Raw genomic sequence first — 72,089 nt, 5'->3', positions numbered from 1 at the left:
GTGAATGCATTAATGCAGTTTTTGCTGCGAGCAAGAGATGAAGAAATCACAGATACTTAGATTATAACATAAGTGTATGACTGTATTATAACTTGGATGTTACTTAATGAATTCAGGTTGTGGAAGCAGCTGGTATCAAATTCCCAGATTTCAAAGGCAGTGGTGTAAGTCTACGTTCTCAGCGTATGAAGCTTCCTGCCAGTGTGGGACAGAAGAGAACCAAAGCTATTGAGCAGCTACTGCAGGAGCTCTCTATAGGTATTGCTGCTAATTAGTTGTGCCAAAATAAGACAGAAATGAATAATCTTTAAACAACTGATGGAAGGGAGCAAGGATTTTAAATGAGTTTTAATCATTACTAATATTTTTTTAGTACCTCTATTTTTTTTTTGGAAGCAAATGTGCTATTTGACCAGTTGACTGACTAGCAGAATCTACATATTTCCTCATGTAGGGGGGTATGCATGACAAAATTAATGGCTTCTAGATTGGATGAATGGATTTATTGGTGTTCCTTTACAATTACATTTGATTTTGACAGCTTACAATCACTGACTGTCTTTGATGTGCTTCATTCCTTGCTGGATAATGAGCATCTTCCCTTCTGCTATGACGAACAAAGAATTCCTGCTCACACCTTGAACTGCCTTGAACGATGGCTGTCTCTCAAAAGCACACTAATTTGCTTATGACTTCTGACTGCCTGCTTAGATTATATGCATACTCATCAGAGATGTGTTTCTGTTTCAGAATTGAACCCAATGCCTACAGAAGATATATGCATACACTTCAATGAACTGCGTAGTGATATGGTGCTGCTCTACGAGTTGAAGTCTGCATTGGCAACATGCGAATATGATCTCCAGACTCTTCGCCATCAGTATGAGGCTTTGAATCCTGGCAAGGTCAGTGGTATCAACACCTAATGTAATTCATCCTCAGCAATTGAAGCAGTCTGAAATAGTATCATTGATCATTTTGTTTCAGCCAGAAATAGAGTAAAGTGATATTTTAGTACCTGGATTAAGTGAGATTATGTAGCAATTTTAGTTCATTTGGGTATGTAGCTGAATATTTTTGTATCATACTTTATACTGCTACTCTTACTCATTCTGATGTTAATGTTATGTAACTGAAAGGATAAATTATATGTTAGCTGAATATTGTCTGTATTAACATAGGTATTTCAATGAATGGTTATATTGAAGACATGAGATGTATCATGTTTTTTGCAGGGCATAGTTGCTGATATTATTTTAAATTTGTATAGATATATGTATATATGTGATTTGTTGTCAGAGTCTCTAATGATGATATTTAAGTGTTGATGGATATGTGTTTACTACCCTGTATATTTGAACATGATACAGAAGAGATGTCAGAATGTGAAGGTGAGACACCCTAATAAAGTAAAGGTAATGGAAAACAATTGAATCGATTATTTGAAAAGGAGAACATGTCTGACTTCTAGCTGTTGGGCATGTTCACTTTCCAAATTAATCAGTTCACATGTAAGCAAGTGTTGAACAAGAATTCTTTGTGCATCCATTTTGATTGTTAATTAAATATTCTGAAATTTTAAATCTGGATTTTGGAAAGAATGCTTTGTTCATGAGTCATTTTTCTACATGAACTAACAAATTAGGAAAGAACAGTATTATTCTCCTTGAAAATAATTTTCCTTATTCTTTAAATTAATGTAACAGGTAGTGAATTAGTGGCATCACTTTTTTCTGAAAATGGATGGGTCAGGTACCATCTGAAGTATGATATTTACTTGCATAATCCTCACTTCCCCCCCCCCCTTGAATTTTATGTTCAAAAACATAATGCAGGATTACTTGCAGAATTAATGTAAACCCAAGCTGTAACTTGCTTACCTAATTGTATGGAACACACATTTAATGTTTTCTGATTTAAAATGTTCTCTTGTTAAGTGAAGCGTTTTGAAGGTCAGTCCAGCTGTTTTATGTTTTTCCATAATTTAGTGTTCAACTTCACTGAATCCTGAAGCAGTCTGAAATGTAGATATTGTATATGCACTGTACCTACATATACTACTGTATTTTCCGGACTGTAAGACATTCCCAGATTTTATAGGGAAAATTTTGTGAAGTACTTGGGTTACCTTTGGGCTCTAAGAGTCACAGATTGTAGCAGCATGTTCCACAAAGGAAGCTGTGCCTTATACTCTAGCTTCTTTCTTAATGACATAATAAAATGCTGTACCATGCAGAGAAGTATAGCTCAGCATATGATTACTAGTCTTTCTTTGTCTTAGTTCAGAGGATTTATTTGTTGTAGCATTAATGCGTCATAAACTGAAATACTGTGAATTCAGGACATGAAACATTGCTACCATATTTTCCAGTGTAGGCTGTTACTGCATTGTTGGAGTATTTATCTATTATTCCTGTTGTGACTCTGTCTGAATTCTGTTCTACACATACTCTCCCACACCTGACCTGAGGTGGGATAAGTATTCCCCTACTTAGATTACCATATCTGACTTAGGTCAGATTGCAACACAAACTCCTGTATGTTGTAGTTTATGAGTAGGGTGTTCCCTGATTTTGCTGGTCAATGAATGCATTAGAAGTACCCTGACACTTTAAAAACCTGGGCTGGTCACATAAAATTATGCACTGTGAGGCTGGTAGAGAACGTGTTAACAGCATGGAAGACAAGAATAATATGTTTTCCTGTTGATGTTTAGCAACAGCAGAGTGAGGTTGAGGGACATTTCACATGAATTAAATGGTGTCAGAATGTCAGTGTTCTATGTTATGGCTTATAGGTTAGAATAAGGTCCAGTGCCAGGGTTTATGTGTGACAGTGAAAAGCCTTCAAGTTTAATTGCAAGAAGGAGTTTCCTTAAAAGCTTTCGTCTGTTGAAAAAGGCTGAACAGTTTAATTCCTTGAATATCATGGAGAAATCATTGTGCTCTTACCCAATTTTATGTCTGCAGCCTTTAGTTTTGTTTTGGAATTTGGTCAATATTTTTTTGGTGCCAGAACAATTTGGTTAAAAAAATTATTTAGGAAATATTAGTCTGTATGGACTTTGGAATGGTCTGGTGTAAATGACTTTTCAGTTGAATGCTTTTAAGTGAAAACTGAACGCTCAAGGGGACAAATGTTTGAAACTTGAATATTGATTGTAACTTCAGTATAATCCAATAATGAAACCTTGATTTTACACTTTTGAAGGGGCCACCTGAAATAAATGTAAAATTGAGGAAAGTGTAAAATCAGATAAACTAAAATGATGTAACATGAAAATGTGGGTTACGTTATACCAGAACTTTGGCAGGCTATTTAAAACATACATGTTTGAACATGATAACTGTATGATGGGTGCCTCAGTTGAAAGAATTACTCACATGTGATTGCTTGAAACGTGACGAAAACTCAGCTCTTCCAGCGATGAATGTTTGAAAGATTTCCACTACTTGGAGGAGGGTCACTTTCTGGGCATAAAATTTTTCAGTATCTTCACAGTTTGATGCATGCTAAAATGTATGCATCAACTTGCAATATGATATTAATATTATCACATATTGTAGATGCTTCTCTTTTTGGTATACTATCCATATTTTAGACCAAGAAACTTAACAGATGGATTGTCACATACATTTACAATGCCAACCATTGTGTAGCTCAGTCAAATTTGTGGTAAAACAAATTAGTGCACCTATCCAAGTGCAATCATGAACATGAATGTGTGTTCATACTTGCAGTTGGTTATGCTCACTCATGTTATAGTCAGAAACTTTCGTCATGACTGAATATGAACAAATCAGNCTTATACTTCTTCAACCCTGAAGATGGGGGCGATACGTTCCTCCGAAACGTCGGTTAACACCACATATACACGGTGCCAAATCCCAGAAGACTGCTTTCTTCAAATCAGTACCTGTTCCCCCTCCCCCCAAGTGGAACATTGCAAATGTACAGTTTATTAAATTTCTGTTGTCAGAGCTTGAAAAATAGAATGCAACTTGACAAAAATGTAAAATTGGTTAAAATTTAACATTGTGCTTGTGGGCCTTTGGTGGGGTCCAATAAAAAATGCATAACCTCATGGAAAACATAAAATCCAAGAGAGCAGAATCGAAGTTTTCTGTGTATGTCTATGCAATAGTTACCTATGTTATTTATTTTAGAGTTGCTTGGTTCAGAACATAAAGTGGAAGCAGTGTACTGTTATATGAAGGTTTTGAACCTGGTGTGATTTGGTGGGGTCCAATAAAATGTGCATAAACATAAGAAGAACATCAAATTCAAGAGAGCAAAATTGAAGTTTCACTGTATGTCAATGTAGCAGTTGCCTTTGTCATTCATTATGAAGTTGCTTGGTTCAGAACATAAAGTGAATACAGTGTACTGTTGTTTGAAGGTTTTGAACCAGGTGTGTTAAATAGTGAACTAATGGAAAAGTTACTTAATATAATATTATTTTTATAGTATTGCATATAGCAGAGTGCATGCATTAAAATTTTAAAAATGCTTTACCGGTGTTATCTGTCATAGTTTCAGAGTTTTTATTCTCTTAATATATTTAAGGAGTATTTTTCCCAGTTAGTGACAGAGCACCTAAACAACATGAACATTGCACATTTTAAATTAGTTTACTCTTTGAGAGTATACTATATTCAGATATAGTATAACCTTTGTTATTTGTAAATGGTTCTCAGATGTTTTCCGTAGATGGTTCTGTGGTACTACAAGATGCATTTTGATCATCTTGAGATATATTTTTATTCTTGGGCACTGTGTATGAGGTGCATCATTTTAACACATTTAAGAACAAATAGTGAGCGTGTGGTTTTTATTGCACTGAAAGATGTACAGAAGTTCTCATTTATTCATTCAATATAATTCTATGACATACTTGAAGGGTTTAAGAATGTGAACGGTTGGGCTTGTTGTAGCTTATGACCAGTTTGGATAAAGGTAGCTGATCTCTAACTTTGGTAGGTAATATGTATAACAAGATTCAAATGTTTCTTGCATACGTAGCATTATTTTCCATCTTTGAATAGAATGAACTCATTGACACGTACCTGAATGCATACTCTGTGTATAATGGGGCTACAAGGAGATAAGTTTAATGTAACATATACTGTACATTAAGTTAAATGTTAACCATAATTTTAGTTTTTTTCTGGTTTTCAATAGAGAAGAAATGAAGATTAACTTTGCAGTTCTCATTTTTTTGCTTTTAAGTCATTGAAATCACATTGATTCAGTTCTGAAAGATAGTGCTTCCTTGTCCTTTGCAAAGCTGAAGTGGTGAACGAGAGTCAGTCATTTTTCAGTGTGGGAACAACAGCAACGTCTGCAACTCTTGCTAGAACTACAGAACTTACATCATTTTTCTGCAGTTGTATCTGTTCTTGACTTCCTGTCTTCAGTAGATACCTGTGATTTGCACCTTGTTTTGTAGACTTTTGAAGGTAAGATGCTCTTGTTTTTATGTGGCCTGCAATCTTTGCTCATGATAGATGTGACAATAATTGCATTGCCCCTCCCCCAGATGTTTACCTTCTAACTAAAATGTTTCTTTAAATTTCCTTTTGGGATAAAATATATCATTTACAAAATAGCTTTGGGTTCTAAACTAAACTTCAAGGATGTAAATGTGAATAATAGTGGTTCTCTCATTAATACATTGTGTATGCATGATCAGTATTAGAAAAAGAAACATTTCTTGAAGCATTTGAAACCACAAATATATCACCTTAGCAGAAACAGTGTCCTTGGTCCTTTTATTCATGACTGTAGGGTCATGAAGCTCCTCTATTCAGAAGTAACATTTTAGCTCTTTTTTTTTAGAGTAGCATGGTGCTTTTTACTAATAATTGGTTGAATCAGCCTTATAGAGGAAGTTGGTATGAGTGTGAAAACTCTCATGACGTATTTTTGGAGATCTTTGGTCAAGCTTTACTCATGTTGTGTGCTTCTGTCTTTCTGTGCGATGGTTTATGAACCACAGCAATGCTTTGTTTCCTGGAATGGATGGGAATTCGAATATGGCCTACTGATTATTAAAATTTTCACATGGATGCATAACATAAGATCATGACTATTACCTGCACAATAGGAAACAAATGCTGATAACTTTTAAAATCCAAACGAGAGACATTAAATAAATGATTGCTTTGTGCGACATCTGAATGCCTTCATAGCTGTCATTGGTGAAGCAAGTTTAAACAACTCACTTCCCTCATTCTTAATGTCATGAAGAGTTAATGAACCAAAACATTCTGATTCTAACTTTCTCTGAATGCTTTATTATTCCAGTTTACTAATTTAAAGTTACTGCATTCAGTATTTCTTTTAGACTGCTGGTAGGTATATTGCAAGCCATAATAGCGGATCACCAAATTATTTCCAGATGAAGAATTGCAGAAGACAGCATAGAAACTGGATGGGTTATTCACAGTGATAGATGTTTTCAGTCTGTTAGGAGAGAAACTGCCAAACGCACCTCAGATAATACATTTCAAAGGGTCTCATTATTTTAGAATGCTGGGTAATGCAATATTTACTTTTTTCTTCCTGCATTTTCTTTTATTATGTAATATGCTGTCCTGTTGCTGTAAGGATGTTAAGAGATGAGATGGTTACAGTGAAACATGATGAAAACTACTGAACAGCAATGCTAATGTCTTGAATGGTATTTTAACCTAAGCTGCAGAATTATTTTCTGTCTGTTGATTATGGTTCGTGATGGACATGCATACTTCAGGCATGTGCAGGTCTTGGAATTTTTAGATCAGATTGAGAAAAAAATATCTCACTCTCAGTTCAAACAGTCTTTTTTCAGTCTTGAACTTAGGAGTTTTCAGATTATGTCTTTTGCTTTGCTCAGTAGCACATAGTCTATCCAATCCATCAGATTCGTAATGGCTGGCAATGCAAGCATGAACCACTTTGCCAGCAAAATCTATCTCCCTTTTTTCTGCCCACACTGCATGTATCTCCTTCCTGGATCCTGGATATGGTATTGGTATTTAATGTCAAAAGGAATAAGTATTGTATTTAACCAAATGGAAAACAGTGTTTTTTCATGTAGATTCTAAAGGGTTCTGACAATGGTGTATAACACAGAATTACTGTGTTTTTGGACTTTTTCTGTCGTCTGGTATTCTAGAAAATAGAAAACATGGCGTTTTGGAAACTGGATCTGTTTCTGTCCTCAGGTGAGGGGAGGAACGCACCTACTCTTTGTAAGGGGCCCAGCTGAGTAGGTGTCTTCCCCCCACCCAAGGATGGAAACAGATCCAGTTTCAGAAATATTGTTTTTTTTCTAGAATACCAGACAATGGGAAAAGCCCAAAATCCCAGTAATTTCTGTTTTTTTTGCCCCAATATTTTAAGGGTTACAGATGTTATAGAACAGCTGAACTTGAATGCTGACTATAGTTACTCACGTCCATGACATTCTTTAAGTCATACGTGTCCCCTGGATAGTACAGAATGAGCAACAAACCTGGCAAAGCTTCCCAAAAGAAAAAGACCCTCTATTGGTAAGCAAGAAGCAAAATGGGTTAAACAATCCCAAATGCAGCCATTGGAAACCAAACAAATTAAATTTTTTAATTCATTTTAAGCTTTAAACGTGTTCATGCCAAAGTTTGCATTATGTCATGCTCTGAGGGTAGCAGGTGAGAAAGCAAGGGAGGGAGAAATAATCAGAATGATTGGGTTTTTGGACTTTGTCCATCCTCTGATATTCTAAAGAATAGAGAGCACAACATTTTGGAAGCTGGATCTGTTTCAGTCCTCATGTGAAAGGGGAGACATCTACTGTGTTGGGTCCCTTAGGAAGACCTAACCGCAATCACTAGACCCACTTCCTGCTCACTTGAGGATGAAAAGATCCAGTTTCCAAAACTTTGTGTTTTCTGGTTTTTAGAATACTGGATGATGAACAGAGTCCAAAAACCCAGTAATTCTGAATATTATACACCATCGTCAGAGCCATTCAGAATCCACCAGAGAGAATATGTTTTAGGTCACAAACCATGAGATGCAGTGAGTTTGGGCAAAGTATCACAGAAGTTAGGATACAAAACTGGTAATTTACTGGTATACAGTATCATGTTATTCTGTGCTAACGGATGTTCTGTTTGGCGGCAGGGTCACCACACCTGCCTCCTATTGGCAGTCTTTGGAATCAGCAGGCTAACCTGGCTGACTAAGGGCGGTGGGCCTTTACTGTAAGGTGCAGCTGTTGTGCCACAGTGCGCTTGGCACTGAGGGAGTAATGCAGTGAATGGTGCCCTAGGGATACAGTGCGACTTCCCATTCTATGTAACCTTCCTCTTGCATGAGTTTGTATTAGATTTCCCTGGCTACAGATACTTCATATTAGTCCCTGAAGATTTTCAGCAACTGCTTAGCTTCATTGTGAATGGGTGAGAAATATCCAGGGACCTCTCAGTAGAGGTCACTGGATCCTCCATCCTTGCATTGGAGGCCTCCATTGGTTAGTGCTCTGCTGTCATGGAGAAATGGAGAAGCAGTCAAAGCCTGTCAAGGGCTGTGATGTGCAGACCATTGGGTTTGAGACTGAAAGAAGAAGAAACAGAGTGTCTCTCAGAACAATTGAGCCAGGAAGAGGCAGGCTCTTGTAAAGAAACTAAGGTCATAAGGTCTCAACTGGTGCCTTTGTTGAGACTGCATGTGGGCCCAGTGGTGGGGGCTGTGCTGTCCCTGGACAGACCCCCACCACCTGTAGATAAGGAAAGTAAGAGTAAGAGATATAGTGTTGTTACTTACAGTCCTGCTAGCTGTGCCCAGACAGTTGAGAGTTAATGGAAGGTGTTCACTATAGAAGGTGGATGTCCAGAGTACCACTGAGGAGAAGCTTGGTCAACTGATGGAGTGCGTGGGCATGGAGGTCACTAGGCTTCCCCATGGGGAGGCCAGCCAGGAGGAGGAAGAGCACGTATGAAGTGCATAAATGAATAAACCAAAAGAATTCAAAAGCTGAGACTTTGTATGCATATGACCTGCAAGTTGTGCAGAGAATCCAAACAGGTGGTGTCTTGGTTTCTTGGAGGCCCAGCGGAGATGGCCACCATACTGAGGAGATTACAAAAGGAGAATGTCACCCTTATGAGTGGCTAATGGTGGGTTTACATCTGTGGGTTGGACTGCCCAAAGGAATCTTGCTTGTTGTGGACATGAATAATGCCTCAGCTGAGGTCCCTAATTAAAGTTTTTTATTTGAAGCCTAATTGTAATGTACATCAGGCAGGGTTTATGTCATCTAGAGGTGTAAAATGCATGTTGCAGGGGCTCCTTAGCTGCCTGATAATGGGAATATCCTCCCTGTCAGTCAGAGCTTGTCACTGTAAGGCCTTCAGATAAAATTGCTAGGAACCTATTAGCCTGGGACAGGAAATAATGTAGACTGGGTGAATGGGTTGTTGACTGAACACCCTTCACTAAGAATTACTGGGGGTTTGGACATTTTCCATCGTCCAGAACTCTAGGTAATAGAGGACACAATGTTTTGGAAACTGGCTCTGTTTCCATCTTCAGGTGATAAAGGAAGACACCTACTCAGTTGAGCTCCTTAGAAAGAGCTAATCTCAATCACTGGACCACCTGAAGATGGAAACAGATCCAGTTTCCGAAACGTCTTGTCCTCTATTGCCTAGAGTGACGATGAACAAAGTCCAGAACTCCAGTAATTCTGTGTGTCATCCACCATTGTCAGAACACTTTAGAATCTTCCCTTCACTATGGTGGCCCCTAAACATTAAAGTAATCAAAGCCGTGACCTTCTGACTTACAGCACAGTGTCTCAGTCAACTACACTACCACATGCTCTGTTAATGAACTGCAAAATTTTAATGTGCTCAAATGTAAATGATTTGAATAAGGAAAGATTTCAATACAATGTGTGAAAAGATTTCTAACAAGAAAAACATTATTTGCAACAAATCTGCTTCTGTTGTACATAGTTAATCACAGGAGCTAATTTCATCCATGGCTACAGTGGCATCATCAAAAATTCACTCCAGAAAGCATTTGTCAGCAGTCATGAATGCAGCATCCTTACACGCTGAACAAGTACATGATTCCAACCTTTGACATTGACATAGTCATGCAGTGATTGGCACAGAGGCGTAAAACTGAATTTGGAGTGGCTACAGACAAAATATTTATTCTTAAAGAACATATAAAAGTTGATGGAAAGTGTAAACAACCTTGCATATTTTGTAGTTTGTAAAGTACACAAAGCAGAAACTTCAAAATTTTCTAAGAATAGGATCATTACATTGGCCGTTGATATTCTCACCAAAAGTAAGAAAATAATAGAACACTTCTTTGACTACCTGGAATCAGCTGAAACTGAAATAGCTGAAGCAGCACAGGTGTGTAAACAACAGTCTGAGAAACATCCATGGGAGAGGACTTTTCAGAGATCTTGGAAGTGTAGTAAATCACCTCATTGCCCATGTGCAGATGTGAACAGTGACTGTTTAGATATACTTGCTGTTAGATTATGGCCAGCACATTCATTGGCAATGTTGTGAGTGCAATCTTTACAGTCCCAGCTAAGTGTCAGGAATTTGGGTCCTGATAATAATTTTCATTCAGCTGTACACTACAGATCCAGTTTTATATGTAACTAGATTCTGCAAACAACTGTTGTATTAGAAACCAGGAAGCGCTTATCAGTGACTGTTCATGTTTCTCTTAAAATCAATGGTTGTGCATATTGGCAGAATAAAGAAGTAAGTTTGTTATTGCTTGATATATTCTGAAAGAATGTCCAGGTGAGTTCCAGTGGGCTTTCATTGGAGTGTTACAGCCTGAAAGCTCAAGAACATCATTTATAAAATTCCTCAGTGCAAGACTAAATATTGAAGAATATAACCCTGTTTCAGGGCTGTCTTCCTTACTAGCAGGTTCAACTCCTGCTGAAATGGTCAGTGCAGATGGTCCATTGGTTGAACTGATTTTTGACAAAGGTGCTGTGGCCGAATGCAGTTTTAGCATGTGTGATACTGCAAAAGTACCAGATACAGATGTTTCAGGTTACAGCACAAATTGCTATAAGCTCATTGCTTGTGAATCAGTACTTGTACTCATTACTTACTTACTTGGGCCATACCATAGCTCAAGCGGTTAGTCACTGGCTTCCCACAGTGGTGGCCTGGGTTCGATCCCGGGGTCTGGTCAAGTGGGATTTGTGGTGGACAAAGTGGAGCTGGGGCGGGTTTTCTCCGAGTACTTCGGTTTCTCCTGCCAATCTTCATTCCACCAATTGCCCCACAATCACCCTCACCTATCATCTGGGGCTGGTACAATAGGCCAGAAGTGGCCACAGTACAAGGGACTTAGTCCCACCCCACTAGCAATAAAAAATACTTACTCATGGAACTAAGCCCTTCTGGAGGAGCCGCCAATTCTGCAGCTACTCAAGAATTTTGCAGCATTTTATGGAACCTAAACTTTTATTACTGTGTTTACAAGAGCCCTCCACTGGTCCCTATCCTGAGCCAGATCAGTCCAATCCATACTGTCCCATCCTATCTCTAAGATCCACCTACGCCTTAGTCTTCCCAGTGGTGTCTTTCCTTCTGGCTTTTCCACCAATATCCTATACACATTCCTTGTCTCCTCATGCTATATGCCCTGCCCACCTCATCCTCCTTGACTTGATCATTCTGATTATATTTTGAGAAGAGTACAAGTTATGAAGCTCCTCATTGTGCAGTTTTCTCCAACTTCCTGTCACTTCATCTCTCTTCTGTCCAAATATTCTCCTCAACATCCTGTTCTCAAACACCCTCAGTCTGTGTTCCTCCCTTAATGTCAGAGACCAAGTTTCACGCCCATACAGAACCACAGACAAAATTATAGTTTTGTATATTCTGATTTTTATGTTTTTGGAAAGCAGACGAGAAGACAAAAGGTTCTGGACTGAATGGTAGCAAGCATTACCCTCGTTCAATCTCCTCTTAATTTCCTCCTGAATCAGTTTTGATCTGTTATCGTTGTTCCCAAATATCTGAACTGTGCCACATTTTTAAAACATCTGTTTCCTATCTTTATGTCATGATTTTGCCCTGCATTTTGGTGATGAGACAGGAACATATACTTAGTTTTCTCTGTGTTTACTTCTAGACCAACCTCTTTACTTGCGTCAATTAAAGTTTGTGTGTTTTTCTTTATTGTATCTACATTATCACCCAGTAGATTCACATCATCAGCATAGGCCAACAGCTGATGTGTCCTGTTTAATTTCAGTCCAACCTGGTTTCCCTGGACCTTCCTAATGGCATATTCTAAAGCAAAGTTGAAAAGGAGTGGCGATAAATCATTTCCTTGTTTTAGACCATTCTGGATAGGAAATTTATCAGACAAATGTTTACCTACACGGACTTTACCATACATTTTGTTTAAACGCATTTTAATCAACCTAACTAGTTTCATGGGTATCCCGAACTCTTATCAGAATATTGTTCAATATTTCCCTCCTAACTGAATCATAGGCTTTATAGTATTTGTACTATACTTGTATATACTTTGTACTGTACTTCTACTCATACAACAGCTTATTACTTGTACATCAATTTTGTTACAAAAAACTGCTTGTTTCAATTTTAGTAACATCTCTCCACTTCCAAGCACAAGAAATTTAATTTCCCACTATAATTAGATAAAATTCCCTCATCAGATTTATCTGACAGAAGAGTCACCTAATTCAAGATTTGTTGTATCACTTGAGTGGTGCAAGTCCAGAAAATTACAATCTATGTCTTGCTGTAGTGAACATCTTGAAGAAAAGAGAAATGAGATACATTGGACCAGATGTCAGAATGTGCAAAGAAGGAGATTTCTTAAAGACGGTTTTAAGAGAGACTGGTGCCTTATAAAGCATTTGGATACCATAAGCTTGCAACTATTTGTGTTGTGTAATAAAAATATTTTGATCAAAGTGTTTTAAGGGGGACTGTTGCTTTATAAAGCATTTGAATACTATATGACTGTTTATGTTCCAAAAAATATGTTCAGAAATGTTTCAAACAGACTGTTGCTTTATGAGACCTCTGAATGTACTAACAATTTTTCATACAGGCTAGTGCTTTATAAGGTCCTTGAATATTACAGTATACCTGTTTGTTATGTACTGAAAATACTATGTTCAAAGATTTGTGGTTTGTAAAGCCTTTGAATACTACTGGTTATGATTTGTGATAAAAATATTTTAACTTGTATTATATTATATATATAATGTGGCATATAGACCTACATATATATATATATATATATATACACATAATGTGGCATATAGACCCATTGCTAAGCAGTGACTCTACAAACAGCGGCCATTGCTAGGTAACGCCTGCAACAAGCATGCAGCAGTAGAGCAATGGGGTTATGCAACCTGTTTCTAAGCAAGGGGTCAGTAAACACGTTCCCGTAGAAACTAGCGTACAAAACAATAGAGGAATGGTGTTTTTGATGTGGTCCGCGCCAAGGAGTTATCTTGAAGACAGTTAAGTTGACCAGTTCAGTTGAAAGTCAGCCTGTGAAGAGAAGACTAATAGGTTGGTGTGAAATGGCTGCCAGCCTGGTACCCAGTTAATTGAGGGTTGGCATTTGAGTCAAGCTCTGTGAAGGAGGCTGAGAAGAGGTGGTGCTGTAGTTAAGATGACCATTGACAAGAATTCAGTTGCGGGATATTTGCCTAAAACTAACGTCATGAGCGCGGGAAGCTGAAGAATCTCCACTGTTAGAAGTTGTTGCTAGGGAATGGCTGGTGAAAACACAACAGGCTGGCAAAAGGCTTGGCAAGTGCTGTGGTGATCTGTGAATTGTGGAGATTATCAGTAGCACTGTAATTACTTGTAGTTCCAAGTGCTGTGTATAAGTGGTCAATAAATGCAATTTACCAGTCCATACCCCATCTATAGTCACACCCCTAAAATCATGACAATATGTATTGTCACGTATTGGGTGTATAACGCGACAAATAAGTTCACGCTGTTCTTTGATATAGCAAATTTATTCCTTTCGCTCGTTTACACACTCTTTGCTGTATGCTGTTACATCCAAAGGTACCACTAATCTTCAGTCAGATTTTCTGTTTCCTTACACTATCCTATTATGATGTTATGTATGTTCCATAAGAAGGTGTGAAAACAGTTCATACTTTATTCACTTGAATGAAGTTTGTTTTATTTATTACAATAATAATGTTTTCACTTTCTATATCATTAGAACAATCTTTGCTAAGTGTGACAACTCTTCATACTGTTGCTTGGTATTCTCTTGAAACACATGTGGTAGGCTCCATAAGACTGCAAACAGTGTTAATCTTTTTGTCTTTGTAAAGTGTACAAGTGGACCAGTGCTTAGAACCACTGTTTCTATATATATTTCAGTGCTGTTAAAAAGAACAATGGTATGTCCTTAACACTAGATAAACTGTAATGATAAATACTTTACCTGTTTAGAAAGGAATATGATTCTTCATGAATATGACAAAAACAATTTCTTCCCAGAAGTATACACATATAAAATTGTATATCAAAAACGTCTCTTCAAATCCTAAATGTCCATGGTAACTGTAACATTACAAACTTTAAAAAAAAAATAGTCTGTAACAATAGCACATTCATACTTCATCTAAAACATTTCTGAAGTTGTGTCATTGTCAGATTGTGATATAGATCATTATGTCATTGTTATGAAGTTACTAGATTGTATTTCCATGAAGGGGAACCAAAATTACCATACTAGAGATCTAATTGATACATAGGACTTTTCTTCCATAGGATTTCCTACTCAAGCTGTGACGTACTCTCAAAGATGTTTTAGACAGACAGTGATATGTTACAGGTACACAGAGTTGGACTGATAAGTGTGTTCTTTTATGTAGAATGGTATCCTGATCAAGTATATATCTCAACCAGGATTCAGATCTCAGTGAATAACTGCACATGGACTGACTGGTTTTCTCCATCCTGTCTGACATGCCTGAAGAGTGTGGTGAAAAAAGTCACGACTGTTCTTCTCTCACATCAATTCCTGAATCATCATCATATTCTGTCACATTATTTGATGCTGTATAATCTTTCTAGTTAACACAGCATTGTCAGATAAACAAATATACAGGATCATAACTTTTGTACACATTGCAGCTCATCCCTGAACTTGTTTTTTCTTTCAGACCTTGGTGGTCCCCAGTTCCATATCAGGAAACAAGGAAACATCCCGAAATTATGTTTCTGCAGAGAGTGAGACTGCAAAACAGAAAGGAATCTCTGAGATCATAGATGTTGTGGGCTCTCCAGGCACTCCTAACATGACTTGAATGTTTCTTGTACTTGTAAGTGTACTGCAAAATAAAAGTGTTTCCTCTAGGCTACCCTTGATGTATCACTTAATTATGCCTATTCCTCTTTTGACCACATTATCATAGGTAATGACACATGTTTTGAACAAACATATCATTTGAATGGTTGGTGTTGCAACACAGTAGTTTGCAAGAAAGTTTCTGTTCAACCTATGATGAGTCTGTTCGTTTAAGTTATATTCGAAACAGAGTGAGCCATAAATGATATTCATGTTTGTATACAGTCTCTAGCTTTTCTTTAACCTGTACTGGTACGTTTCTTGAATTTTAGGACATTCATTGCATGCTGCCCGCTGTTTTTGGTTGTTCACAGAAGCTGAGCTGAGATTGTATCTGCCTTGGATTTTCTGGTTACAAAATACATGCTATCAGAAGCATGTGAAGGGAGCATAGGAATAATACTACAGAAAATTTCTTTACTTTATTCCATCTCCACAATAGGAAGTATAGATTCACCATACATTCATTGTTCACACACACAGTATGATGGTAAAATATAGTACTACAGAAAAGTTGGTAAAATTGTCACTGCTTGTAACTGCGTGATTAACCTAAGTAATTGTGATGAATTACAAGATGTACTGAGAGCATAATTTGAATATGCGTATTGAAACTGTAAAAAAGGGGCAAAACCCAGCTTCCGAGGGTCTGAAATTGCAAGAAACCTTATAAATCAGAATGTTGATGTTACATGGTATACATTATTTCAAATGCATATTTATGGAAAAATTTAATTTTTACCAATAATTTAAGTAGTTCTCTCTGAAACCTCATTATATTTGATATGAGGTTTAAAGTCCGTAAACTTTTCTTTAACTTTTTTGCTCTCAGCAAAGAAAATTATCCATGATATGTATACAGTGGCCATCTTGTAGTTCACTCAATTTCACCTGTTACTTCACGACATGTTTCGGCAACATAGTGCCATCATCAGGTGCCCTAATTACGTTAATCTATTGCATTGCTTGCCCTCATATGTCTTCACAACAACATTTAAAAGGTGCGTATTTGTCAACTATTATAAATTTACACTCACTAAAACTTGTTAAGATTATTTATCTTATGTGTCTTAATTAAAACTTGCGTGTGGTTCATTCACTATGGGGTCGTTTTTCTTATTTTCTGTGTAAACCATGTCTTGTGATGTGTGTTCCCTTCTTAGCTGCGAGTGTTGTAATTAAGACACATAAGATAAATAATCTTAACAAGTTTTAGTGAGTGTAAATTTATTATAGTTGACAGATACGCACTTTTTAAATACTTTTTAAATGGTGTTGTGAAGACATATGAGGGCAAGCAATGCAATAGATTAACGTAATTAGGCCACCTAATGATGGCACTATGTTGCCGAAACATGTCGTGAAGTAACAGGTGAAATTGAGTGCACTACAAGACGGCCACTGTATACATATCATGGATGAAAATCAGTGCAACAGGACGCTAAAATAAAACGTTATGAAAAGAAAATTATATTGTTTTGTTTTCTTTGTTTCAAAATATTTCATTAGCCCAAATCGCAATCATTGCATTTCATTTTATGTATAAGACATTAATGTTCTACATCTACTTTTACTGTATGACTTCTTGAAACAAAGAATCAGTGCTATCACACTGTGTATATTGACAGAATAGTCCTGACTGTAACATTCAGTTTGCCTTGCCACACAGCACTGTTCACCAGTAACAGTAAAAGAACAAAGTACATTCTGAATTTTATGCAACATTATTAAAGCAGTGAGTATAAGTCCATGATTTATTTCACCGTCTTTTAGTGCATACACTTATCTACCTCACTCCTTTCTCTCGCACTACATGTTTCGGCACAAAAGTGCCGAGGTTAGAGGTGACTCGAGAAGTGAGATACGACTTAGGAAAAATCCTGAACAATTTTAATATTTTTAATATTTAATATTTATTTATTAAATATATATTTTAATTATTTTAATATGAAGACAAGGCACGCAATGAACTAGTTTAACGTTAATCGAATAAGCACCTGAAGATGGCACTTTTGTGCCAAAACATATAGCGCGAGAGAAAGGAGTGAGGTAGATAAGTGTATGCACTAAAAGACGGTGAAATAAATCATGGACTTAAATCAGTGCAACAGGACGCTAAAATATAACATCAGTGAGTATGAATTATATTTCATAAGTATTCCATATCATGATATAATATTCTGTCATTGTGATATGCACTCTAGCAGAGCTCATGTCAGCTTAAAAGTACTGCTGAAAAGTTACTTTTAGATTTCATTTTTTTGCATATATATTGGACTTAAATTTGAGGAAGAAACTAGTGAAATGCTACATTTGGAGCATAGCTCTGTATGGGGCTGAAACATGGACACTTAGGGCAGTAGATCAGAAACATCTTGAAAGTTTTGAAATGTGGTGTTGGAGAAGGATGGAGAAGATCAGTTGGACCGATTATGTGAGAAATGAAGAAGTGTTAATTAGAGTCAGCGAGCAGAGGAATATCCTACACGAAATAAGAAAACGGAAGGCTAATTGGATTGGTCATGTTTTACGCAGAAACTGCCTTCTAAAAGAAGTTATCAAAGGAAAGATAGAGGGGCAGATAGAAGTGACAAGAAGACGAGGAAGAAGACGTAAGAAGATGCTGGATGACCTTGGGGACAGGAGAGGATACTGTCATTTGAAGGAGAAAGCTCTAGATCGCATTAAATGGAGGAATTGTTTTGGAAGAGACTGTGGACCTGTCGTCTTAACAGATTACTGATGATGATGATGATGATGATGATGATATATGATGATGATGATGATGATATAAAGACCTTAAAAATATCATTGACACACCAAGTCTCTTCATATATCTGTTATATCTTTCAGAGTTCATAATTAGTTGATGCATTTTATGAAGCCTTATTTGTGGTACAAATAACTGAATAAATTCACCCCTGTGATATATCGAAGATATATATTACACTATTCTTTCTGCATTTCTGGAGTAAAAGTAAAGTAAAGGTATCCTTCTAACAGGCCATGGAAGCCCATAGGGTTGTGAGACGTCGAGACTCCCATATTTTCTAGACCATTGGCTCATAGATAGCGGTGAGGTTGTCAGCCCTACACGCTGACCGCCCTTTACCCCCAAGAATATTCCAAGAATATTCCTGGTACTGTTAGAGGCTGAGTCGACCCCAGGGCCATAGTGCGGCCATAAGGATTACATCAGTTGAAAAAATCCAGTGACCTCATCGGGACTTGAACCTTCCAGCTTGTAGCATAGTGCCTCAACCAGCTACGCTACTGTGAGCCTCCTGCTTTTCTGAAAGTGACAGTAATTTCAGATAATGACCTTTTATGGCCATATTAATTAAATAGGGTGGTTAGTGATTGTTCTTTAGTCTTGTATTCAGGAGGTAACCAGTTTAAATCTCAGCTGGGTTACTGACTACACTGACTGAAGTTTTTATGCTATTCTGTAGTATCTTCAGGCAAATGCCAGGATAGTGTCTTGAAATGGACCTCCTTTCAGATCTGTAGCTGTTAATTATATGTGACCATCTCCCCATCTCATTCATCATTGTATAACTTCTGCAGTTGAAGCAGCACTGTTAAATAAATGCTGAACCAATCAAGAAGTGTGTTACAGAACATGCTAGTTTGCAGTAACATATCATGTTTCATTCTGAGTGGGTGTCATGAGGTAAGCCATAGCCACTGCCTACCCTTTCTAGCCGGTTCTCCATAGATGTCTTGTGCAATGTTACGTAACATCTGCAGTTATAACAATTATTCATGCTTACCCCTAATATGTGACAATGCAATGAAACAGCTTAAAGGCATAAGGTGTACCTGAGGATGACCATGTATGAGTGAGACATGTTTTGATAATGAGAACAAGTGAATGAAATATGGCTGTGTTGCAATCACCATGCAGCCATTCATGAAAATTACATGAAGAAGACACAAAATAAATGCCTCATTAATGTAAGATTATTTCAGTGTTACACGTACTTTGCTTAGAGGGAGGGGGTGATAGGTGGGGTAACAGTTCACACTCTTGGGGACTGAGCTCTGGGCTACATGATGTCATATGTCTTGCATCAATAGTGTCACAATCAGCCCAGTCTTGTAATTGTTTTATATTGAAAAAATAAATGTACATAGAAAAAAGGCATAAGGCATGCTCATCCAGCCCTCTGTAGTGCAGTCATAAACATCTTATTCTGTCATAGCAATTACCCTTTGAGTTTTGAACATATCTCTTAACTCTAAGAATATACTGTTAATATTTTGTACATTTACTTGTTTTCCTTTTTCAGTCAGTTTAGGAATTTTGTTTATGAAGTAACAGACTCCTTGCACAAATTGTTTTTGCTCTAGCCCTAAGTGCTCTGTCACTAACTGGATATTCTTTTTTACTGTTCTCAGGCAAAATGTCCAATCCTGTTGCCCTTTGGTCCTTATACAGTTTACAGTCCAAGAAGATATGTTCCTCTGTTTGCAGCCCATCATCCCATTCGAATTCAGCCATGGACACAATGTTAAATATACTTAAGCTTGTTTTAAGACTTGAGTGGACTGCTCTTATATGGTCATGTCACGGAACCACGGAGACGATTCATTCCTGCAGTACCTTTTAAAGTAGCTATCTCCTCTGTCCCTGTTGGTGTTTTGACAGAAAGTTTGAGGTTCCTCTTTTCCTTTCTTTTTCCTCTGAACTTTAAATTTGCCACTGGTAATAGTAGTTGACTTTCTCTGCCTTTCTTTGCTTCCAAGTCAGCTGTCTCATTAACTTCAACTCCACAGTGCCCTGTGATCAAGTAATATTGTTCTTTTTCCCCTTGTGATTCCAGTCTTTCTATTTTATCTGGAAGCAACTGAGTAATGTGTGACGTGTTGTTCATTGTAGATGTGTTACTAATTCCTTTTAGCATGCTTTCCAAGTCTGAGAAAGTCACAAAATTTTGCTCCAGATCTATTTTTTCGATGTTTTCTGAGGTTTCACCAATTGCTAGTGCTTCCACTGTGAACGTAGATGCTATCTTAACTATCCAGAATTTCCAGCTATTACCATCACTTATATTGATGCAAATCCTGCAGATGGTGTGTTCTCCATTTTTGAGCCATGCATGGCAAAATATTTACTGTAATTTTTTTTTTTTAATTCCTTGTTGTGATCCTGTGCTTCCTTTACTTGTCTTACTTCATCGAAAGATACCCTGGCCCTGTAGAAGAGGCTTTCGTATGTATAGTTGAAGACAAGGGGACAGTTCCCTAATTGGATTGTTTCTTCTATCATGTCATGTGTGTTGTGTATCTATGTTGTGCAAATTTATTAGTTCCTACTGCCTGGATATGTTCCTTAAAACGTGCTCCTAAACTTCTGTTATTCCTATTTATTTCAGTTGATGCTTGTTGCATTCTAGTTGGTAGATTCTGCTTTTATTAAGGCTGTAAGTATTGAGGGTTTTTGGTTTCAGATGATGACTTGTCATGTATATGGTATGTTTTTTATATTATTTTATTTCGTTCTTTATATGCATTCTTTGTACCAGCATTGATGTGTTTGCTGTTTTTTTTTTTTTTGTTTTTATACATGCATGTTTTGAATATGCAGCTGGTGATGCCGTAGTCAGTATAGCGACTAGCTACAGGCTGGATGACCAAGGGGTCAGAGTTCATGTCCCTGTAGGGTTAAGAATTTTCTCCACATCATCCAGACTGGCTGTGGGGCCCACCGAGCCTCCTATACAATGGGTACTGGGGCTCTACTGGGGTAGAGCAGCAGGAGCGTGAGGCTGACCACTCACCTCCAGCTAGTGCTAAGGTCAAGAAAACGTGCCTTCATGGTGTAGTGCTTAAGTTGTTAAGCACAGGGACAACTTTACTTTTTCCTTTATATTTTTGGATTAGTTTGTGGTGTAGGCACGACTTGTTGAAATATACTATATTTTAATTTCAGTGCAGTAATTTATGTTTAACGTTTTTATAATTATATATGCTGCTTGTATGAACCATCTTTCTATGTATTTTGCATCCTGTTATGTATCTCACTGCTATTTATATCAATCCATCACAACACACTAAACTACTGAAGACACGAGGGACACGACTGTTATCGATGATTTAGATACAGATAGGAAACTCATGGCGATTTGTGTGAAACGTAAACTTGTTTCATGTCATGCATAAGCTGCAAAGAGCTCAGTCTATATAAGATGGTTAAATACTATTCAGCTTAATTTGATTCTTGCAGCTGGTTGCAGTTTTGGTAGTTACCGGTCTTTACAGTCACGTGCCATTCTTGAGTGCATGAGAGCATGAGAGAAACTCTGTGGCCTGTAGTCCACAAGCGAACTATACCGACCAAGCGACTACCACTTGTCGGCGAATTTAGTGCCAACTTTTGCGGATAGAGGGTGTGACGTGGTCAGTGCAAGGATCCCCGTTAATTTCGGTTTTCTAGACCGGAGCCGCTATTTACTTGAAATAGCCCCTCAACTATCCTCACGAGTCTGAGTGTAGCCCGTTCCAGACCCACAATTTCTCAGAAAATTTGGTAGTGCCGGGAATCAAATCGGGAAATCAGGGTCTGTAGGCAGGAACTGTGACCACTAGACCACAGACGCGGTCTGGTTTTTATTCATATTGACTTATTTTTATAGTGATATTTCTAAAATTGTTATTTCATATACGTACGAAATCCACGCGTATGTGTTGCGGTATTTAACGATTAGATTTAATCGTTGGAAGATAATGTACCGGAGGAGGGGCTACGTTGTTAATTAAATGAAACCATGGCGGCGTTTGATGAGTGTGGTTTCCGCACGTGACAAATGTACATTAGCTACCACATTAATCACAACAAGAGTATCACAGAATAGTGTATGAAATACCAAACAAGTGGATAAATACTCAGGAATCAATACATATATTAATAGTATAGAGGAAATCAACTTAATGGCATTCCAGCCACCAAGCGCCCGTCAAGGTAATGTTCCTAACCTAAAAATGACGAACTTATGTTCACATTAGAAGTAAGGTTATATTTTCTTTTGGGAGGATAGAGAAGCAAGTAACTTTCACGCTTTTGCTGGCTGAGATTGATGTGTTATTTCAGAATGCACATAATGCATTTGGCCTTAAACATATCTTTCGAGGGTCTGTTAATTAAAAGAGGTGTTTTGCGAATAGTTTCATCCCAGAAAATTGAGTTACGTAGGTTTTGTTTCAGGAACTCTCAGTTAACGACACATTTTGTTGGTTTTGTTTGTAGCAACACCAGAAATTTCATTGCGATTTTAATTATTGTAATTTGTGTACATTTCTTTTACATAATTATATTAGCAATGCATGTTTTGAAAATAAACGGTGAAAGCGTAATCTAGGATCGGAACTTTCCAGCCTTTAACAAACAAGAAGTTGCATTATATCTGCAGTAGCCATCAAAGAGTCATAATTAAAAATCAAAATATACCTATCTGTGGTTGGAGTTACAGAATTTCTGGTCCACAAGGTTCCTGTATAATGGGAGGTGATGGCATGAATATGAGGCTTCATTAGTTCTGTGTATTATCTTATTCTTGAAGATTGAAACAGTAATAGCTGTAGAATTGTGAAGAAACATTTGAAGTTTTCTGGTTTAATAAAATGGAGTATGAAGGTGACCCCAAACTTGTACTGAGTAACACTCCTCACTTTTGTTTTGTGGACCATGGGAGTCTGCTTTTCCTGACAGATTTATTTCAACAAATGTATAGCCATTATTAAACTTTCTTCGTACACCATATAGTGATTCATCATCATGACAGATGATAGGACATGGAAACTGTGCAGTAGTTTTTGTTTTTATTGTACAATTTGTTATATGTACTTAAAACTATGTTTTTATGTAATATATTTAAATGTTTCCCCAACAGAACTTGCTAATCGCAAAATATTAGAAGAGATACAACTAAAAAAACAGCAAATTCTGAAGCAAGGGGTGGCACCAAGCCTCAATTCTCCTACCATAGCTCCTTCCCTATCTGCTGTGGGAACAGCTGTTACCATGGTAGGTGTCAGTTTATAGTTACTCATTAAGGTATCAGTGAATTTGTAAGGTACAAAATATTTATACTAATAATGCAGTCCAAAAATATATGTTTTTGTTACTTGATTTCATGCTACATAACAGTAACCATAGTTACTTTAGAGTATCATAAAATTAAAAAAATATATTATTAACAGAAACTGAGTTTGGGACACTGTCGTTTGTTGAAGTTCTGTGGTTGTTTTAGGCTTATCAGATTTGTTATTGAAAATAACAAGTGTGCCATTTTGGGATTGTTTGAGGGAGAAGGTAACTCTAGCAATAGTAGATTCAGCACAGTTAATACAAAGGCCCACCCACTGGTCATGCCACTTCAGATCATGTCCCTGAGAATAATTTTAATACGCTGCCATTTTTTTTGGTAATTAAAATTGGTTGCTATCCAGAAAGTTTTTGTAGCAATACTGTGTATGCATTCTTTATTATTTTTGACTGAGTTCCATATACAGCCCATTGAGACTACTCTTTCGATACCAGGATAACTGCACAAATCACAGAGTTCTTTGTTTTGTAATATCATCCATCCCCCTCCCCCTTTATCATTGGTGAATACAAAAATTAAAAGAAAATGTTGACATTATTTGAATAATTAACATTTTATTGTTTTTTCTTTTCAACATACCAGTGGCACCCAAATATGAGACAGTTTTATGTCCCAACAGCATTCCAGGATAAGGGGACAATGCATGGCTGACAACCCACAGTTATCACACTGATCAGTAGGGAACGTAAAATGGTGTATATGCAACACTGATTGAGTTTTTAAATTCAGTTTGATATTTTTAAGTTTTATATATAAATATATATGTATATGTATAGGAGCCTGGACAGCACAGTTGGCATAGCAACTGGCTACGGCTGGACGACCGAGAGGTCGGAGTTTGAGTCCCAGTAGGGTCAAGAATTTCCTCTTCTCCATGTTGTCCAGACTGGCTCTGGGGTTCACCCAACTTCTTATATTATGGGTACCAGGGGCTCTTTCACGGTGGTAAAGCAACTGTGGTGTGTAGCTGACCACTCACCTCCAACTAGTGCTGAGGTCAAGAAAATGCGGATCTATACATCCACTCCCCCATATGCCTTCATGGTGTAATGCTTAGTTAGTTAAGCACATGAACAACTTTTGATATTTATAGGTAGTGGAATTTCATTGTATTAATAAGTAATGTAGTTATAATATGCAAACCATATGTTTGCAGAATTTGCAGAGAATGACATGAACATGTCAGTGGCAGAATGTAATATACACAGAACTGTAGATACTGTGTAATGGGACTGTGCAGTTATCCTTTCTCAAGCTTTGTAAGCTATGGAAAGGAGGTAGTTACGGTAAGGTTTGGAGAACAGAAAGGGTACTATACTGCATAGGGTAATTAGTTGAAATATTTCTTTAGTTTTGTATTTAGAAATTTATTTTGTATTTTTAATTTATATAATAATGCTGTATGATCAGAATCCATGTTAGGTGGGTCCCCTGTCACCACGGCATGGTGCGTCCTCAGGTTGCGGATGGAGGAGATGCCCTCCAGTTTTGAAGGGAAGCTGTGAATACATTAAATAAGCAGTAGCCAACAGCCAACCAAGGGGTGGTCCTCCAACTTGGGGGTTGGGTGTGGGGCTAACAACTCCTCACTGTAAAAAATAAACTTGTTACAAAAATTCTCAAGAAACCTCAGACCTGGACGGATTCCATGGATAAATGACCTAAGGTAAAATTTTGCTTGTGGTTCTGTATGGGTGTGAAGCTTGGTTTCTGACATTAAGGGAGGAACATAGACTGAGGGTGTTTGAGAACAGGGTGTTGAGGAGAATGTTTGGACCAAAGAAGGATGAAGTGACAGGAGGTTGGAGAAAACTGCATATTGAGGAGCTTCATAACTTGTACTTTTCTCCAGATATAATTAGAATGACCAAGTCAAGGAGAATAAGATGGTCAGGGCATGTAGCACAAATGGGGGAGATGAGGAATGCATATAGGATATTGGTGGGAAAGCCAGAAGGAAAGAGACCACTGGGAAGACCAAGGCATAGGTGGGTATACAATATTAAAATTGATCTTAGAGAGATAGGATGGGATGGTATGGATTGGATTGATCTAGCTCAGGATAGGGACTAGTGGAGGGCTCTTGTGAACACGGTAATGAACCTTCGGGTTCCATAAAATGCTGGGAAATTCTTGAGTAGTTGGAGATTTCGCTTCTCCTCAAGAAAGGCTCAGCTCCATAAGTAAGTAAGTAAGTAAGTAAGTAAGAAAGTGTGACTTTGGGGAAACCTGAAATAGAAAATCTACAGAAATAACCCACACTTCACAAATCGAATTCGAGATCGCTTTTTCTAGAAATGACAGTATCAGAATGTTGTGTCTTGAGGGATGTAATGCTGTGTGCTCCGGTGACTTTCTGTGAGCTACTCAGCATTGTACCTCTTCATAGCCACTACTATTAGAAGAACCTCATATCCTACACAGAATGTATACCCCAATGGCATTCTCTATGGGGACCTCTTCATTTTGTGCCACCTCAGGTTTCATGTCCACTGAGGTTGGCTCTTTTTCCTCTTCCAGATGTGCCTCCATTGTTTCTCGGCAGGCCATCGTCTTTATGTCTCTTTCAGGTTTGACTTCAGCCACCATCTCCTTGTGGCTGGCATCCATCTTTTCTCGCCAGGCTCTCATTTCGGCCATAATTTTCTTGTGTCTGACATCCATCTTTTTTTACATGGACTCCATCCTGGCCAGCAGGAGTTCCAACACTTGCTGTGTGTCCATTTTTGTTTTTGGAAAGTTGTTGAGAAGCCTCCAGTTAGATCATGTGGTAGCATGTTCTAGCCTTATCTGAGAGAAGCTGCCCGCTGTATGGGATCCTGCAGTAATAAGGTTGAAAATGAAGGAATGAACCCCTCTGTGTATGGTCCGGAAATAAATATTAAAACATTACTGTAGAAATTCATTGTTAGGTAAAGTACTACAAAGTTAATTGTTACACCACAGTTGTGTTGAACATTGTCTGTTGTTAGAAATGTATCTAATATAAGCATTATTTTATAAGTTAGCTCTTATCCCTTCTTCGGGTGACTGGTGACTGACAGACTTTTCACACTTTTCATGTATGATATTGGTAGCAATCAGAAAATCAGGAGACACTTAAAACTTCCATGCTAACTGCCAGGAAGCTTTTGGTAGTCCAGTGATTACCATGTAGGTTTAGCATTCAAAGGGTTCTGGGATCAGTTCCAAATCTACCATTAATATCATAATTAAAAACATAAAAATATCTGCAGACATAAAGGTAACCAATCACCCAAAGCAGAAGTAGAGCCATTCTCATTGTCGCAAACCTTTAAAATAGGAAAGTTTTATTTGTTTGACAGCCTGCGTTCATGTCCCCTGAAGCACACATGATGTCATCTTCCCAAAGAGCTGCCCTACAGCATGCACACAGTCTGTCTTTTGGATATTTTGTCACTCAAGATTCATCATTTGGAAACCTTATATTGCCAGTTCTTCCACGATTTGATATTAAATAGTGGTGATACGCATCAAGAGACGATATGGCAAGTATAAAGCTTAAGGTTCTGGAAGAATACCTGCAGGAAGTTGACATTTTTGAAAACCCCAAAGTGCACCTGGAGCAGTATGCTACAATGCCTCATATTGGAGCTCGGATGTTACACACAATCCAGTCATCATTTCATGACATTGAAGGTAAATTAATTGCAGATTTAGGTTGTGGATGTGGAACTTTATCAGTTGGAGCAGCAATGCTAGGAGCTGGATTTTGTATAGGATTTGACATAGACATTGATGCCTTGTCAGTATTTCGCAGTAATGTCAGTGAATTTGAATTAAGTAATGTGGATGCCGTACAGTGTGACATAGCTAAATGTCTGCCCATCTGCTGGAAGAAACAGTTTGATACTGTTATTATGAATCCGCCATTTGGAACGAAGCATAATCGTGGTATGGACATGAAGTTCCTCCGTGCCTCCCTTGATTTAGCTACTACATCTGTGTATTCTTTACATAAGACATCCACTAGAGAGCATATCTTTCTTAAAGCTGCTGACTGGGGTGTCAGAGCTCAGGTTTTGGCAGAACTGAGGTTTGACCTGCCAGCATCATACAAGTTTCATAAGAAGCAGTCAGTTGATATCAAGGTTGATTTTGTCCGATTCTGGTTTCAGCCTTCAGTTAAGGAAAGAAAGAATGACAGATGAACATATTTCAATGTTTCAGAAGGTAATTTAGTTTGTGATCTTTATGTGTATAGCTGTGAATAAAGTGTATCACATTTCATATTAATCACATCAGAGAAGAGTCTGAATGTGTGGAAGATACTGTCACATGTAGGGTGGTATGCATAACAGAATGACAGGTTCTAGTTTGGATGCTTGGGTTTAATAACATTTCAGTTACACACACACACACTCTCTCTTAATTACACTTAAATACAGGCAGTACAGCACTATCACTGATTTACACAGTTTGCAGTTCACTGTTGCACACGCACTAGGATTATCTGTCTTCACTAGTTGTCTCCTAGCAACGGATCTCAACACAGAAACTGTCACTTTAAATTACTACAAATATTACACATAATATCTTCCAGTCACACTTTAAATCCTCAGAGGCTGACCTCCTGTATTCTTCTGTAATCTTGGTTCCGATTCGCGTGCTTCTGCCAGTACTATTTCTCTCTCGTAACTCAGAACTCAGGACTGCCACACACACTCACTGTCACTTATAGTTTGATCTCTTCTTGTGATTCCACCACTACAATTTCTCTCTCGTAGCTCTCACTGCAACCCAGCTGAATTTTGTCACTCACTTATATGGCCGAGGGACAGACAGCACATCATCTTAAACACATATCACGTGATAGCTACCCACCACTGTTGTCTGATGTCACCACATGTGCAAGAAACATGTCACGTGATGACCACGTACTGTTGTGTGATTTCACAGTGTGCATGTGTCTGTGTTGTGGGCATTGTCTAGCAACAGATCTGCATGCCACAATATCTTATACAGGATAAGTTACAAGTTTAGAGCTTATGATTATATATGATAAATTGGAATGTTGGTCAGTAATTTTCTTGTTTGATATTCTCACAGCAATCAGTCTCTTTTTCCTGAGATTATGGGTATAACAGATACACATCACAGTGATGACCTTTCAGTCAATTATTATTCCTTCATCTTTATGCTATTGTTCAATGTGGCTTTTTACTATAAAAATTTCCCACATAGGTTTAAAATACATTTTTTACTTCTCTCCTGTTTGCTGCATGTCCAACCCATCTGGACATCCATTATTTTAGTATTCCCATTGTTTTGCATCTCGGGTGAGTGTGCTGAATTAAACTCCATGGCCTGTAGTCCGCAAGTGAACTATACTGACTGAGTGAGGTGCATGTAGGAGAAGTTGGTGCCAACTTTTGTGGATAGAGGGTGTTGCGTGGTCAGCACAACAGATCCCCATGGCCGTTAATCTCGGTTTTCTGGACTCAAGTGTGCTGAATTATGAACTGAAAATGCTTTCTTAATGCAGTGACAGACAATGTAAGCATGTGGTGAACAGCCGGTAACAGTTTAGTGGATGGTACTGTGAGAGAGATAAACAAGAATTTCCATTCCTTTGTGGTGCAAGTGAAAATATAGGTTGATGAGTGAAGTACCCAGCAAAGCGGCATGAAAAAGATGGATGTCACGTGATTAGGTAATGAGAAAATAATACTCATATTTTTGCCTGGTATTCAAAGTGGGCAGAGAAATTGTGTGACCTCATTGAATAGTTAAGTTTTTCCTGCCCATATAAAGTTCATTATAACTGTTATTAGTCACATGATAATAACAACATGGTGTCATAATGCCTCCTGAGAGATGTAGACATCATTTGTTGTTAAAAGACTTGGAGGAAGGGGTATTGATAACAAGCACTTGCAGGCCAGCCATAGAAGAAGCCATGATCTTGTAGCTGTCTGCTTATGTTTGAAAGCTGTGGCATTCACCACCTTGCCAGAATTATATTATTCTTGACTGACACACAGTTCTTGTTCACCTGTAGGGGAAAATTAGGTGGAATTGCTTTTTACTAATTAATGAAATGAATCATGATCTGCTGCTTTGTGGCTATGAAGATAACCATTTTACAATCAGTGCTGGCTGTAGTGGTTCTGCAATCTCCTTTGTCAGTGAGGTCTCTGGTTTGTATGCTGCTGTGAATGGTTTCCCCAGCATAAACGGTTTGGGTGCCATGCTGTAGCCGTTGTGTTCCTGTTGCCATACCTGCTACACATACCCTTGGATCATTGTGTATAGATGAGCACATCAGGGAATGCTGTTTGTAGGATACATATTTTGTGACACAGTGTCAGATGTAACTTCATCACCATGTATAAATGTGGTGTGTGTTATGCGCGAAAAACAGTGCCTCAAATTTAGGAAGCCACATAATGTAGACATTAGCATCAGTTGGTAAGACAGTAACCTACCATTCTGTACCATTGTGTTAAAATGTAAACATACACAGCAGGTGTGTGTGTTAAAGGGAGAGAGAGTTGTATAGGTTACCTTAAAAGTGCACAAGGTAGTATTTATGAATTCTGGTATGTAATGTCTGTGTAGGATGAATGTCTGGAGTAACAGTACTACTAAATACATGGATATTGAAATACAAATACTGTACAGGAATCTTAGATAAGCAAAAAATATCAGTTACTCATTCCTGCTAGAGGAATTCTCAGGTACATTAGATTTTCAGTACATGAGATTCCACCTTAATAAATAACAGGATTCATTAATCGTTTTAACAACAGTTATTGCTGAACAACCTTGTAACATGATTCATTAATTTTGGTCAGTGTTGTATTTCTGATTCAGTGAAAACTTAATGAGTATTACTGTTCATTCATTCATCAGTAATCTGTCAGATGACAGGTCCACAGTCTCTTCCAAAACAGTTCCTCCACTTAATGTGATCTTCTGTTTTTGGAAAGAGACTATCCAGGAAAAGTGATAGTGTGGTAGTTTTTCCATTTGCTTTCCACATCGCAGTACAGCAGCTGTTCAAACCACTCTGGTCATGCCTGTTGCTATACGAACTTGAACCATCTCGAGCATCATTTGCTCTGTGCTTCAAGTCGCTGCTGATGATGACGCTGCTTCTGGCATCAGTTTTTGGTTTTTGGTGTCTGTCTTCGGCTGATGCCTACCCTTTCACCTGTCCAGCAAGGGAGGCCCTGCCAGTAGCTATGCTCCCGCTGGTATAGCTCTCACCACGATAAGGTGGAGACACCAACGAGGGGGTGTATTACTGTATCTTCATACATTTGCCATAATGTTTCCCTACCCTAGTTCCATCACTCACCTGCAGCTAGTGCTGAGGCCAAGAAAATGTGAAACTATACATCCACTTTCCCATATGCCTTCATGGCTTAGTGGTTAATCAGTTAAGCGCAGGGACAATTTTACCTTTACCCTAGTTCCACAGATAAATGAAAAATCCTTTTATGCAACAAGTGCACAGATTATCAAGCCCACAAACCATAAACACATTATGTTATGACTGAAGTGTCAAAATCCCTTGGTTGTGAAAATTTCAAGTCACTTCTCTGTGAGTGATTGATGAAAAATCACACTGCAGTGCTGCCATCTGTAGTGAAATAAGTACACCAAGAAGTGCATGTCATGTTATCAAACCTTTCTGCTAGCAGGCCACTTGGTACCAGGTTTCTACAAATAGAAAGTCAAATGCACCCTCTGTGTCTGCTGCTCTGGATATTTCCTCTCTGAGCACTCAGTGATGGTGGCCACCTCAGCACCAAACACATCTTGGAGGCTGTTTGCACTGGATCCAGATGTGGCCACAATGCTGGCACTGCACTGCATCTGTCGTGAAACAAGACCTTGAGGGGTGTATTCTTGTGATGTTACTTTATTCTGCAACGCCGCACAACGTAATTATAACACAAAATGTTGAACAAATCCTTTCATAATCGGTTCTTTCATGTTTACAACTCTCACTAGAATGTAGAACTGTCCATTCGTGTTAACAACTCTCACTAGAATGCTGTCCATTCGTGTTAACAACTCTCACTAGAATGTAAAACTATCTTTTCGTGTTAACAACTCTCACTAGTATGTAGAACTGTCCATCTCTCCGTGCTGGCTAACCACTGACTTCTGTCTACACCAAAGTCACATTGTGACTGACGGTCAGTCAGTCAGTAAGTCTTGGTTTTTAAGGGCGGAAAAATTCAGGGAACAAGTCCTCTGGGAGGGACTGTAAGCCGTGTGTCCCGTGTCATAGATTTACGGCACGTAAAAGAACCTCATGTCTCTAGGAGACCTCTGAGCTAAATTAGGCAACAATTTCCCGCCCAAATAGTTTCCAACGCCTCTGGTAGATGGGGGAAGTATCAAGGTACCGAGGGCCGACCTCGTTGGCTCAACGGGGCTGATAGCACGCACCAGTACCGGTAGGGTATGGAGACTGGTAGAATATCAAAGGGGGACGTACAATAGATCAACAACTGGTTGCGGTGCATGGGGAAACCCACCCCCTCCAATAATCTACATAAATAAAAACGTAAATGTTGGTTTGTTAATCCTCGAAGATCTCCGAAAGTTCTTCACCGATTGCTTTGAAATTTTGACACAACGTTGCATTCGAATGCGCGCATGTTTTTGTATACCTACTAGCTATACCCGGCCACGCGTGAACCCGAAAAGTAAATGTTCGTTTGTTAGTCGTCTTAAATCTCCGAAAGTTCTTCACCGATTGCTTTGAAATTTTGACACAACGTTGCATTCGAATGCGCGCATGTTTTTGTATACCTACTAGCTATACCCGGCCACGCGTGAATCCGGAAAGTATACTTCCATGGAAACGCAATAACAGTTGCATAGGAATTGCCGAAACAACAAACGCGTTTCCCCGGAGATTAAAGGATAAGACGTTCCGTTGCGTAACAACAGGTGAACCCGGAAAGTATTGTCGCGTATCGGGCGTATATCGCGACAAATAACTTCACGCCGTATTTTATATAGCGAATTTTATTTCACATTCGCTCATACAATCACCCAAATTACAGATTTACGATTACTGCTATCTGCAGTATCACAATTAGTACACTCCAAATGCCACAATACAACTGACTAGTTGCTGGCTAACTCGGCGGTAGCTCCAGGACTCACTGACTGACTCAGTACAACTCGACTCGGCGACTGGTACAGTACAACTGACTCGAAGCCACATTAGGACTGAACTTGTACCAGCTGTGCAGCTCACCTATATAGCTGCAGTGCTTGCCGGTTGCGTAATGAGTGCCACGTCATCCTGTTACGTCACCGCTGTTGACTCGCCTTGCATAGTTACCAGGTTGCGGGGGCTCGGCTATCTTCGGCTCCGCTCGGCTCTCTTCGGCTCCGCTCGTGACGTCACCGCGCATAGCTGCCAGGATGCGGGGTGATTACTCGCCTATTACGCGAGCGTTACGTTACCGCTGAGGGGTGGGAGGGGAGCGCTGACTCACCCGCCGCGTCACTGCTGGTGTGGGGGGGGGGCTCGGCTTTGCGCAACATGTCACAGTATACTTCCATGGAAACGCAATAACAGTGGGCCGTTGCATAGGGATTGCCGAAACAACTCGTTTCCCTGGAGATGCGAGGATAAGAGGCTCCGTTGCGTAACAACGGATTAAACCAAGCGTTTCCCCGGTGATAGACAACAGAACGCTCATTGTATAGCATCCGCCGAGGTATAAATAGTCCAGCTTGGACAAGCAGCAGTCAGTCTCGGGGCAGATGCCGAGGGATACAGAAGAGAGTCTGGAAGTAACCGCCGAAGGAGTCAGTCTTGGGAGAGCTACCGTTGAATATAAACAGTTTCGATTTATTTTCATTTTGATTTAATTATTTCGTGTGACATTGCGTTGGAATTGGGCTGTATCGTTTACCATAGCGTTCATTTCGTGAGTATAGTTTATTTTTCATTGTTTTTCATTTCGTTTTCTTAACTGTTTTCCTTATTTTTCAGTGAGCGGCCTCCGTAGTCTAGAGGTAACGTTCCCACCTCAAGACTCGTAGTACGCGGCTTCAAATAACCGGCGGAGGTCGTCGAATTTTTAAGGGCAGAAAAATTCAGGGAACAAGTCCTCCGGGAGGGACTTTAAGCCGTGGGTCCCATGTAGTTTTACGGCACGTAAAAGAACCTCATATCTCCAAAGGAGGTCACTGAGCCAAAATAACGGACGTTTCCCGCCCAACAGCACTCTCTAATACCTCTGGTAGATGGGGGAAGCATTATAGATACCTCTGAGCTAGTAGAGCCGGTCTCGCTGGCTGGGTGGGACTGATGGTAAGCACCAGTACCGGTAGGATATAGAGACTGGTAGAAATCATAGAGGGAAGCACCATGGACCAATACAGGTCTCAGTGCATGGGGAAACCCACCCTCTCCAATAACTAACTAACTATTTTTCAGTGCAATTGGCGGTGGGATTGAGCTATGTCGATTGATCTGCGTTTGAATTGAAATATTTTGTTAGACTGAGCCACAGCAACGCGTAGCCGGGTACAGCTAGTGTATATAAATAAAAACGTAACCGTTGGTTTGGCTCTGGTCGAAGATCTCCGAAAGTTCTTCACCGATCGCTTCGAAATTTTGGCAGAACGTTGCATTCGAACACGCGCGTTTATATATACATGGCACACCTGTGACAGGTTGGTTGGTTGGTTGTTAAAGTATTAATTGTTCTGAATATTAATATACTGTAACGTGTTATACGTCGTCCATCGAATACCAACAGATCGTTGCCTAGGAATAACCGTGGCAACGAACTGTTGAAACAGATCGTTGCCTAGGAATAACCGTGGGAACGAACTGTTGAAACAGCGGAAATAATGCATTTCTGCGGCAATGAGCACAGAACACGTGAAATGGAACCCTGAGCGAAAGTGCCCTCTATTGCGTCCGAAACCGGGTTATAATAGTCCGGCTCCGAAGAGTTTTTCGGTGATACTGGACGTGATAATAATTGTACTGGCTGGTGTAAAAGTGAGCGTTCAATAACTTATTCGCTGAATCCGAGACGTGCGTGGAAGTTACGTTATTTCGTGAGTATAGTTTATTTTTCATTGTTTTTCATTTCGTTTTCTTAACTGTTCTCCTTATTTTTCGGTGCAATTGGCGGTGGGATTGAGCTGTGTCGATTGATCTGCGTTTGATTTGAAATATTTCGTCGGTATGTGACATGTTCGAAATCCAGGAGTCGTTTCCATAGTAACGCTAGAACAGACCGTTGCATAGATTCCGTTGCGTAACAACGGATGAAACCGGAAAGTATACTTCCATGGAAACACAATAACAGTGGGCCATTGCACAGGAATTGAGGTTCCGTTGCGTAACGACGGATGAAACCAAACACTTCTACAAGGTGTTCTGTGCTAGCATTTCCTATGCAATAACAGTTGCTTTAGTTGCTTTAGTTCATCCAAATAATGCCTCGCAGAAGAAAAAGCTTAGGTCGTCGTACTCGCGGAGCGGAAGCAATGCGTCGAGTAATTGCAAATCAAACTGGGGAAGAACGGGCAGACTGAGCCACAGCAAGGCGTGGCCGGGCACAGCTAGTAATAATAATAAAAAAAGTCTTGGTTTCGAGCCGCAGATCAGATATTTATTACTGTTTGACAGTTACAGTCTTGATTTTGTGTGGTGCCCTCTCTGACTAGTGGACAGGTCTGTCTTTTGTATATGCTGCTGGTCCTTGACAGCGCAGTCTTTCTTGGGTCCGAGTCCCTTGGGACTCGTGACCATATTTTACTACTCAAGAATTTCCCAGCATTTTATGGAACTCGAAGGTTCATTACCGTGTTCACAAGAACCGTCCACTGGTCCCTATCCTGCCGGATCAATCCAATCCATACCGTTCCATATCTCTAAGATCCATTTTAATATTGTCCACCCACCTACTCCTTGGTCTTCCCAGTAGTCTCTTTCCTTCTGGCTTTCCCACCAAGATCCTATATGCATTCCGCTTCTCCCCCATTCGTACTACATGCCCTGCTCACCCCACCCTCCTTGACGTGAGCATTCTAATTGTACTTGGAGAAGAACAGACTAAGGTTGTTTAAGAAGAGGACGCCGAGAACATTTGGGCCTAAGAGGGGGGACTAACAGGTGTTGGAGAAAAATGCATAACGAGGAGGATCATAATTTACACCCTTTGCAAAATATTACTAGAATGACAAGAGGGTTGAAAGGCATGTAGCACGCATGAGAGAGAAGAGGCCTACATACAGAAGTCTGCTAAGAAAATAACGTAGATGAGAGGATGATAGGCTCACTGAAACGGATGTTATAGGATTGTGGTGTGTAGACTGGATTCATCTGGCTCAGGGTAGAGGCAGTGAATCTTCAGATTGCATAAAATGCTGGGAATTTGTTCAGACACTGCACAAATGTTGGCTTCTCGAGAAGGGTTCATTTCGATGGAATTAATTAGTTTTTTAGTTATCACTTTTGCGTTTCTCTGTAATTCCATTAATGAACCAGTCGCCCTTAAGTTTAATAAACTGTAAAGAAAAACGCTAGTGGAATTCTGTATATTACATTCCTCTCAGTCTTTTTCTATTGAGCATCGCCAACTCTGAATATTTGCGTGTTACAGTGTCTGAGACATTTAATTTTCTATTTCCGAAAATAAATGACAATTTTTAAAAATTATCAAATAACGCCAGGCTTTTCATTCTAATGGACTATTTAGGTTATGATAATATTGTAGATCCTCAGCGCTAAATATAGTGCGAGAGAAAATACCTGGTTATTTAAAGACAAACGGGAAAAACAATAGAAGTTCAAAGTCCATGTTTACTTTTGGCACGAGTTGCTATTATGACGTTTTGAATGTAAAGAACATTACGGGAGAAATAGAAGGTCAGTAGGGAGCTTGGAAGATCCAAAAACAATAGCTGTAATATGGGAGTTTCCGGGAAATACGGGAGAATTGTCCCCCCTATGCACATACGAACAAACTCCGTGGCCTGTAGTCCGCAAGCGAACTATACCGACCGATCGAGCACCGCTTGTCGGCGAAGTTAATGCCAACTTTTGCGGATAGAGGATGTCACGTGATCAGCACAGCGGATTCCCAGTGCCGTTAATATCGGTTTTCTAGACCGGAGCGACTATTTCCTTCAAATAGCTCCTCAATTATCCTCACGAGGCTGAATGGACCCCGTTCCAGACCCACTGCTTATCAGAAAATCTGGTAGCGCCGGGAATCAAACCCGGGACCTCTGAGTCTGTAGGCAGGATCTCTTACCACTAGACAAGAGGCGTTCCCCCCTAAGTACATAGCACACCTAATTAGGATAGCTCAGTCGGCAAGCTACAAGCTGGATGTCCGAGGAATCAAGGTTCGATTCCTGGCATGGTCAAAATAACTTATCTTCCCCACTTCGCCTAGATCGGTTCCGAATCTATGGAGCCTCCTAGCCAATGGGAAACGGAGTGAGAAGCTGACCACTCACATTCATCTAATGCCAAAGATAAGAATGCTTACAGATATACGAGTACATCCACTTTCCTGTAACGTCTTCCTGCCATGGTGCTTAATTAATCCGGCGCAGGGACTACTTTACCCCGAAGTTAAAGACATATTCAGGGGTACTGAAAACTTACAAATCTGTCAAAGTCCCGAGGTCCATGTTTTTCCATTACAGTACTTTCTAGTGGACACTATGTAAATGAGAAAGTAAAAAGAGAGCCTTATGTGGAGGTTTTGGCTGTCTCGACTTTGTATCAGGAAGGTCTGAGCCATTGGATAGAGTTTCTTCAATTGTGATATGGGAGACTTACAAAAAATTGTCGAGCAGTTCGAATTTAAGCCTTGTTGATCAGTAACAAGGCTTGGTTTACTTAGGGCCATGGCTGTATTTCTCCACGTATTCCATAAACCGTTTCACAGGCTTCAAATGCGATATAGGAAACTTCCACCATACTTCGTTGGAAAATTCAGATTTTCAACCATGTTGAGCCATAATAAAGCCTGGGTTACATAAGATGAGAGATGGAGACCTTATTGTATCTCATGTAGACTCCTATTCAGGAAGTTCAATGATTCAGATCCTGGTCAGGACATCGGCTATCCTGACTGATGTTTTCCGCAGTTTCCGGAGAAATGCCGGGATTATGCCATGGATGCTTTCTTCCAAATCCTGTCCACTTCATCAATCATCCTATCCGATGCTCAGTACTGGCAGTGTCGTTAAATAAACAACTGAAGTACCTCGATGAGGCCCTGGCCGCAACCGCTTCCTTCTAAATCCATTCAAATGCATCAGTTATATTATCATTTAACGCTCTAGTCTGTAGCCTAAATAATGACAGCGTCGTAACCCCCCCCCCTCCCAAGAAACTTACCTAACACTATGGTAACAGGCTCTGAAAGTTCAACAGACAATATCTTAATGGCACACTCCGGTCTCTTTCTTGGTTTTCCAGATGGACGATTACGCAGAGGTATCCCCACAAAATCTCTTTATGTATTTCTAGTCTCCCTGAAGGTAGCTTCCTGGATTTCATTACTGTAACAACATTCAGTGAGACGGGCAAATCACGAAGTTTGTCATTGTTTAACAATATGAATGTTCACTTCATCTGCTTGGTTATCTGGAAGACGGAGCCAGCGCGTTATTCCGAAACGTTGGTAATCACCTTTAAATATCGATCTTCCCATCCCAAATAATACTGCCATCTATACAAAGACCTGCAAATTAATATACGTAATACAAAGTTGGCCCCGAGCCAAACAACAGACGCACCAGCTGACGGAGAAATGATACACGCGTGTGTTATTGGCTTGTGGCAGTGAATCAGCTGTCACTGCTATTGCAGTGCAGTGTCGTGTTAATGAACTTTTGTGCAATCTACACGAGGCGTATAAACGTGTAGGAAAAGTTAAGTGATTGGGATGAAAGTAATGTAGTGTGTGGTGTTATTCAGCTGCTTATTTGGAAGGTAAGATGGAACGCATCAGTTAATTTTACAGATGTATGCTTTGTATGAGCAAAACCTTAAAATAATCTTGAGGTTCCAGATTGGCATTTTGAAGTTGTCGAGTGCTGTGACCAGCAATGTGAATATATTAGAGGAATCTAATGACGACGCTTTCGTTGTTTCAGTTTAATGAAAATAAATTTGTATTTAGGAACTGATTTCATTGTTCAGGATTTTAAAAATGCATGTGTTTAAAATCTGTTATTGCTGATGAGTTGTTTGGAAAGGCATTGTACTCTCGTCATCACTGCTGTTTCGATCACTTAGATACGTGATGTTAAAAATTTTGCAGAATACGAGTCGTGACATATGACAGAAAAGTTCCTTTAACAGTTGGTCAGTTTTTGCTCCAAAGCAGAAGGATCAACATTTCAATTAAATGCATCTGCTGGGAAAAACGGCGAAAACAAAAATGTAACGTGATAAATTTAGGACAAAGAAATCATATTATGTACAAATTTTTTAGATCTGTATGCTAGCCCCACAATTTAACAGTACAAAGATGTTTTTGGTCATATTTATTTATTCATAAAAAGGAAATCTTTGTGTAATCAGCATTTGTGTTTATATGTTAGTGTTTGTGCTGTGTTCTAAACTTTAGAACCCCTTGGCAGACTTCATAACTTATTGTAATGCCTTTTTTTTATTAGTTTAAACGTTACAACCAGATGTTCGCCATCTTCATTCTGAAATGCGTGTATATATAAATTTCTGTATGAAATAATATGTTAAGGCCCTACTGTAATGTGTGGAAGTGGTTCTGTATTGCAGAACTGGGTTATTTATAGTTTCACAGCTGAGATTCTGAGAAATGGATCAGTTTACATCTTCAGGTGAAAAGATGGGAAGGCCCTTACCTAGTTGGTTCCATCAGAAAGATCTTGTCTCAGTCATTGGACCAGTTCCAAGATTGAGAATACAAGATAATGGATAACTTCAAAACCACAGTAACCCCAAGCATAGTAAACCATTGTGAGAACCATTTAGAATTTACAGGTCATTTAGGTTTAGCCACAAAGTACAATTTAGTACATGTACTTCAAAATATAGGGAGTGAGTAGTAATATTTGGTAACTGGAAGCAGAGCTGTGATGTATTAAGTTCTGCAGTGATGCATTATTGCTGAAAAGCCTCATTGAACATTATTGTCCCATGTTTACATAGTGTAATATCATGTGTAAAGTAAAGCTATCCCTGTAACAGGCTGTGAAGTCCCATAGGGCCATGAGACATTGAGGGTCCCACATTATCTAGACAATCAGCTCAAAGATGGTGGTAAGGTTGTTAGCCTTATGTGCCGGCTGTGCTTTACTCCCAAAGAAAATTATTTAATTAATTCCTGGTACTCATTTCTGTTAGAGGCTGAGTCGACCCCAGGGTCATAATGCTACTGGAAGGATTAGGTCAATTGAAAAAATCCAATGACCTCATCGGGACTTGAAGTCGCGATCTTCCGGCTTGTAGCATAGCCCCTCAACCAACTACGCTACCGCGTGCCCCCAATATCATGTGTATACTTGCTTTTGCCACATGACATTACAGTTTTGTGTTTCTATTGCAACCTCATTTGCTAAGTACCATGAGTTTCTGGTAAAGAAAACCTTAAGGTTCAGCACTCCTGCTTCCAGTGAACATAGTATTGAGGTTTAAGGTGTGGGATATTGGGAAATGTTTCTCTTTATGGTTCTGGGTCCACAAAGCCCCTGGCTGTTGGGTACAGAAACTCTTTTCCTTGGACTCTAAGGTGGTCAAACCATGAAGCTTATCACCAGGTTGTGTAAAGGCAAGGTTACCACTATGGTCTTTCTTTTTTTATTAATTTATGGCTTATGGTTTGTTTAACAGTATTGTTAATAGTCCATACTATGTATGTAGCATTGAATGGTGAGATGATATGTTGATAATGAAATGGCAAGGATATGGAAGGAAACAGTCATAGCCTAATTAGAGGTGCTATCCCAGCATTTGCCTGGAAGGACTGAAGAAAGTGTCAGGATGTTAGAGGGCCCATCTAATATCTGAACTATGTACCTCACGAATATAAGCCAGAAACATTACTGCTTGAGCTAACTTGCTCAGTCTCAGGCTTTTCAAGCCATTGACTATTTCCATGAGGTGCATATCATGAGAAATTATATGTTTTGGAGCAGAATTATTATTGATGCACTGATAGTTGCTTATATATTCAAGAAATCTCTTGCCTTAGGAGGAACTTGGAGGTTCATTACTGTGTTCATAAATGCTGCTATTGGACCCTATGATGAGTCATTTGGATCCAATTCACATCTTCACACATTTTTTTAAATATCCATTTTAATATTATCCTCTCATTTCTGTATAGTTGCTGCGTGTTCTGTTCAGACTATAACATTGTTCCTATGGCTATGCCATAGCTCAAGCGATTAGTCGCTGGCTTCTACCGCAGCAGCCCGTTTCTGGTCAAGTGGGATTTGTGGTGGACAAAGTGGCACTGGGAGAGGTTTTCTCTGAGTACTTCGGTTTCCCCTGCTAATCTTCATTCCACCCAATTCTCCATTATCATAATCACCTGGGGCAGGTACAATAGACCAATCAGTGGCAGACATGCCGAGTTGACCCAGTTGCTCTCCACCCCCCACTATGCAAATTAAGAAAAAGAATTAAAAATAACATTGTTCCTAGAAATTTTCACAAAAACTCCCTCTTTTCTCTTTTTTTTCTCCTGATGGCTCTGCCACTGAGATAAGAAATTTTAATGTAAAGTGTGGCTGGTCTACTGAAGAGAAAGGGAATGGACTCTCATAATTTTGCTGCAGGGCTTATAGCTGTGGAAAGTATACTTCCAGAATTTAATTCTACATTTTTGGAGTTTTTTTTAATGTAATGCATAAAATATAGTTCAGAAAAATAAGTTACATTTATAGATCATAAAGAAGTGACAGGCATATCATATATGTAATCACATGAAGTCACTTGTTTTCATCCATTTAGTAGAATTAGCTTTATGTCTGGCCATCTTCCAACATGTGTGAAGAGAAAGTGAACTTTTGCTACTTTTCACCTTTCCCATCACATGACAATATCAATATCTGTACAACTGAGCTGTGGCTAAACTTATTACTAGTTGTACTCAACTACTACTCATATTTTATTTTTACTGTTTCTACCAAAATTAGAGACTTTTGGGATGTGATGCCTTATAGTATGACAGACAGACAGCAGTATTTTGGAACAGCCAGCTACCTCCAACTTCAGCATAGTAGACACTTGTACCTGAAGATGGGAGCAACAGGTTCCTCCAAGTTTGTGGTACTTCTTAACCAAATTACATGACATCACCTCCCAGGAGACCATAGTCTCCATATTCACCACCACAAGAACCTCAAATCTCATCTGTATTATCATTCTATTGTTACCAATCATGTTGTATAATTTATAAAAACAAATGAATGCTTATATTTATAATAAGTAAGCCTTTTCTGCAATTTTGGCCCATACATTCAAATTTTTATTTGTTTGTTTGTTTGTTTGTTTGCTTCTTTCTTTAAAAGAAGGTGAAAATATCTTGAAAGATAGTAGTCACCAACAATTTAATCTTGGCTGTTGGAACCCACATTTTCATCAGTTGTGGATCACACACCCATTTCATTTCATGTTCACGACTGAATGTCAGCTCTGCCAGGTTCCAGCTTTCTGAATGTTTTTATGGCTTCTTCAGTTCCTCCATTGAAGTGCTGGGTAAAGACAAAGCTGACTGTATGCTTAAATAATTAAGCACTACGTCATGAAGATGTATGGGGGGGGGTGGATATATGGATCCATGTATTCCTGACCTCGGCAGTGGTTGGAGATGAGTGGTCAGCTTCACTTCCCGGTTGGGTTCTCCTGATACTCATTGGATAGGAGTTTGGGTGGACCCCTGGCCGTGCAGCCCATAGCAAATTGCTATACCGGCTGTGCTGTCCCGGCTCGGAACTCTGAAGAAGCCGATAAAGTGGTGCGCGACTTTACAGCCTCTATAGCTTCGGCATGTAGGCTGTCGACAAGTAAAATTGGGCTGTTGGATATATATAACCACGATCTTCCTGGATTAGGTCGTTTGTTAACACAGGCAGACTACGAAAACTGGGGGGGATCCAGTATGTAAAACGGCATTCAGTTGGGTCAAGAAAACCATCGGAAAAATGACCCGCAGAAAGGGGTCGGTTGTCGCGTCTTGGAAGGACGCAAAACCTATAACCAAAATTTCTTCAAAATTTACGTCCGATAATTTACGTCTATGGGGGGCACGCGGTAGCGTAGTTGATTGAGGCACTATGCTACAAGCCGGAAGGTCGCGGGTTCAAGTCCCGATGAGGTCACTGGATTTTTTTCAGTTGACCTAATCCTTCAAGCCGCACTATGGCCTTGAGGTCTACTCAGCCTCTAACAGAAATGAGTACCAGGAATATTCTTGGAGCCGATTGTCTAGAAAAATGTGGGAACCTTAACATCTCACAACTCTATGGGCCTCCACGGCCTGTTGCAGGGATACCTTTACTTTACTTTTTACTTTTATAACCTGCTGCGCGAGTCTGCATTTACAGACACTCTCTGTATGAACTGTCTAAATGTTACTTAGAATATTGCAGTGACAAAGGTTGCGCAGTGTCCATAGGGACCTGGACGCTGTGACAGCTCTGACATTCCCCTGCTAAAACTACGGTGAATCAGACTTAGCACCACTAGAAAAAGACCGACCCCTCTCCTCGTCTAAGAGGAAACACAACGGCCTGTTAAAGCTGTTATCAGACATTTGACTGGCAGTACTTCTTCGGGGGACATGTCTGTAGCCCTCCAGGAACTGGACTATGACGTCATCGGTGTAAAACAGTTGACTGTCAAACCTCCCACTCCAGAAGGAGGGGTCACACACATCTCTCCCCCTCCTCCCTACTATTTACATTACGGGTGAATGTAAAAGGCTAAGAAATCTTCAAATTGACATCACTGTGCAGTGTAATTATAAAGATCGAGGTTTGTAGATCCCCAAACGGGCTGTTGACAGCGCTACAATTGTTGGCGTTTCGTCATATCGGGGAATATTGCCGGCAGCCTCCACACTGCCTGTGGTATGTGGATGGTAATCTCCATCGGGAGTGCCCAGAGAAACAGAAGCCAAAGAGCGTCCCAGTCTACTGCAATTGCGGCTTGAAGGAAGGGGAATCGCCGCGCCCGTCAAATTATAGAGGCTGAAGCCACGCTAAACAGGAGTTACAACGGAGAAAACACATGCGGGCGCTAAACCCAGTATCATTAGGGAGAACATGCTTCTCCAAATCCATAGCACCCGATCGCTGCTGCTCTCAGCAGCTCCGAATAGCAACAACCATCACCACATCAATAATGTGAGGTGCCGCCAGGAAGGCCGGACAATAAGACGTCCATCACTGGTCAACGGCCAGCAATTGCTAGACAACGCAATATAGGCAGCCCGTTGCCTAGGAAATCGCTTAAACAACACGAAAGCCTAACAGTGGGGTTTCCACCGTTACAAAGAAGCTAGCAATTGTTCCCGTAGCAACGAGAAAATCGTTTGCATAGCAGTAGCGAAACTGAACCTTTCGACCTGGTGGCCTCTATCCTGTCCGAGCGTAGGATATATTGTATTAGTGAAAAGTTGAGTATTGTGTACATTGTGTATTCCAGGCATTATATGTGTATGTAGTTAATATAGGATTCTGACGATGGTGTATAAACACACTGATATATTGGGTTTCTGGACTTTATCCATCGTCCTGGTTTGTCCAGTGATTGAGGCTAGCTCTTTCTAACGGACCCAACAGAATAGGTGTTCCCCTTTTCCTTCACCTGAGGACGGAAACAGATCCAGTTTCCGAAACTTCGTGTTTTTTGTTATCTTAAAAACTAGGACGATGGATAAAGTCCAGAAACCCAATATATCAGTGTATTATATGTGTATGTAATTTAGAAATCAGAACACCTATTGTGATGGTGGTTTCCGAATAAGTATTGATGTTCCCTCTGAAGATGATCCGTGTGTGCGTCTCTCTCTCGCTCTATCTCTCTCTCTCAAGTCTCAATTCTGAGACAGTAAAATATGGTCGCGAGTCCCAAGGGACTCGGACCCGAGAAAGACTGCGCTGGCAAGAGCCAGAAGCATATACAAAAGACAGACCCGTCCTCTCGTCAGAGAAGGCGCCCCACAGAAACAAGACCGTAACTGTCAAACGATAATAATTAATATCTGGTCATGAGCCCCAAATGGGGCTCGACACCAAGACTTACTGACTGACTGACTGACCGTCAGTCGCAATGTAACAATGTAAAATGTGATTGTCCAATAAACGTCTTCTTAAAATCCGAGACCCACATAAATTTCTTGCTTTGTTACCTAGGAAACACGCGACACTGTAGATAATAGGTCAGCAATCAGGCCTCAGTCAGTCAGTACATGCTTCAAATGTAAACAGTAATGCAATGGACGATACGTTCTCTGTCGTTGCTACGGTGCAGCAGATTGTGACAGAATTGCTGCTACAGAGCAAAGAAAGGGCGCTATAATAACCAAGGTAGTTATTAGTTTGGTGACTAGTTTGTTGGAAAGTAATGGAAAGAGTAGTTCATAGATATCTGAAAATCATAGCATTCAATGCTAACGGCATTGGGAAGTAGGCATGCGAAGTCAGAAATCAGTTGCAAGACTTAAGTAGATACGGCCCTTTTTTTCAGAGACACATCTGCAACCTCGTAGGAGGTTTAACATTTCTAACTATGATATTGTGACATGTTGACCCCTACCTCCCCAGCTGCACGTAGCGGTAACATAGCGCTCGCGTAATAGGCGAGTAATCATCCCGCATCCTGGTAGCTATGCAACGCGCTACGTCACCGCGCTTTGCGCGTTGCATAGTTACCAGGATGCGGGATGATTACTCGCCTATTACGCGAGCGCTATGTTACCGCTACGTGCAGCTGGGGAGGTAGGGGTCAACATGTCACAATATTTATCGGACCAACGGTCATGATGGGCACAAAGGTGGAACTGCCGTTGCAATAATAAAAAGGCATCCCATATACTTACATAAACCTGCCAACCCTCCTTTCAATAGAAGCAACAAGTATCTGCATACCGATTGGAAATACTGAAATGTTGCTTACAGCTGTTTAAATTTTTTCGTAAAGGGTGTGGAGTAACACAGACAGAGGGTTGAAGCTCTTGGGACTGTTTGTTAGTTTTGACTTTGAAATCTCAGATCCACAATTCCTACACATTAAACTCCTGATGGGAGAGGTAATGTTCTGGAAATTATGCTCCACTAGAACGTTCGACTGTCAGAGATTATTGTCTCTGACTTCTTGGACTCGGATCACCTTCCAGCCATTCTACGTAGATACTGTTAGAGCTACGGAAGCCTTAGATCCAGCTGAAAAGTTCACACACTGGGAGCTGTTTCGAAGCCTTGTCTCTGATCTAATATCTTCAAGCATCTACATTTATTCTTCTGAGGAAAGTGATAAATTAGCTGTTCACGAGAAAAGCTACAATTGTAGATCGGAAATATGAACTAGGTATTGTAATACCTAGATCGTCTAGTAAAGTATAAAGAGAAGCTTCGAAAAATGTGTCAAGAAACCAGTGCTCCAGCATGCAAAACGGCAGTACCGTGGGTCACTAAACTTGGGGAAATGACACGAAAAGGACAACTTCAACGATGGGAAACAAAGATAGCAAACTGCGAACTCACACCTCAAGCAATATGGCCAATTGAGAAATCCTTCACAAAAGGGGTGCACCAAAGGCATCGTCTGTAATTCTTGGTTTATTAGGTCCTATATTTTGTCCAATCGATAAAGCAAAGTAAAGTTATCACTGCAACAGACCGTGGAGGCCCATAGTGTTGTGAGATGTTGAGGTTCCCACATTTTCTAGACAATCGGCTCATAGATGGCAGCAAGGTTGTCAGCCCTACGTGCCGGCAGCCCTTTCCCCCCAAGAATATTCCTGGTACTCATTTCTGTTAGAGGCTGAGTCAACCCAATGGCCATAGTGCGGCTGGAAGGATTAGGTAAATTAAAAAAAAATTCAATGACCTCATCGGGACTTGAACCCGCGACCTTCCGGCTTGTAGCATAATGCCTCAACCAACTACGCTACTGCGTGTCCTCCTGTCCAATTGATAAAACCAACATAATTGCAAACTGCATAGAAAAGCAGTTCACACCGCATGACTTATGTGACTATGTCGTAAACTATAAGTAGATGCTGGAGGGCACGCTCTGATGTCTGTCACCTATGAAGACACCTGTGAAATTCCGACCCTATGACGCCTCAAAAAAATAACAGAATCTTTGAAATTAGGAAAGGCTTGTGGTTTTTATTGCATTCCAAACGAATGTTTCAGACACCTTCCAAGAAGACTTCTTATTCAGCTGACATATTCGTTTAACCATTGTTTTCAGCTTTGTCACTTCCCAGTACCTTGGAAGGAAGCAAAAATCGTAACTTGGCCGATACCACGCAAATACTCGACATTCCCCCCAAATTTACTTCCGATTGTTTATTGCCCACTGTAAGCAAAATTTTCGAGAAGCTGATTCTAAGAACAATCGAGAGACTCACTGGGGAAAGAAATATGCTACATGTANTTCTTCATAGTCACCGCCGTGAAAGCCTCAAATCTTACAAATGTAAGTCAGTTTGCCGTTTGAGTACATCACAGCACTACACTTTATGTATGAAGCTGATGGATCAGTAATATGTCTATGGCTGCTGTGTTCCTGGATATTGAGGAGGCCTGTGACACAACTTGGCACTCTGGCTTACTATACAAGCTGTCAGAATTATAATTTTCTAAATGTCTTTTTAAGCTAATTGTTTCTTACCTCACTAGCAGAAAAATTAAAACCTCGATAGAAGATGAATTTTCAGCATCCAGAGAAATAGCGGCAGGGGTTTCTTAGGGCTCTGTCCTTTCCTCAGTATTTACAGTCTATATATTCTGGCGTATAGACCCGTTACTAGGCCAAGACCGCGAATAATGAGACAACAGTCGTTGCTATGCAACGGCTCTGTAAACACGTCACCACAACAATAAAGTTACTGTTGGAAACGGTGTGTTCTACTCTGTCCTTGCAAAGGGGTTATCTTGAAGACAGTTTGTGCGACCCAGTTAGTTGAAAGCCAGCCTGTGAAGATATAACTAAGCGGTTGATGCGAAATGACCGCCAGCCTCGGAGTTTGGTAGTGGGCAAGAGTTCTGTGTGGGAGGTTGTGAAGAAAAGAGTAAGTTGCAAGAGTGCTGCTGTGAAAAGAAGACTTTATATGTGGTTTCTGGAGTGTGTACTTCAGTGAGACTGTTAGAGTTCCTGTGTTAAAACCCGTTTTCAGGAAGCGGCTAATGGAGAGTCTGATAGACTGAGGACACCAGTCTGTATGTGTCAGTCATCTGTAATTACGAGTTGCTTATTAACGTGGTCAGTAAATCCATTCACCAATCCAAACTCCGTCTATAGTCACCCCCTAAATCGTGACAGTATAAACTATGTCCCCGCGGCACCTTGGCCTTCTCGTCGTCGATACCTGTATATTTGCAACAGAGAAACATGAACGTCGTGTTCTCTTCAAATTTCAACGCGAGCCAGGAGCCTGCTACGGTAAGACGCCGAACATGGAAGAGATAATTTTTTATTGCTAGTGGGGTGGGACTAAGTCCCTTGTACTGCGGCCACTTCTGGCCTATTGTACCAGCCCCAGATGATAGGTGAGGGTTATTGTGGAGCAATTGGTGGAATGAAGATTGGCAGGGGAAACCGAAGTACTCGGAGAAAACCTGCCCCAGCGCCACTTTGTCCACCACAAATACCACTTGACCAGACCCGGGATCGAACCCGGTCCGCCGCGGTGGGAAGCTAGCGAGTAACCGCTTGAGCTATGGCGCCGCCCCTAAGAGAGAAATTACTGCATCATCCAGCGAGAACTATTAATCGTGAGGGCAGTAGAAGATTTCTGTAAATAACTCTGTTGACAAGAATTCCACCTGTGTACCAACTGCTTTGTGCTCACGTGATTCCTGAGCCTTAAGAACCTCGAAGGACAACTGGACTGCTTGATCCAATGGCTTTAGGAATACAGCTATAAATTCTAGCACCACCAGGGTCAGAAACACAGCAAAGCCAATGCTCTCTCTCGAAGACTATGTCAAAAAGACGAAGTGCATGGAGAAGTAAACCAGGTGCGAGATATTACGGCTGTAGCCACAGACACCTTGGACCCAACTGCCATTTGGAGGGAACAGCTGAGCTACTCAGACCTATGACTGATTCTAGAAGAAATAGAGGCTGGAAAACGTCCAGAATGGAAGGAAATTGATGACTGGGGCCCCATATACAAGGGCTACTGGGCCCAGTGGAAGTCTCTCTCAGTAAGGGATGTTGAAAAAGTTGAAGAGTAAGCATCAAGCATAGCTGCTCTACATTCTGTCAGCTTCATGCTGGTTTCTTGCGTGGCTTAACCTTTGACTCTGAAGATGGAAGCAAAATGTTCGTCTGAAATGGCTATTGCCTCACTTGTCTATTCAGCATTAATCTCAGCAGATATGACTTTTCATTATCACTGCTGACAGAACACCAAATCCAAAATGTCCATATTTTTAGTAATAGATATTCTTTACCTATAGATTTTGTAGGAGTTTCCATTACTCTTGGAAGTTTTTGCCTAAGAAATAATTTGTTTTGGGCACAAAATTGTGGTTTCACGTGATGTAGCAGTGGGTGTGGGTGGACCTTGTCCAAGGTCTGTGTCAGTGAAGCACTGTCACTGAAGGTTATTTATGGGAATTTCAAGATTGTTTTAGGAAAGAGAAAGGATCTTGTTAAAAAAAAGTGTAAGTCATTTTGTTCTTAATTGAATGAATATTGATGACTGTCTGTACAGCTTTCCAGTACCCTAAAACAAGGCTGCAACTAGTTACCAATACAGAACTTTGGCATAATCAGATAGGAGCCTTTCTTAAATTATTCTATGTAAAGTATGTCATCTTAATATGATCAGATTGAAGGAAACATTAAATGCTTTCATATAGAATCTGTTAGTTGAAGTGTGTGCAACTCCTAGATATATTACAGCAGATTGAGGAAGTCATTTAGAATCTGTAAAATATGTTATTCTATTTCTGGCACACTGCAATTTACAGTATTTAATATGAATATATTTTTTAAGTAAAGTTTATGATAAATTAACATGACAATAAAAATGTTTATGTGTATGCATTTGTGTGTCAGATTTTGACATGTACTTTTCATAATTCTAGGCCGCCAAAATTGTCAAATACTGTGGAAGTCGTAAGTTCAAGCTAGAAACTATGTGGGAGCATCTAGAACCAGGAAGTTCTCCTGTGGACTGGTGTGAGGGCAACTACTTGATTTCGCCTGTTATTGCCGAGTTTGTTAACACAGTAAGTATTATAATTTTTAGAAAAAAAATGGTGGTTTTTATGTGACTCGGCATTTTTTCTTCCATATTTTCTTTTAACTTGTTAATTTATGAAGTTTCAAGACACATAATCAACCCCAAGTAGTGAGCTCTATCTTTTTTCAAAATTGTTATGATTTTAGTAAACATAATCAGATTTGGACCACAACACATTTTAATTAATGACAATTGCTATCATTATTACACACTTGTAAATCGTCAAAAATGTTACAAATCTTTTAGGAATAAGATTCTGGCATTTCTTTGTATGGCTACAGCTAGTGAATTGCTTTGGTGACAGGATATTACACTTATTTCAGAGCCAGAATATGCAGAGAGTGTACAGGTATGCATGATTTTCTCTAAATAATGAAATACATCAGCATATGATGGATGTCTTACATTCAGTAAACTGTAAAATATTGATGTATGTTGTCAAATTTAAACCTGATGTATATATGACTTTTTATCATTTAATAGTATTATATGGCCAACTAATGATGCCCCTAGCCACTGGGGTGCTATTGTTCAGTTACTATATGTTTAGGAATAACTGGGGGGAGGAAGTGCGGAGAGGAAAGAAGATGCATGCAGTTGGATAACAACTTTGTTGCTGGTCATGCCACTTGTATATATGTGGTTTCTGATGAAAACACATCCTTCACAGCCATAGTGTCCATAGCAACTATTTTAAACATGCTATATACAACCATTAAATATGTATTATGAACATTTTTAGTGTCTGTTATGATTTAGTGATTCATACTTATGTGTTTTTTAAAAGGACCCATTGATATGCGTTCTAGATGTTGAAAATGTAGAGGATGTACATGTACATTGATATGCACCACAGATGGGTAAAACAAAGGACCAGCATGTATAGTTGCCAGCTATGGAAAGACATCCCAACATTCTGGAGAAGTTCACAGACTTTTATAGATGAGTTGGAGTTGCATTATGGATTGCATTAGGTTTTATTTCAGTTGAGACTTCATTTGAGTATGTAGTAATTAATAATATGGCCATTCATCAGTTTTTAGTAGAGAAAATGTATTGTTGGTGGGGGTGGCAGGAAAAACAAGCAATAAAGAGTAATGATAGAGATTTTGATGGATATATAAATATCAGTGTTCATAGTACATTTATTTATTATTGTCACCTACTTTACCTACCACTGGTATGAGAATGCTGAGTGGGGCCCACTTCAGTTTTGGTATAGTCTGTACTTATGCCTGGAGAATACCCACAGATATCAAGATATAATGCCTCAGTTAATTATTAATATGTTGTTATTACGATTTTTTGTATTTATTATGTGAGCATTCGATTCAGATAATGCAAATTGAAGTTTAATTATATTTTTACCATTGTTACTACGCAGTTCAGCAATGTTCTGTTCTTCCTGTTGCCTCCTGTACTGATGCATCTGTTCCGAGAATATGGGCGTTTTGTTAATCCAGCCATCCATGTGATCTGGATCTTGCTGATGGTGGTGGGGATGAGTTCCGCATATTTTCATGCTACACTGAGCCTCATTGGTCAACTTCTGGATGAATTAGCTATTCTGTGGGTCTTCATGGCTGCCTTCTCCATGTTTTTCCCAAGAAGATTTTTCCCTTACTGGTTTCAAAATGACAGGTAAGCCACTGGAGAAATATAAGTTTTGAGGCTTTTGTGGCAGAGAGTGTTCTGATTAAGGACCTGTGAGTTTTAACACTGTATAGCATTGTAGGTGGGTACTACTGTTTCAGAGCAACTTGCTGTCTCCAACTTCAAGGTAAGAGAGTAGAGTGTTTACCTCTCCTATTGACCTGGACTGGGTTCTGTCTCCTATCTCCATCCTATGGATCTGAGTGACCATCTTTCTTCCACCATGTCTTCCACCCTGCGTATATAACCTAACCACATCTTCCCCTGCTTACATTGATCTTGAAGGTGGAGGCAGCAGGTTTATCCAAAATGTTAGTATTCACCTACGAAACTGAATGGCATCACAATCCAGATGATCACAATCTCAGTATTAATAATCTACTTATAAAGATCAGCATAGAATGTTACACTAACTAATGTGTTCAAAACTTAAAAGTTATAGTGGAATAAGGATGATTTCCAAAGAACCAGAGAAATGTTGTCACCAATTGTTTTAGGAAACCATACCAGACTTTTTGTTACAAAAATAACATAACTACTTTTCATGAAGTACCACCACAAGTATTCAAAGAACTTATGATGAGTTGTGCATATATCTAACCTGACAGAGCCATTGCATCACATAAATACTTGACTGTTTAAAGGAGAAAAGAAGAAAACTCATTTTGTAGAAGAAGCATATACCGTATTTACGCATGTATAGGCCGCACATTTTTTGCCAAAAATTCAAGAGGAAAACTGGGGTGCGGCTTATATTCGAAATATTCGAAATCACACTTCATTTAAAAAAAATATATATTCATAATTAGTAATACAGGGTGTAATACTCCTGAAATAATATTCCAAGAAAATTATTTTTTCTATAATTTCTGTCTGAAAATTGTGCTGCGGCCTATACACGCACGCGGCCTATACATGTGTAAATATGGTACTATTTGAGATAAGAAAGGTGTGGGACATGGTAAAGCTAATTTCCATAAGTACTCATGGGAAACTATATTTCCAGAAAATAAAGAAGATAAATTGTTGGGTTTAGACAAGAAAACGATTTCCATATTTGAGTCAGCCGCCATGTTAAAACTTACTGATGGCTGCAATTAGCCACAGTTGAAATTGAACTATATGATCCCACATTCAGATAGTGACTTGTGAGGGCAGGTAGTTTAAATATGCAACTGCAGAGAACATTAATTGTGAAAACATATCAGCCATGACACTGGTCTTGAATGGATTGTCCTTACATGACTGTTTGGAACAAAGCAGTGTAATATTTTTTGACAAAACAGCATCAGAAAGAAGTGTTTATAACTCAGAAGCAAATTATGTGTTGTATTTTTATCCATGCCAGTTATCCTGCCTATTACTGCAGGTAATTGAATGTGTGGGATAGAGTTCACAGAGACTATTTATCCTGTCCTTATAGATACTGGAAAGTTCTGCCTGGTAATGTAAGGTGAATGAAACATGGAATACCCTTTCAGATTAGCTTATTTAATTCATATGTAGTCTTATTTTTTATATGAGTGGATATCATGTAAGAATATCTTACCATAGTACCAAATCTGCAAACTTGTTATAGTTTATTATAAGATGATATCCAACTGATTAGGGGTCTTTATTGAGAATGTATTTAGTTCACAAATGCTAGGCATACTCTTCTTATGAACTTTGTCTTAAAAGTTCTTTCATTTTAGTTATGAGTTACTCTCATGTGTTGTAACATGCTGTTGCCTTACATCTTTACCCTGATACGCGAGACTAGAGAACATATTTGAATTTCAGGAAGCTGTTCAGTATGGCTGCTGTAGTTTTAGCAATTGTTGCTACAGGATTGGCTGTTTTACATCCAGCTGCCAATGCATTTGCTCTCATGACTTTAGGACTGCCTGCATTCTTTCTTTTGATTCATGAGCTTAAACGGTAAGATCTCGCATATTTAATATGACTGAATGAAGGGATGGATGAGTACTTTATTGAGTCTGTTACTCTTTATACTTTGAAGTGCTGGGGTTTCATTTCTTGGACCTATGTTTTGGCATTCCAATTGCTTACTATTCCCAAAACACATATTCTATGGATCATTTATGTAGTTTACTGCTGGCCTACCAGTCAGCAGTAATTTTTGTGAGTTCTTTAATTAGTCTTGCAATTACCATAAGTTGTTTATTGAACAGCAGTGATGCTATAGCCTAAATATGCTTAAATCACGTAGGTTTTTATTATAAAAACATTACTATTTCTTCTGAATAATTCCATTCTAAGTTTAATTTTTATTTCTTCTAATAAGGAATGTCTATGCAATGAGCCTATAACAAATAGAATTCTTATAGTAAAATTTTCAGTTTACCATTGATTTTAATGTGCTGTTATGTAGTAATCCTTTATATTCACATTTTCTGCCAGTGCCCTTTATTCTTACGTCTTCGTAATACTTATTTCTGCATAAATATTCCTAAATCTCTTGTCCACAGTATCTTTCCTCCAACCCTTTGTTCCTTCATGCCTTAATTCAGTGAAACCCCTATTTTAGGTTTCTTTGGGGACCAGTGAATTTGAACGCTAAATTAAGGAAAATCTCAAATGGAGGTTCAATTTTCTGACTTGGAATCACTGAAATTGAATATTAAATGATGGGAAACCTTAAACTGAGGAACATTAAATGGGGGTTTCACTGTATGTGACTCCATTCTTCTTTGCTTCATGTGTCGTAAATCTGTGATCAGTGTTCCTACTGACCCTCTTTAGTCTCAAAATTCCTGTTTTCCATCATACTGTTCCACTCCTTGCTTTCCCTATACATTGTTCTGTGCATGCTTCCTTCTTCTGTTTCCTTTTAAGTTATTATGCAGTGTCAATGAACTTCTGTCTTTCTTCATAACTTCCATATTTTGCCGTTATGTACCAACACATATTTCCCTCATTCTCATTCAAATGTTCTTATTAATACCTCAGTTTTTGCAAATATCCTCATGTCCAGCCTTTCCAATTTATATTCAATTTTGCTTTTCTTGTCATTTCCTTCCTTTCTGCTTTGCTGTCCAAGTGTGTCCCCTAGCAGATTTGTCTTTTGTATTTCCCTCATTCTTATTCAATATTTCATCACTCTCTCCAATACCTTTCCCTTTTTATTTGTTCTGCCCAGTTCCTTCACATATGCCATCATTCACAGATGCCATTGCCACTCTTACACTTTCAAAAAATAATTTATGCATTTTCCATACTTCCAGCCATTATCCAGCATATTTAATATCTATTCCTTATTTAAGATTGGATTTAGATTTCAATCTGGTCTAGAAAACCACAATTAACAGCCGTCAGGAATCGTTGCTCTGACCATACGACACCCTCTATCTGTAAAAGTTGGCACTAAACTTCGCCGACAAGCCATGGTTGCTCAGTCGGTATAGTTCGCTTGCAGACTAAAACCACGGAGGTTTTTTTTTTTTGATTAAATAGTAAACTGTCAAGAGTGTTAAGTCAACAAAATTCCAGAATTTTCATATTTTGACACCTTAAAATTTGGTATTTGTTCAGTTGGTTGTTCTCCACTCCATTGACATGTGTATTGGAAATTGGTAGGATTTTGAATTGACTTTCATCAGTTACTTAATGAGAATCTGGAAGCATAGAAGTGGCAGGAAACTGGATAATTATGTCTCAAATAGTTAATGTTGTACGACAACTGTAGTCGTTCAAATTAAAAGAAAAAATTCTTGACTCTAACTAGACCTGTGTTTAGAGGAAGGGCAGAGTCTACAGATTTTGATCAGTCCAGTGTGATTTGTGAGTCTGTTATAAGGTTTCTCTTAATTGAGTTTTTAACCCCTTCCTATGCTTTGAAATTAATAGGGTGCCAATGAATATTGTAATATTTTATATGAATTTATTTTTATTATTTTAAACTAAATATGTGGAAAGTTGTCTTCATATTTCATAAACATTTTAAGATATTACTCTTTATCTGTTTTCTTTTGTTTTGTGTAAAGAAGATAAAGGTGAAGTTGTCCCTGTGCTTAATTAAGTAAGTGCCACACCATGAAAATGTGTTGGCTAGTGGAGGTGTAGCTGCACAATTCTCAACCTTGACTCTAGATGGAGGTGAATTGTCAACTTCATGCACCCCAGCCTCTTTACCTTGGGGGAATGGGCCACTGGTACCCATTGGATAGAAGGCTGGGTGGGCCTCAGAGCCAGTCTTGTCTCTGCTGGGAATTGAACCTTGGCTGTCCAGCCCAAAAACAAGCCATTCAGGCCATAGCCTGTCACTGTATAGCTTAGTCAGTATAGCGGTGGGCTGTGGGTTGGACAGCTGGGGTTCTCTTCCCAGGGGTAAAATGTTTGAGGCATGAAGCTGACCACTCGCATCCATCTAATGTCGAGGTCAAGAAAAAATGCAGCTATATTATGTGATACGCTGCAAAAATCCAGCATGCTGGTGCCTGCTGTTTAGACTAATCTGAAAAATTGATTGTAAGTATAATTTTAACAGACAATAAGAACATTCATAAATGAAATACCTGTTATTAGGTGTCGATGCAGTCGTGTGTACCGTCTTGGAATTCGTTGTGCTGCCATATGGTTACTGGCTGTAACTTGCTGGATTAATGATCGCTTATTCTGTGATGCGTGGTCAGCCATAAACTTTCCATACCTACATGCATTTTGGCATGTGTTCATCTTCATTGCCTCATATACAGCATGCGTACTGTTTGCCTACTTCTCTGTTAAGGATGAACAACCACATCAAACACCAGTTCTCAAGTACTGGCCTCGTGACAACTTTGAGCTGGGGATTCCATATGTAACAATACGCTGCTACTACAAATCTGACAGTAACCAGATATAACTTCACAATTATGATCTGATGCACAAGGAGTCTCGTTTGCATGCATGTCCTCGATATATAATTGTATTTGTAATGTCAATGGACATTTGTTTTCTCATTTAAACCTTTGCTCTTTCAAATGTACAAGCATGTAGTAAAATCAAAAGGTTCCTGCTCATTCTAATGTCATAAAGTCATTTAAAATTTAAGTACCTGAATAATACCTGGATTGCTAGCAACATGCATTAGTGCTTCAGGTGGAAGGGACAAAGGGTTAATCACATAATCATATATAGCATGAGAGTAAATTTCTATTTACCAGTACATCGATTCTTGAGAACTAGTTTATATGCCACATTCACTGTTTAAAAATTGGGACAGTAGCATAGTTTAATTATTCCCATGATGGGAACATTTAATTTTCTAGAGGAAAATGAAATGAATTGTAATATTTGAAGTAAATATCACTCAGTAGAATTATTTTATATGTGTATATCTGAATACTGGTTAGATACTTATATCCTGAGAGTCTTATGAGGGTATGAGTGTTTAAATTTAATTTTATACTTCATTGCTTGTCAGTTACTTTTAAGAGTCCCTACCAACCCTATTAATTTAAGTGTAGTAAAAGAGATTTTGGTTTCCACCATTCTAAGTTCCAGTATACATTTCTAATCTGAATCAGTTTGTATTCTTCAGTTGGAATACAAAATTATTGCATTATTGCTAAACTGTGTATGTAATAAGAAAAAACTAAATGCAGGAAATGGAAATACAAGAATCCATCTTTAAAGGAAATTATGCTACTATTCATTGAAGAGGTAAGAGTTAGGAATATACTTTAATATTTTTAGTTGCCCTTTGCCCTGCACAGACAGGAGAAAGCTGTTGCATAATGAAACCTGTGTAAGAGAGTTGTCTGACAATGTTAACATTTTTGGGTTAGCATCATTTTAAATGGGAGAACATGATTACATATTTTATGAATACTCAGCTACAAGATTTTTGTATTAACTAAGTTAAAGAATTAATTTTCCTCTTTTGACAGTGAATTTTTTCTATAAAAATATAGTTGTGTGTTTTGCCACCTTTGAATAACGCTGTTGTGTTTTGTTTCCTCCTTCATTTTTATGTTTGTTTTTTATACTGTATATTTGTTTTCATTTGTACTGATCACTTCAAATTAATTAATGTTTATTAAAATATAAATGTGTTTATGTATGCTGTAAACAGGATGAATCAAAACTGCAGAACCCACAAGAGATGTCTTAATATGTAGCTCCAGCCTGTCATCTGGAAATATTCACAGAATATGTTGAATGAGACATCCTCCTTCATTGTTACAGAAATTTATTTGATAAAGTTATTGATATATTCTCTTTCAGTAAGAGTAGGCACATTCATACTTCTTATTGCGTCTTCTCAGTCACAGAAAGTTTTCTCCAGTGATATCTCTTCTGTGCATTTTCCATCATGTTAGTTTTGTGAGGATTCTTTGCATATGCATTGTGTTTTAAATATCCTCAGTTTGGGGAAGACAGGTCTGAAGATTGTTATGCTCATAAATCCTTTGAAACTATTTTTGCCACCACATAATTTAGCTCTTACTGCACAATTACTGGGAGAGGAGTGAAGAGTAGAAGTTATCGGGCTGCTGTGTACATGCTTGGCTTTGTTCTGCCATACAAAAGAAACACATGCAGTACCTGTAGTAATATATCTAACAATACTAGTATAAAAAAAATCCTCTGGGTATGGTATATCTACCATATTTTACTGTGATCCTTTTCACAGCAAGAGGTGGGGAATTTAGGATTTGAGAAAGCTGATAGGGGGTCACAGTATCAGTATTTTTATAGGAAAGGGGACAAAGTATGTGCTGATATGAAGCAGCACACCACATTCTCAACTTTTCTGAATGTATGGCACATCACGTGGCTTGTTGCTTCCGTACTATTTTGATAGTTAACATAGTCACATAAGTGAAACCATTGTCCAAAATGGTATCATTTTGTACCTGCTGAAAGCACTGACAGTGACATTCTTTTTACTTTATCTGGTGCTTTAGGTTCATTTACTATATCGTCACATTTCCGGGTATCCGTGACAAATAATTACTAGGTTGCGGCTTTAGACGAAGCTGTTTATTGGAGAATTACACCAGGTGGAAATACAGACAGTCATCACACATGATAATTATAACACTTCATAACTGTGAACAATGATCACACACTGATGTTCCTTGTAACTACACCACATGAAGGCAACTGTCAGTTCTCCTCTTGCTTCTCTCGCTGATCACTGATCTGATCTCCACCCTGGTCTTCTCCCATATCGATGTCTTCCTGTCGAATCTCCTTGAACAATTTTCGCTGTTCCCTATCTAGGCTCGGCATGGACCACCCACAGAAAACACATTGCTGCTCAGGAATGGATATCATGTATTGTAGTCAGGCATGTCCACCCATGCATTGCGTGGCAATGGATGCCTTACTGTTGCACATTCGTTGCTGTGATGTGTGTTTACTGGTCTGTTACCTAGCACTAGATGCCCTTCTGTTACTGGAGGCTCGTTGGTTGGAACATGTTTACATATCCGTCTCCTAGAAACGGCCCAATCTGTCACAATATGAATCCAGTATGCACAAAATTTTAAGCACTTTATATGTCTTTGTGCATTTTCATAGCTTAATTCAGCTTGCTGACAGGGTGTTCTGACTGATTTTCTTGATGACTGCAGTAGACACTGTTGAACTTTGTTTATTATTTCATCTCTGAAGGGTTTGAAGGGCAGCCAGATTGTTTCTTGTCTTTGATGCTACCTTTTTTACAGAAATGACTATTTGAATAACTGTTTTGTTTTCTTTATAAAAAGTTGGCCAACAGTAGTATTGGTTGCATAACTTCAGATCTCCCCCATTTACCTAATTTTAGTACTATTTATATATTGTCACATACTTAGTGACTAGACATGGGCTTTGGATTGGGAATATTTTTTATTGGATTCTTCAGACTCATAACTACAATTAATTATAGCACTCTGACTAATTTATACACACTAGAGTTCACTACAGCTTACATTAAGTCTGTATTATATTACAGCACTGAATCTGTAATTATTGATTTTAGTTTAATAGGCAATTCATTTTAATTTAACTAATATCTTTCAAGGAATGCATTCCTTTCACGAAACCAGTGGGTGCTATTCAGTGCCTCAAATTAAATAGAAGGAAGTGGAATGATTTATGCATCAGTCAAGATCAGACGTCAGTGTGTCAGCCTTAATTAAATATAATATATACATGCACGTGCACACACAGACACATACACACCACACACACACAGAAATAGGACAGTGAGAGATCTGAAATAAAATTACTTCCTGCACAGTAGTTTAAAGATTCCAGACATTAGAAGCTGTTATAATATTAATTAATGTATTCATTGCAACATTCTTTTATCAGCCTGTTTTCATCTCTTTAGGAAATCAAGTAGGGGTATTAGATCAACGTAATGTCTTTTATGTCCCTGCCTTTCGTTTATGAAATATGGTATGAATATCATGCCACTGGAGGCCAAATGAATGTCATGCTTTTTACACCTCTGAAATCTGTAATAAATACATGATCGACAGTGAACTTGTGAGGCAGTTTATGGTAATACATCTTCAAAAAATGTGCAATTTTTATTAAGGTAATTTTGGTAGACTGTAAAATACCAATATGGTGACATGAGAATATTTTGTTTAGCATTCACTTTGATAGTGATAATTAATGAACTATTGGACTAGGCATGTGAAATATGGTACAGACATAGATTATAAACATAGTTACACGTTATATATAAAATATTGTTTATAGGTCAGTATTACAAATATAGCAAAGCTTTGAGATTATATCTGACAAATTTTGCATGAACTGAATATGTACTTAAATAATAAATAAAATGGAATGATATTAATAATAGTGATAGAAAAGTAGGACTAGAAATCCATGCAATAGGAGAATAGGCTTTGTAAGTTCTTGCATGCAAATTGATGTTATAATTCCATAGTTAAGAAGGTGAAACTCTCTTATAGAATAAAATGTTAATACCATCCAGTGTGATTCAAGTTGTAGATATTTATTGCCTTTACGTGTTTCGGTCAGCTGACCATCTTCAGAAGGCATAAGACCAACATGTTCAGGAACTACTATTACAAAGTTTGTAATACATACTTAGAAGTTTTATATAATAATTTTTTTACAGTTATTTGAATTTATTAATGTCTAATATTTAAAATCTTGGACCGATATTGTTTGTGTCCTTGTGCCTCTTCTGTTAAAATGGCATATTGGGGTATTATTTGGAGTCCTCAAAGGTCCTCACAGTGATCCCCCCCCCCAGCTTGTTATGGTTCTGCAATTATATTATGGGTATTATATATATATACTCTCATTGTATTTCTGTAACCCCAAATTTATTTGAAATTTATCTTATGCATTCCTACCTGTATCGTTGTGATGTCTAGCTGTTTCTTTTGCTGTGTTTTGCAGCACTCTTTTGTCATGTGCTGTGTAGCATATTTATACCCTTGTTCCCTGCGATGCTCCTGTGAGCATGTACTCATGTCTTATCACAATGTCAAACATACTATTCTGGTTATAGTTTTTTTTGTTCTTCTATAATTTATTAAGTTGTTTAAATTGATAAATATAGTAATTTCCTTTATATTCATGATATTGTCTTTTCTAGCATGTTAGATCATTTCCACAATCTGTTCCATAGGCCTGTATTGGTGACCTTTACCTAATATGTGGTGGGAAAAAGCCGATTCTTCTCTATTATGCCTCGTGTTTCTAATGTTCGTTGTATCTTGTTGTTAAGTTCTGGCCTGTTTACCTGATATATAATTTATGACAGCTCTAGCAGGTCATTTTGTATATGCTGCTTTGCTTGTATGTATTCATTGTACGCACATCCTTAAACAACTCTGTATTATTATTATTATTATTATTATTATTATTATTATTGGAGAAGGTGGGTTTCCCCATGCACCGCGACCAGTGGTCTATTGTACATCCCCCTGTGATATTCTACCAGTCTCTATACCCTACCGATACTGGTGTGTGCCATCAGTCCCGACTCAGCCAGCGAGTTCGGCCTGTACTGGCTCAGCGGTATCTAGATGCTTCCCCCATCTACCAGAGGCGTTAGAGACTATTGTTGGGCGGGAAATGTCCTTATAATTTGGCTCAGAGGCCTCCTTGAGGTATGAGGGTCTTTTATGTGCCGTACACATTTTATGTCTGTACACGGGACCCATGGCTTGAAGTCCCTCCCGGAGGACTTGTTCCCTGAATTTTTCTGCCCTTAAAAATTCCACGACCTCCGCTGGGTTTGAACCCACGTACCTTAGTCATGAGGTGGGAACGTTACCCCTAGACTACGGAGGCCGCTAAACAACTCTGTAACTTTACATATATACTTTTCCATGTAGGTGAATGTAACTCATTTTTGTTCAGTTTTGGTGTTACTTCCCTGATTATTTTGCTGATATTTCAGTGGGTTATACAAGTTCAAAATGTCATCCTTTTTATATCCATTATTTAGTGCTATGTTTATTATAGTGTTCAGTTCCTTCCTATTTTTACTTTCATTGAGGGGGAACATAAGGAGCCTACGTATCCAGTTTTTGCCGCTACTTTGTGTTCTTTCAGATGGCATGAGGTGTTATTTATTATAATGTCCAGTACTATAGCAGAAATTTTCCCATAGGATCTCGAACAAAGCAGACCAAAGCATCTACTGGAAGGTAAAAAGGTCATTTGTATTATGAACTTTGTAATAGTAGTTCCTGAACATGTTGATCGTATGCCTTCTGAAGATGGTCAGCTTACTGAAACATGTAAAGGCAATAAATATCTACAAATTGAATTGTACTGGATTGTATAATAACTGTTTGATAGTAGAGCTTACTAGTGTGATGGACTAGAATGTATAGAGTTAAATACAACTATCCCTGTAACAGACCATGGAGGCCCATTGGGTTGTGAAATATCAAGGCTCCCACATTTTCTACACAATCAGTCCACAGATGGTAGTGAGATTGTCAGCCTTATGCACCAGCTGATTTTTACCTCTAGGATGATTCCTGATACTCATTTCTGTTAGAGCCTGAGTCGACCCTAGGGCCAGAGTGCAGCTGGAAAGATTAGGTCAATTGAAAAATCCAGTATCTTTATCAGGAATCGAACCTGTGACCTTCTGGCTTGTAGCATAGTGCTTCAACCAACTGCTCTACTGCATGCCTCCTAATTCTGTAGAGCTCATAATGAAAAGACCCAATAGATATTAATTAATACATAATGTGACAATTAAGTTCCCAAACCAAGGCCATAAAAACCACACAAAAGGATAAAAAATAATTATTAATGCCATTACTCAGTATAGCCCTTGCCCACTTCTGCACATTTACATCACTCATACAACAAATTGAATTCCCAGGAAACGTTTCTTCCCATATCACCTTCAGTTCTCTAATCACAGTGTGTTGGATCAATGAAAGAACCTCAAATCTTGTCCCTTTCATCACAGTTTTTTTATGAAATAAAAAAGTCACCCGGTCACCAAGGCAGTAGGGTAGATGGAATAACACGGGGATCCCTTGTTTCACCAAAAAGTAGGAGACAGTACCCAAAGAATGAGCCAGTGCATTGTCATGCAGAAGATACCATGACCCACTTTCCTGAATCTTAGGCATAACGTGATGAACTCAAATGATCAATCTCTTAATCACCTGTTTATAAAGAAAGTCGTCTTCTGGGATCTGGCGCCGTGTATTCTTGGTTTTAACTGACGTTTTGGAGGAACATATCGCCTCATCTTCAGGGCAGTGAATTGCGTGTGAATACAGAGAGCAGTATACAGAATACACGGCGCCAGATCCCAGAAGACAACTTTCTTCATAGTCATTGCCGTGAAAACCTCAAAACTTACACCTCTTTATAAAATTTATCATTTAAAGTCTCTTTTTGGGGGGGGGGGCACAGATTCATGATGAGTGATACCTTTAGCATCAAAGAATGCAGTTAACATTGTTTTCACCTACAGTTTTTGCGTTCTTGCTTTCTGAGCTTTTGGTTTTTTCGGACTGAACCCAGTTGTGTGCTGACATTTTGTTTCTGGATTGTACATGAAACACCAACTTTTATTTCTATCATCATCAATCATTTCAACAAATTCAACAGATGATGCAGCATGTTTATGTTCCTGATCCGGCACTAACAAAGAGGAACAAAATGAGCACACACATTACTTTTCAAATCTTTGACTGATATCTTACATACGGTCCCTCTATTGATCCCTGTCATTTCTTCTAATATCCAAACACTCAAAGTTCGATCTTTGGCCGAACACTTTTGAATGACTTCCTTTGATTCTACTCTTCTGGAATCTGAAGGACAGCCTTTCCATTCATCATCTTGTAATGACTCTTGCCCTTTTTTGCCATTCAAACGCACTTTCTCTCGGTAAACATTCTTCACCATATGCACTTTCCGAAATTCCAAACATTTCATTAGCCATTATGCTTAATTTTACACAAAACTTAATTGATGCTCTTTGTTCCATTTTGAAACCTTTGACATGATGAAAAAGAACAACTTCAAAACAATTGTAATTCTCATATGCATCAACCAAACAAGTTCATACTTGCATATCATATAAATAAACGTTCTCTCTAACTAGCCCCATTCATCCCTGATAGATGGCATTAGTAGTATTACTGTAATAGCATTAGTTCATTTGTATTTACAGTATTTTTTCTACAATAAAAAATCATCAGTTCAGGAATTTAATTGTCACATTGTGTACAGTAAAACCTTGTTAATGCTATTAATATGAAGGCTGCTGTTATCTTCCAAATATTCAGAGGATTCATAATATTAATACTGTTATCAGGTTTATATAATGTGTTTTTCGAAACATATCTATTCATCACAGAACTATATATACATTTGACTTGTAATGTATCATTGATTCATTTTGTATATCCGTCCATTTCCCTACATAATTTTGGTGAGGATCTATCTCAGTAAAGCCTCTCTCATGAAAATAAATGTTAACATAATACATTAATTAAAACTTCAGTCAAACGTCTAGGTAAAGGAACTGGAAAGTGGTATTATGTATTTAGAAACTTTCTGTAACTGCAGTGAATATTGTAATATATCACAATTGTATTTGTAAAAGTAAATATTAAATTCTATCATTGATTGGATGCTCTGAAATAATTATAGTTAGGACACAATGTAAACAGGCTAGTCATTGTTTCCTAATAGGAATGATTAGAGTTTAATAGCATTGTTTGTATTGTTTCACACACAAAAATATGAGGGATACTCCTTTTTATAAATTATTTAATCTTTCAAGTGTAAATTATTTGGGAATGATGTTTTCATACATAAAGTTTCTGGATGTTGTCATGAATACAAGGAAGAAGAAAGAAAAAGGTACTCCTTGATATAGTACACACAATTTATAATGGTGTTTCTTTTGCAGTTTACTCAGCTTGTTTTCTGAATATATAATGTATTGATTCACTGTTTATGATATCATCATCATCAGTAATCTGTCAGGCGACAGGTCCACAGTCTCTTCCAAAACAGTTTCTCCACTTAATGCGATCTTCTGTTTTTGGAAAGAGACTATCCAGGAAAAGTGATAATGTGGTAGTTTTTCCATTTGCTTTCCACATCGCAGTACAACAGCCGTTCAAACCACTCTGGTCACGCCTGTTGCTATACGAACTTGAACCATCTCGAGCATCATTTGCTCTGTGCTTCAAGTCGCTGCTGATGACGCTGCTTCCGACATCAGTTTTTGGTGTCTCTCTTCGTCTGATGCCTACCCTTTGACCTGTCCAGCAAGGGAGGCCCTGCCAGTAGCTACGCTACCGCTGGTATAGCTCTCAGGGTCCTTGGCATACTCAAACCCCCTCACCACGATAAGGTGGAGACACCACATTGACCACATTGATACATGATCAATATATCCTTAAGTAAAAGTGAATTTAATTATGGGAAACTGGGACAGCCTGACAACTTATAATGAGCATTGCCAATATAGAATTTAATTACAAGAAGAAACTAAATGATTTAGGCACTGATTCCAGGACACAAGCAAACTGATATGACCTCCATATAAGGCATTCTTTTTTACTATATTTACTTGTATAATTTACACCTCAGCATAATTTATGCACTTGTACATTCAGGCAAAACATTTTGGAAAAAATTATGCACCATATGTGATCCTTCAGAGAATTTTGACAGGTGTATCTTAATAGTTTTTGGTTAACAGACAATTCGTACCCTGTCTGACAGAAACAAGGTAACACTCCTCTGGGTCCCTGGCCACAGTGGAATTCAGGGCAATTAAGATGCAGATACCTTGGCTAGGAAAGGATGAAATAATCCATTTCTTGGTCCTGAACCAGTGATGCCAATCTCACTGTGTGTTGGCAGGCTTAAGATTAAGGAGTGCCTACTAAGGAAGCACTCTGAATACTGGTCACCACACCACATAAAGAGACAATTAAAGCTGTTCATTGAAGGGCTCTTGGAAAAACTGTCCAGAGACCTACTGGTTATGGACAGGGTGCAGGCTGGCAACATGATTGTTAAGTGACCACTGTGCTCTGAGATGGCAACTACATATTATGAGCCGCTTGGATAATGCCATGGGCAGGAAATGTGGACAGGAGAGGAACTATCCTGCCATATACTTTGTCAGAAAAGCTTCAGCTCTGCTTTGGTGGAGCCAACAGATATTAGCAAGGCCTCAGTCAAAGAGGATTTGGCCACAGTGCTCAGGACAGGGCTCTTTAAAAAAGCTTTAGTGAAAACAAGGGTGCACAATGGACTCAATGGTGTTCTCCCTGTGTCAGTACTTAATAATCAACATATTCATTACAATGCATTTTAGTTCCATTTCTAATGTACAGGCCAAGTATCCGTGGCTAAAGAGACAAGCATATTAAATTGAAAAACAAATACTTCTTTCAAATGCAGTTATCAGGAAATACAAATTTCAGTTCTTTAATGCCTTTACTATTATTGGTGGAGATTTAGTGACAGTTGGATGACAGCTCCTGCCACAAGAAAAAATATTTCTGTGAATATAGTTAAGATTTTGCAAATTGTCATTGGCACTGGGAGATCACTCTCATTTGAGTGACAACTGCCAGGGTTGGCATTGAATTTTAATACTGATTAATCTGTATGGATGCCTTTAGCTCTAGTTTTATTTTAACCCTTTAAAGCACATAGGCTATACCACCTGCTTTAACATTAAAAAAATGCATTTTTGCCTGCATAGTGTATTTATGAATTCTGTGTGGTTTGTAGAATAAACAGAGATCATTTCTCTAAGCAGCAGCTTGTCTTTGTAATAGAGATGATGAATATTTCTTTGAGGTAGGAACTCAATTGTTTTAATGTTATTTAAAACAGTTTCAGGCTTGAAAGGGTCAACAAGGTTTTACTGCATTAGTCAGTATGATATGTACTGTAAACAGACAATTATTTTGTCGATCTTAATGCTCTAATGATGATAATTATTTAAGAGAGCATTTCTTATATTATTTGAACTTTTACATAAGTTATGATGTATTTTATGCTTTATTCCTGTACTACTGATCTGCACAGTGTAGTATCCAGAAGATGTATAATTAGTTCATTTACCTTTGCAGTCCTTTATTAAATGCTCCATGATACTGCACCGTTCTCGTTACATTTCTCTAGACCACTTCTTTCCCATATAAATAAATGTTTATTTCAATTTCAGTTAAAGCTCCTCTTGAAGTGGTTGATACTGTTGTGATGGGTGGTTACTAAAGAATCTTCTGGTCTTTGTGGTATCATTCTCATGATTCTTCTTACTAACAGATCAAAGTATGCTAAGTACTCTCATACCATTTATCTGGAGAGCATGCTACTAGTATATGTAGTGGTTTGTAGTATCAGTCTATGATATTCTATTGTAAGATTATTTTTCTTTAATACAAATTCCAGCTTCCAGTTTTGTCCTTTATCTCACTAATACAGGACAGATATTCTTCATTTTGTAACTTTCTTTATCACTTTTCTCTTTCAAGAATATTCGTGATTGATAATTTCTTGACATGTATGACAGTGTGAACTGAGTAGCTAAGTTAGTATAGTGACTTATACAGCTGATGCTAAAGAATCAAGGTTTGATTCTGGGTGGGGGCACAGGATTTTTTGTTTTACCACTGTGGTCAGGCTGGCTTTGGGACCTTTCTATGTAGTGGGTACCACAGGCTCTTTCCCTGGAGGTAAAGTGGCCAGGGTTTAAACTAACCAGTTATCTGTATCTGGTGTTGAAGGGTATTAAAGACTAGAGCTGTGTCTGTACAAGAAGACCAAGGCTCACAGTGGCAGTATTTTATAAGATTTTACACATATTCTTTACAGTAAATTGTAAAGGTATGCAGCAAGTCAACAGCATTTTCTTCAGAATTCTGACATTCCTCATGCAATTTCTACTATATTTCTGCCCATTGCCCTTTGATTATCACAACACACATCAATGATCAATGTATGTCCATAATGGCTAATTCAGCACGAAAAAGACAGAAAGAAGAAGGGAAAGAAGGAACAAGCGATATACATCTTTTAAGCGGTCATTGGCTTACTCCTTGTTCTGTTAGAAAGCCACAGGATGTTTCACCAAGTTCTGTACATTGTTTGCATGCCATAGGTTGATTAATCTCTCCGGGGTACTTAAAAATTAGTCTGTTTCAGTTGGAGTTCACACACACATGTATTAAATATTAGTTTTGGTACAATTTGAATCAGTAAAGGGTAATTAAAAGAAGTTGTTTGCAAAATGTTGAAAGGCCTGATGCATATTTTCCCTCACTGTCACAGCATTTGGAAAAGTTAGCATTAAACCTGCTACTTTACCAGTGTGTATAAATTTAGCAAAAAGTAGCACTATCACTTAACAGGGTATCACAATTAGAATTTGGGCATAGCATTTGATGTTGGGACTGCAAAGGATCATTGATTTAGAAAATAACAGAGGTATATCCATTTTATTCCCAAATATTTCACTAGAGGTAAGTGCACAATATTATATAAATATCATAGCTTCAATCTCAATTCGTTATATATAAAATCTGTTATGAAAATTTACCTGTGTTTAACTGTGATACATTGGTCATGCATGTAGGGGACAAATATTATACTGATGAGTTATCCTCAGTTTCATTATTTCCTGCTGCCAGAAGTGCCAGATATACTCATGTTTAACTTTTGTAAGTATTGAAAAGGTATTTATAAAAACTGATGTTACTGTCAACTTTATTCATTTTTACGTGATTGCATATTTTATGAAGATTGGTAGTGATAACTGCTGAATAGTACATTTTAAGGCTTTTGTTTCAAGGAATCTGTCATCAATATGGAAGGCCATTTACACTGACATTCATCCTTTACAGCATATTTTCCCTTGTTTAATACTCGTTTTTGAATTTCTCTTTAAACTTAATATATATACATCATGAATTATATATGACATTTGAAATATTTCCTCAGGAAGAGTGGTGGATATTTTGTTTTTTAACACAGAAAAATACTAGGATGTAGAAATCCATTACTACATTGTGATATGACAAAGAGGCCATTGGATTTGATAATAATGTTGAATAAATGTAAATGAACACAACAATTTTGAGTTTTATTGTCAGATTATTGTAAAAGTAAATGTGCATAACTAGATTAAATATATGGTTAAACTGAGTTACCATTATTTGCATTTGGTAAACTATAAACAGATCAGCCACATTAGATATTTTTAACTAGAATTCATAGGATGAATATGCCCCTTTATTATGTATGTATATATGTTTGTAAGACTAATTATAGTACATAGTGAAAGTGAAAAATTTGTGTGTGTGTCAATGAGGTATTATATGCCGACACTTTCATCTCAGAATACTGAACAGCCTTCAGTTTGAAGGTCCTGATGTGACACAGTGATCAGCTTCATTCAAGTGTTTCAAGTTGCCTCTCCCCTCCAGAAGGTTGCTTGACATTGAATGATGCAAGTAATGCTGTGGTAAATTTATATTTTGACACAATAGCCTTGCACAAATAACCATGCTGTTCTGTTAGCCAGGGATTTTATATAACAAGGTCAAATAAAAATGTGATTACATTCAGTTTCCACTGCTTACTCATATGTAGGATGCTGTAGAAGATTTTAGTATTATTATTAAATTTAAAGTGACAGACACAGTGATCATGAGACCTAAATTTATACAGTGTTCATAGTTGTTTGTGTAACTTAGCATTAACATTCCTGTAATGGTTGAGAAGAGTAATTTATTTCCAAGAAAATAGAATTCAGAATACTCAACTAATGAGAATCTGACAGATTTACTTTTGGAACTGTCCAGGCTGTCAAGAAAATCTTTGATGGTACTGAACTGATAAAATATCATCAGTTGCTCACTTCTAGAATCAACTTAGTTATTGCAAATTTGACACCTGGCACTGTGAGAGTTAAAATTCTAACCAAAAAATTAAAATCCCAGTTTTCACTCAGATATGACAGCATGCTTACTATAATAATTTTTATTTTGGATCCTTTCAAGTAAGAAATTAAAATTTCTATTTTCTTTGATCACCAGTTGTTATCTCTTTTCTGCTGCATAAAAAGAACAAGAATGGAATCACTGGTACCAAAAGTAACGGGTACAGTAAATTCCAGCATAGAATGAATTGACATTTCAGGACATTTTCCATGCTGTTTAATTCTTCTTCTTTCTCAGTTCTATAGCCCTTGATGGGCTTTGGCTTCCTTCACAATTAACCGCCATGTATTTCGTTCCTGTGCCTTCTCTTCCCGTTTACCAGTCCTCATTCATCTTAGGTTATCCTTCACATTTTGGAACCACCTCTTCCTAGGTCTCTCTTTTCTACAAACTCCAAAGAGTTCACCATTCAGTAAACATTTCTGAGTACTCTCACTCTCCATACACTCCAAATGACCCAGCCAGCTAAACCTAAGAGATTTTGCATGTCACATTATGCCCTCTCCTAGAAGTAACTATTAATTTCTGAGTTGGATCTAACCCTCAAAATACCGTCTTCACAAACAGGACCATAAATTTTCCTGTCAAATATTCAAAGAGCATCATCAGAAATATTCAATGTCCTAGCTTCAGTAGCATAGGTAACTACTGGTCTTATTAATGTTGTGTACAACAATTTGAGCATTAAAATCACTTAGAATCATTAACATATCATATTTTCGTATTTTTGAACATTCTCTGTGAAGTTGGCTGTCTTCTGTTGGTGCATATGCTGATATTAATGTGACATTTCTAAAACGCCCTTTGAAACAAATTTTACACATTCCATCACTAATCAGTTCAAAACACATTAAACTTTTGCGTGCTTATGCATCAATTATAAAACCAGTCCAACACTGTCCAGTCCTAGAATTTGGTCAGCTATAAAATACAAATAGTCTTTTTTAACTATTCTCCCTTGTTCGGGTCGTCATCTAGTTTCTTGAATTGCTAAAATATTTATTCTGAATTTTCTGGCTTCATCTGCAATTTCTGTCATTTTTCCAGGTTGTAACATCATCCTAACTTTCCAGGTAAAAAGTAAAAAAAAGTAAAGCTATCCCTGTACCAGGCCATGAAGGCCCATAGGGTTGTGAGACGTTGAGGGTCCCACATTGTCTAGGCAATTGGCTCAAAGATGGCGGTAAGGTCGTCAGCCGTACGTGCTGGCCGCGCTTTACTCCCCAGGAAAAGTGGGACATAGGTGTTTTGGGTTATATCGGCATACTTTAACATAAGGAACACCCTCCCGAAGTTTGATCCATTCCTCCTGGGATACCCTGTATATATATACTTCATTTTGTCTGACTGTAATTTTTGCCTTGTTTCTGTTTGAAATTCTGATGACAGTATACAGTATTCTGAGATGTGTGTGTGCGTTTCTAAGACTGCTTATATGTTTTGTGTGTAGATATGTGTTTACTGAAAGGCTATAACATCATACTGTACATTTATAAATTGTTAATATCTCTCTTGTAACTTTTACATGAAATAATTTTGCCATGCGGTGATAACTGACGTAGTGCACATGCACTCCATATCTTGCTCTTTGTATAGAAAACCGTACACTTTAATACATAGACAGATACTTGTATAGACTTATATACTGGGAGTGTTGGTTGCTTAGTTCATAAATATAATTAACTGTTTTAAGATAGTTCATGGAAAGAATTTTGATGTATCAAGTAGAACAGGGTGATACAAAAACATGTACAGATTTTTAATGATATGTTTAATTACACCAAATAACCCATAAGCCAAAGACGGTGCTTTCTATATGTATTTATATTGTGACTCCTTTTGATATGGGTGTAAAGACAGTAACTATTCTTTGTGGTTAAATCTGTTACATTTATATCAGTGCACTGGAAACCTACATACTGTACACCTAACCACAAAATTATTGAATAAATCAATACAGAGACAGATCTCTGTTGTAGTCATTTATGATAAATGAATATGTGGATTCTACAGGGTTCTGATGATGGTGTACTATATATATT

The 72,089-nt window shown here is 38.4% G+C and overlaps 3 protein-coding genes across 4 annotated transcripts in view; all 3 read left to right on the top strand.

Annotated features, from left to right (window-relative positions):
• The window catches only part of LOC111871463 (DNA methyltransferase 1-associated protein 1), a 31,498-nt gene extending 15,456 nt beyond the window's left edge, over positions 1–16,042 (top strand). The window contains exons 7-10 of one of the 2 annotated variants that reach the window (XM_023864609.2): positions 117–258; positions 751–905; positions 15,209–15,367; positions 15,708–16,042. In XM_023864609.2, the coding sequence (XP_023720377.1) occupies positions 117–258; positions 751–905; positions 15,209–15,352 (441 nt within the window). In that variant the 3' untranslated portion in view covers positions 15,353–15,367; positions 15,708–16,042. Of the gene's footprint in view, positions 1–116; positions 259–750; positions 906–15,208; positions 15,407–15,707 lie in introns of those variants that run through there. The other variant, XM_023864607.2, reaches the window with a different exon arrangement.
• Positions 16,043–21,939: 5,897 nt separating this feature from the next.
• LOC111871467 (methyltransferase-like protein 5) lies at positions 21,940–27,766 on the top strand. The gene is given in 3 exon segments (XM_023864615.2): positions 21,940–22,357; positions 23,286–23,419; positions 26,828–27,766. Coding segments are annotated over 3 exon segments (1,011 nt in total). The 5' UTR covers positions 21,940–22,326; the 3' UTR covers positions 27,674–27,766.
• Positions 27,767–38,296: 10,530 nt separating this feature from the next.
• LOC111871468 (alkaline ceramidase) lies at positions 38,297–61,474 on the top strand. The gene is made up of 5 exons (XM_023864617.2): positions 38,297–38,478; positions 49,809–49,952; positions 51,351–51,607; positions 53,402–53,539; positions 56,147–61,474. Exons 2-5 carry the CDS (start codon positions 49,860–49,862, stop codon positions 56,463–56,465), a joined length of 807 nt encoding a protein of 268 aa, XP_023720385.1. The 5' UTR covers positions 38,297–38,478; positions 49,809–49,859; the 3' UTR covers positions 56,466–61,474.
• The last annotated feature ends 10,615 nt before the right edge of the window (positions 61,475–72,089 follow it).

Source organism: Cryptotermes secundus, unplaced genomic scaffold (assembly GCF_002891405.2).
Source record: "Cryptotermes secundus unplaced genomic scaffold, Csec_1.0 scaffold465, whole genome shotgun sequence".
NCBI classification, from domain to species: domain Eukaryota; kingdom Metazoa; phylum Arthropoda; class Insecta; order Blattodea; family Kalotermitidae; genus Cryptotermes; species Cryptotermes secundus.
This window is presented reverse-complemented; position numbering and strand designations above follow the sequence as displayed.

What these genes read in the sequence shown, in the direction of transcription:
- LOC111871468 (XM_023864617.2), top strand. Translation starts at nt 49,860, where the DNA reads ATGTGGGAGCATCTAGAACCAGGAAGTTCTCCTGTGGACTGGTGTGAG. An exon ending in TTGCCGAGTTTGTTAACACA is followed by an intron (nt 49,953 to 51,350) that starts GTAAGTATTATA and finishes GTTACTACGCAG; the next exon opens with TTCAGCAATGTTCTGTTCTT. An exon ending in TTGATTCATGAGCTTAAACG is followed by an intron (nt 53,540 to 56,146) that starts GTAAGATCTCGC and finishes ACCTGTTATTAG; the next exon opens with GTGTCGATGCAGTCGTGTGT.